The following is a 72,089-nucleotide window of genomic DNA, read 5'->3' as shown; positions in this document are numbered from 1 at the left end:
TCGTGGGCACCTGAACAAATATCTGCACATTACAACAAAGTCTTACTTTGTAATCTGATGGTTTAATAACAACCCCCCACCCCCACCCCCCCAAGAAGAAGCTCACATAACTACCAACTACACAATTTCATTACAGAATCAAACAATGGGAAGAATCAGGATTCAGCAGTGCTAGGTCGTTGGGGGGGATAGCTATCACTAGGCACTCAGCAATGAATAGTTGATGTTTTCACGGACATTAACAAAATCCGGTAACCTACGGACAGTAAATTTCACAGGGAAGGGAACAAGAACGTCAAAAATGGAAAAGTATGTTTTTTCTTTCAAACCATTGATAGAGCTCTGAAGCTTCACACAAGTTTTGCAGAGAGAGCACTCGGCCTCTTCATTTTTGGCACTAAAACATGCGCACACACAAAAAGAAAGTTTTTAAAAAGTGGCGCCGATGTATTCTCACACTCACAGCCTTAGAATATTGCAGTTTGTATGTTACCAAATTGAGGCATGAATTTACTCCATGCAATTACCTGACCAAATCTGCGACAGTCGGGCAAACTTCTTACAAGTCGGATTGGGCCTTCAATCAAATACTCAGAAACCAGCAGCTACTTTAAGTAATACTAGTTTTGTTGTTATTTTTTACAGCTTGTACTGAATGTGTTTTCTTTTATCTCCTCAGAATCGAGTCAGCCAGAGAAAGACCATTGAGAGGGAGAGCGCACAGTAAAGCATATATGGCATGCACTTCGGTGGACCAGTGCCATCATCTTCATAACAAGAGATGCAGATCATATTTTCTTATGTTTAAAGTATAGCTGTTAGCAAAAGTATTTGACGATTCTTGGGTACGACTTTCGTGTTTAATCCTATTAGCTTGTGTACAGCCCCAAAATCTGTTTTATTTTTATTTATCATTTATAGTTTGATTTTTTTTTATGGAATTAGTCCAAATGTGAATACATCTAAGGTTGCAATATTGTTTTCTTGTATATACCCTTAAAACTACCTCTTCGTGTAAACAAAATTTAATTGTAAAAAGAAGTGTTTGTTCAAGGGAGATAATTTGAAGCGAATTATTTTTTAAATCAGTAAAACTGCGTAGTGACATCCTCAATTAAATAAAAAGAATAAGGAATAAAGGTATACACACAGGTTGTACCCATTTTCTTGATTGCACTGCTTTTAAATAGAAAGCTTTTTTTCTCAGAATTATTTTACAAAAAAAATTCAAGGGAGGCAATTGATATGATAAAAAGGAAGAATTTTTTTTTCTTAGAATACTGTACACATTTAGTAAAGTATAATTTACAAGACAAAACACAGGGTTTTTTGGTTTTTTTTACTTGACAAGAGAACCACGAGATTTGTGCAGATTATTTAAAATTTTCTGTACAGTATATTTTACAAAGACAGATCCATACAATATATACCGAGAGGCATAAATTCCGCAAACTGAACTTTAAAAAATCACAAAAAATCAACTCAGTGGTGAATGTTTTCAATGTTTGAATATTTTATTTATTGGCCATTTTAGTGTTTATAAACCTTCGCTTTATTGATTTTGAATAGAACATCATGAAATGACAATTTTTCAAAAAAAGTGACTGAGTCCAAGCGCAATGATTTCGGAAAACGTTCAGTGTTCATCACGTTCAATGCTTTGGCCAGCTCTAAGCATCCCAATCGCTTGCTGTCTCTCTCCTTCATCAAGTCGTGGCATGATTGCGATATCTGATACAGCCAAACAGCCAGTTGCATTTTATAGGGCCATACACTATCTTTTTTTACGTTATTGTCTCCCGTTCAGCCCATTGTCTTTATTAGCACAGTGAGCTGTGGCTGGATCAGCAATACTGCAAAGCGCACGCTGACAGGGTGAAACATTTGCTCCGACACTCAAGATGTCAACTACAAATTACAGGTTCAATCTGATTTTCGTTTGAGAGCAAAATCGTTCAATGCACTATTTGCAGAATTTATGCCTTTCAGTATATATAATTTTGTAATAGATGTTTTCAATTTGTAGGTATGTTTTTTTTTTAAAATCAACAGTTCGGATAGCCACAACAAGTGTGTATGTCTTGTGATTTGAGAGCTTTAGCACTGGATGCTTAGAATCCTCTTGATCATTTACTTCAGTAGGTAAAGCCACCTTCTCCAAAATCTTCTCTCCTATTCTGTGCTTACTACAGTGGGTTTGACAAGAGAACCACGAGATTTGTTTTTGTACATATGTTGCTTTTATTCTGTACACTTTAATGATTTAATCCTATGTGCACATTTTTTTTTAACTGTGTTTTTGTTTTTGTTTTCCTGTATTCAAAGTGTGTATGGAAACCACAACCTGTCACAGCAGTATTATTAATCTGGATCTCCCTGCTAAGCACGTAATTAACAGAACGTGTGCATGTAGCTAAAGAACTTAAAAAGAATTTCTGCTACTTCACTCAAAATACGTCCATCCTCAGTGGCTCACACTCATATTTTCTTAAAATAATATTTCTTCATACAAACATGTTTGCGAATTATTCAATTTTGCGTAAAATATTCAATTACGATTTCTTTGTGTGTTGCAAAATTATGTAATAAAATTATGCAAGATCAAATTCAAAACAGCAATAAAGCTGCTGACGGCAGAATACCTCTGTTGACTTCTCTATTTGTTGGGTCAAACTATGCCACAGGCATGTTTCTTCTAGTAGCTCAATATTACGTGATACAGTCTCAAAGACAGAACAACGCAATAACCTTTTTTTGTGTAGATTCGATTGACTTTTTCCTGAAATAAAATATTCATGAAGCGGGTTCTGACTGAGTTAATATATTTCTGGAAAGCTGAACAACGCAGTGCGTCTGTGACTGGTGAAGAAGCAGAGCTGGAGCTTTTTGTATTGTTTGTCGTTGGTTTTATTACACACGCACTCACATACGGTCAACAAAATGTTGCATGTTCCTGCTTGACAAACAAATGCCTGCATACATGTGTGCACGTTCGAACGTACGAACATTCATACCTGTGCAAACAATCTGCCACTTCAAGTTCAACACCCAAACCCCACACATTCCTCCAAAAGGAGTCTGAAATATAATACTGGCATTTGTGGTATTGAACGAGGACCTCAACTTCCATTGTCTAGTGCATGTGGGTCTCATGTTGTACGTGTGAAACCACTTACTTAAAAAAGAAAAAATCGTGTAAGCTTATCAACAAAAAAACGAACAATTATATTCTTAAACAAACTGGTTAGAATAACAGATTTAGGAGAATGCAATGCAAGGAACATCTTTATCTAATTCGGTCGATGCTTAGATCTAGAAAAGCACCCACTTATTCCAGTATAATAGAGAAACAAATCCAATTGAAAAAGTTCCAGATCTAGACAAGGCAGCACAAGCAGCAATTTTAGCTAGCAAAATCGAACTTGCCCTCCAGTCATGCAAGGTCGAACCACTTTCCCTGCCTAGTGGGGGTTTGGCGCGTAGAGGGCCGGTGCTGGCACACTCGGAGTGAAACGACATGTCACCTACTTCGATAGCTTCTCCGGATTTACGTGTACAAACAGCGTCCGGGTTTACCGCTTCGATTCTAAACCCTAGTTTCTCATGTTGGTAACAAACTGGCTATTTGTTTATCAGATGTGTCGTTGTTCCACATTAAATGATGCTAGAATGCAAGATCGCAATAATTTGGTTATCAAACCATGTTGTGTTCTTTTTTTCATCACCTTTTTCCGCGCAAACAGTTTTGCGCCATTTCTTTTGCGCAGACTGGGCGGGACAGGAAGCGGAAGCGCATCAAAATTTCTGATTGGACAATGATGCCGACGCCCACTTGACCCCCACTACAATGTCAAGGTCGGAAAGTCGTGAATATTTACAAATTCCATGTCTGTCAACAGTGAATTATTAAACTTCCAAAAGGGTCTATCACGTTTAAGGATAAATATTACTTTTAGATGTTAATAATGAATGGATATAGATACTATGTTGCTGTATGTTCGTGCTTAAATACCTTTTAAGGCCCTGTTGGTCCTTAAATTGTTTCAATGTTCGATCAGCTTCGACCCCAAACCTTCGACGCTATGTGAGTTTTAGCGCCCAGTAGGCGACCTGTGGAATTCCTTTATTATCTCCATAATTGTAACTTTTTCGTAAATCTAACTTAGTGCACTTCATTTCTTATTCCATTAAGATACTTTTTGAGTTAAAGTGCATTAATAACTGTTTGGATCGAGTAAATCAAAGTTTTCCCCTCAGTTCGACCGGTGTCTCGCCGCGTGACGTCACACGCGTCATTTTAGTATCTGTGTTTCTTTATCAAGTTTAACGTCACATAACTTGTCATAAGTTCCATTTTACCACAAGTATGACACATGTATGTAAAGTTCAGGAGTTCATTTTGTAATGGAGTGGATTGTATTTGGTACAGGAAGTGATAGAGTTTAGCAATCTTTATTTTGCTGGGTTTTGATCGTTAATCGGTCATGTGTTCTGGCTAATTAATCATAATTACTTTTTGGTCTGGACTTCTGAAGTTATATCTTGTAACATGATTTAAAAGTATTTTTCACACTGGTTCTGTAGCAACAAACCGATTTCTAATGTGTGCGTTCTTTGTAAAGTTATCAGCTGTCAAAGTTTCTAAACAAACACAGATTTGGCTATCAGGCAGTGCCAGACTGCCCTTTTGGAAATTGCTGAGAGCCGCTTGCAGTGCAGTCCGCGCGGGCAGTATAAATAGCATCCTGGTACCAGCATAAGTCAGTCAGTCAGTCAGTCATTCATTCGTTCAGTCCGTGTCTCGGCTGACTGAGGAGATGTAGTTCAACTTTGTATGTTGTGGCTTGTAGCCACCGGCCTCGGTCGGGTTGGCGAAGAGGAGAGAAGAAGATGTTGAAGCACCGAAATAAAGGGTGCCATACCAGTAGTACTGCTGTTGTCACAATGTCATCTGTTGTGGATGAAATGGAGAGAAAGACGTGTATGTCTTTGTACGTTTGTCCACGTGAGTGAGTCCAGAGTGAGTCCGTAACACATCATGAAGAGAAACAAAAGAACATTCTTTTCCGAACCTCTACACATGATTTTTATATTTTTACATTTTCCTAAAGAGTTTTTTATGTTCTATCCAGTGGTGAAAACCGTTTTAGAAAAGAGCGAAAACTGTTTGAGTTATAAGCCTGTGACTAAGGTGACCCTCACACTGTTACCAGACACTCCCCGGACTTATATTAAGCCTAGCGCAGAACCGCGCGAGGTGACATGCGACTCATTTCGTGGTGGAGGGTCACAAATGTTCAACAACAAACAGACTCGATAATTATCTGTTCAAATCAGGGATCTGGGTAACATGGCACGTTACCAGCATGTTGGACTCTCAAGTAACGATCCCAACTGACCCAAATATAGTAGGTCACACCTGCAAAAACAATGACTGACGCCAGTAACATTTCCATGTGTTAGCTTCGACGAATAAAATTCATACGCGAAACAACAAGTTCCCGGTTCAAAAACCAACAAACACCGAAAACTCCAAACTGTTTCCTTACCTTGCAAGTTGACACAATGATAAACAATCAAATAGTCAATACACTTCAACTAACCTACAACTAAAACTTGTACAGAGAAAGGTTAGAGAAAAATGAAAGCAAAGCAAGAGAGACAGTGCACCAACACGTCTTCACAGGACGAAAACCATTCGTTCAGTGACGTATTCCCGCGTTCTATCTCACGTGACCCATTCCTCTCGGAATTGTGGGAGATAAAATCAGGGATCTGGGTAACAAGGCACTTTTTACTAGCATGTTGGACTCTAAACAAAAATCGTCCATCTGTTTAAATCAAGACAAGTAACAAGGCACTCAAATAAGGGCACTAACTCGTGTGTGTATACTCTACATTTAAACACCTCAACATCGGACTTTTTACACAAGGTATTGGCACAAGGGACATAATCACATCAAGCACATATTGAACCATATATTCACAGAGAATTTGCAAAAAAATTCTATTTTGACTTCTTACTCACATGCACGTATTTAAGCACGCACTTACACACACACACGCGCACTTATACATGGACGCACGCACGCGCACACACAACCCCACCTCTTCCCGCCCACACCACATACACGCACGCAAGCTCCCACACACTTATTTAATGTGTAGACTCCCTCACATATCAACAAGCATATATATCGTGTGCTTCAGTAACAATTTCATACTTTTAACATATTCCTCAAACATCAAAGTCACCAGCACAAACAGAATTCAATGCAATACTACCAAGAAATGTTACACGCACACTTTTCTTGAAAATGAACTCACCATTTGTTCCATCTTCAACTCTTTCTCTTCTTATTTCTGTGCCTGGAAATGGCTTGAAGCCACCAGCAGTTCATTCAATTTCTGTGCCTGGAAATGGCTTGAAGCCACCAGCAGTTCATTCAATTTCTGTGCCTGGAATTGGCTTGAAGCCACCAGCAGTTCATTCAATTTCTGTGCCTGGAAATGGCTTGAAGCCACCAGCAGTTCATTCAATTTCTCCTTGTTCTTCTCGTGTCCATGCCTCTATTTGGGGCGGGGACGTAGCTCAGTTGGTAGCGTGCTGGCTTTGTAGCCAGTTGGTCGCTATCAGCGTGGGTTCGATCCCCACGTTCGGCGAGAAATGTATTTCTCGGAGTCAACTTTGTGCAGAATCTCTTCGGTGTCCGAACATCCCCGTGTGCACACATGCGCACGAAAAATATCCCACGTTAACAGCGAAAGTCTCAGGGCTTGGAAAACACGAAGACACGCATGCATCATCTCTCATCTCTGATTATCATGATCGTATTTTGATACTTTGACGAGACAAACCCAATGTGTCGAAGAAGACAGCCACAGCGGGCTTGTTCGAATCAAAGTATCACACCATATCTTCAACGTATTACCAATACCTGTCCCAATATAGACCAGTTGGTCTAAGAGGACGTTAAACCCTAATAGTCAGTCAGCCTCTATTATCTCATTGCTGGGAACTTTGGTTCTCTTCCTCCCAATGAAAGTTAGGCTAGCAGCAACACGATTCGCGCTGTTCATGTGTGTGCATGTCTAGGGGTAATCTCCTAACTGCACTTCTGACATAATGACCGAGGTCAATAACGTGCCACAGCGATGAAACGGGGCTGGGACATTGATACCATTTCTAAGTCTGCAAATAACATTGACCCAATGTGAGTCCCGACCTGGATTTCAACCCATGATCACAAGTCTAATGCTCTACCAACTGAGCTACCAGGCAAGATGAGATGATAAGATCAAAACAAGTCTTCTACATTCTGTTCAATTTGTTAAGCATCAACCGCTAAGCCAACACGCTCATGGCATTGTCCGAATTCTGTCCTCAAGCATTATTGCATGCATCCAGATCATTTTCCTCTGCTGACGAAACAGAAGGAAAAACACACAGAAAACGACAATTCACGCAATAAAGAGCCAACAGATATTTTAAACATCCCATCAACAAAGGCAATACGATCGTTGCAAATTCAAAGACTTTTTCAACAATACACGCGGAAAAAGAAAATCTGCTCGATTCAGAGTCACAAACTTCTCTTGAAAATAGAAAAAGGTCAGTTCTTCAATGTAAATTACTTTGAAGGCACAATTCATTCGATGCAAAGTCAAAGAAAATCTGGAAAACACAGTTCATTCAATGCATGGAAGTGGACGATTTCTAAGTTATTAAAAATGTAAACAGAAATGAAAAATCACTTCATTGATTCAGAGTCAACCACTTCTTAAATACAGCCACGAAAAGGCAATTCGATCATTTGATGCAAAGCCAATCACTTCTTAAAAAAATGAAAGGAATTAAGTCACTGGAGGAAAAATCAAACGGCTCCCTCCCCACGGGGAAAAATGGAAAAGGAGTCCCTTGTTAAAAAGTTGAACGACTTCCTACCTCCCCCCCCCCACCCCCCTTCAAAAAAAAAAGAAAAAAAGAATTACACAGGGAAAGACAACTCCTTCGATTCAGAGTCACCGACTGTCAAAAGCCAGGAAAAGGGAAGTCACTCGATGCAATGCCAATCGACTCCCTATCTCACCCCTCCTCCCCTCCACAAAATGAAAAAGAATGAAATAAAATCACACAGGGAAAAAGACAACTCCTTCGATTCAAAGTCACCGCGTGTCAAAGGTGTAGCCAAAGTTGTTGGGCCCGGGATACAGTCCTTTCATTCTCTGGCTGTACGCGTTGTAGTCCATGCCCCGGGTGTAGGGGCTGGGTCTGGCTTTAGCTGACGTCATGTAGGGGTCGGCATAGGGGCTGTAGGCGTAACACTCGCTGTACGAGATGGGGGTGGGGCGGGAGGACGGAAGAGCCCCTGGCAAGTTGGGGGGCAGCATGGACGATAGAAGAGCCGTGTTCATGTCTGCTTCGCTCACTGTTTCTGTCGTCCCTCCTGTCAAAAACACAAAAATAATAAATAATCGTGACGTGAATTTTACAAGAACAACTACATGGATTTATTTCACCAAATAGCATAAGAGTCATTGGTATTTCTCCTAGTTTGCATCAGACATCAAACGATTGACTTAAGTAAAACATCTGATTGGCCATTTCAGGTAAATATTTGCAAAAGAGCGAGGTTGGAAGTTGAACGGTTTCTTCGCAGCACTCGTTATTATAACCAGCACACTGTTATGATTGATCGAAGCAGAGACATACATTGAATGTCTCTGATCGAAGGGGCACTTCACACGAGGCGACTCAGGTGGTGCTGTTATCAACAATGTTATTAATTAGTACATAATTATATTTAACTGAATGTAATATTAATGTTGTAGTCTTAAGCTTTCGTTTGTCTTTATGTTATATGCACCACCACTGCAAGTTCTCCATGTGAGATAATAAAGTTGATTTGATTTGATGTGATTTGAATTTGATTTGGCTCACGTAAGTGTAGCCTATGCGATCGTAACTTTGTCTGTCTGTGCGTGCCTGCGTATGTGCGTGTGTGCGTGTGTATGTCTGTGGTAGAAACTTTACCATTTCGTCATTTGAAGACGTCACATTATGGCGTAAGAGGGTTAGACGTCACGCGAAGGAATTACTGAAAGTCTCGGTCATTGTTATTTTGAGCGGGCCGAGACTAGTTGGCAGTCGTGTCCCTGTAAGTAGGCTACATGCAGACAGACAGATCTAGATCTAGTGTCTCGCTTTCTTGCACAGTTTCACCTATGCTTACTGTGTGTGTGTGTGTGTGTGTGTGTGTGTGTGTGTGTGTGTGTGTGTGTGTGTGTGTGTGTGTGTGTGTGTGTGTGTGTGTGTGTGTGTGTGTGACGGAGTGATTTAGTTTGTGTTACTGTTTGTCGATTTCTTACGTGAGCCTTGAAGGCTTCGCCTCTTGTTTGATGCTTGATGTCACAGTGGAACTCCCATTTTAATCCCCCAAAATATAGGTATTAAAAAAGGAGGGAATCTTGAAATGGGAGTAAATGTACAGAACAGAAGAAAAAAAGTTAAGGATAAAAGTCGCTTGTTAATAACAATATAAGATGTTTGATGGGTTGTTGACAGACCAGTTTTTTTGTCGGTCCGAGGGGGAGCATATCGTCTTTTGTTTCATATTTATTGACCGCGACCTTGGTCAATAAATATGAAACAAAAGTCGATATGCCCCCCGAGGACCGACAAAAAAGCTGGTCTGTCAGAAAACCATCAAACATCGTTTTTGTCATCATTTTGGTAGTAAGAAAAAAGTGCACAATCAACCGAGGGAGCCATGCTTTGAAACACGGGTTCCGTGCTGATAACCACACGAGTCCCGGTTTGATAACCACTGGCAATCAAAGATGGCGTGTGAAAGCAACTTTCTGTGTTTTTGAGTTCATTAAATGTTGGGATGAATATGTCAGGTTTGAGGATGCACAGTTCTGTAGGTTCATCTCGGTATTCCACCCCCTCGGCTTTATGTTGTTTTCTGTTGTAAATATTAAGCTGAGTGATCGAATGTGGAAGCTACGTTTGGTCAAAGGTCACAGAAGATTTGCGTCGTGCAGCGAAGGAAAGAATCGCGATCTTGTTTCCGACTCGGTACCTCTTTGTTTTTCATTAGACCTGTCATTCTGCTTGCTCGGCTTTGTTAGATGTTTGCATATCTTGTTGATATTTTCTTTGCTTTTATTATTGTTTCTTATTTGTGCTTCGTTTATCCGTCTTGTGCACGGGTCAAAATGTGTGTGTCAGGTTTTACTTGAACTTGACGTTCGTGTTTCTCCAAACGTCTGTGTATCGAAACACAGATACACGCACTCCATGACTCTGTAAGAAGACAAAATATATCGCTAGGTTTGATTTGTTTTTGATAAATGTATGACCTTTCATGAAGTAGGTTTTTTTTTTTAACTTTTCCCAGTTTGCCAGTTCGTTTTTGGAACTTTGCAAAGCAGTGTCGTGTCGTCTGTTTCAAGTAGGTCTGGGGAAACACCAATGAAAAGAGCCGAAGAATCCCCGAGCGTTTCTATTGGGTTTGCTTTTGATTATCCATGTATAACCTGCTTCCTGCAACTATGGTAACCGGGGATTTATTGCCTGGGGAACATGAGATTTATTGCCATCGACAAGCACAGCCTGAGTCCTGCCAATGAGATAGGACTCAAGCCATGCTAGCGGTGGACCGGAGATGCCGTACAGAGTCTGAAGTCTATGGAGAAGCGTGACATGGTCAATCGTGTCGAACGCGGCAGAAAGGTCAAGTAGGGTAAGCACTGACACATCACCATCCAGAGCAGACAGAATGTCACTGATTACTTTAAGTAGGGCTGTTTCAGTACAGTGAGAAGGGCGATAAGGAGATCCATTGTCACCTTATTTATATCTTATATATGTGCCGAATTTCTGTCCATTATGATCCGCCAGAGTACAGAGATAAAAGGTATAAAGGTGGCAGATGATGAAATATTAATATCCCAGTTTGCAGATGACACCGCCCTGTTTCTGGATGGTTCAAAACAATCATTTTGTGCATGTGTGAATGCCCCTGCTAAGGAGCCTTCTGTGTATCTAGATTCTTTTTGTTTTGCTTGTGTTTTTTAGTCTTGCTTCTAGCTTGACTCGCATGCGACTTTCCGTGGCGGTGGCTTCCCCTTTTTGTTCTTTCACTTTTATTATCTTATCTTACTTTTGCCCCTATTTGTTCCCATTTTGCAGCCACCTCTGTAGGTTCGTGTGCGGGTCTAGCTTGCTCTTTATCTTCTAGTTTTCTTTATTAAGTATGAGCGTCCTGGTACGACCTTTGTTTTTGTTTTACTGACGTTAAATATTGTAACGTTTTTCTGATATTGTTTTCATGTGCCTGTATGGCTCACGCTGGACCATGCTAGCCTCTGGAGATTTTCCCCGGATAGCACGGGACGCATGCTTTGCAACAGTAAAACCGTAGTAACGCGTAGTAACTTTTAGTTCACCTCTGTGGTGGATAGCCTGTATTCGTTGTCACTTGCTGGGAAGCCGTTCAGGGAACTACATGTGTTTTAGTATAGATAGGGTTTTGCTCTGTTCCTGGGACCAGTTTTCAAGTTAATTTGTAATGTTCTGTTTAGTTGCTCGCCTTGAGCCTGTTTAGGTTATATTGATGCTGTCAAAGGCGAGTATCCATTTCTGACTCCATGTTGCTCTTATTTACCGAATTCGTGTAATTTTCGTTTCGAATCTTTGTTTGTTATGACTTCTTTCCGTTTCTGTGTCTTCTTTCCGTTTCTTTGTCTTCTTTCCGTTTCTTTGTCTTACGTTTTTATCTATGCAAGGGAAGAGCTGAGACTGTTCTGGTTTATTATGATTTGACTTTAAGCCAGTTTTTGTTTGCTAACCTTCTGTAAGATTTTGGTTCATGTTCTCGAGTCGTATTTGTATTTCTCCGTCCTGTAATGTTGGTCAGCTTTCCTTTCACTGCGTGTTGTTTCTTGTTTAGTTAGCCTAGTGTGTCCTACGTTTATTCTATGTAGGGTTTTCTAACATATTTTGTCTTGGTGTTCATGATAGCTTTGGTGATTTTTTATTGATTTGCCGCCATCTTGTTTCGGCCGCCATCTTGTTTCGGCCGCCATTTTGACGTCCATCTTTGATGTTTATGTTTTTAGGACACCTTTGATGTTTAGTTTGATGTTTCGAATTCTAAGTTTAGTTTTTTCTTTCTATCAGTTTCCACCGCTCCGCGCTTCTCGCTCCGCGCTTCTCGCTCCATGCTCCACGCTTCACACTCTACTGTTCTGCACTCTTACTCAAGCTAGTCATTTCTACTTCGCATTTTAGCATCAATTCACATTCTAAACTTAGATCAGTTTTTCCGCCACGCTTCTATATAAGTTACTTAGCTCTCCATAGGTTTATGTTTAGCTTTTTATATATTGATATTACGAGCTGATTCCGGATTCCTATGACTTTGACAAGTATGACCATATTCACAATAAAACTTTAATTAATTTTCCAATTCTAGTGTTCGTTTTGTTTTGTGAGCGCGTCGGTTCTTTGTAGCACCAAAATTACATCCTCCAGAATTTACATAAGTCATCTTAAAATCTTACAGCAACTCAAGGGCAAGCACAGTGGAAACTTTGATATTTTTTGGAACATTTTGGATTGTTTTCGACAAAGAACTTTATGAACATTTTGTAGGCCTGTGATTAGGGCCACTGACTTTTGAACTTCTTATTCTTACGAATCTTGTGAAGAGATCATGAACCTTTTGTCTTAAAGGAACTGTGTTTCGTATTTAGCGAACAATATTTTAATTTATTTTTGTCGGGCCCAGAGCAGAGCAACTTAGGCATTATTTTAGGTTTGTTGACCATAGCATTGCACACTTCGTACTTCGTATTTTCTTCCCCTCTAGTGAGTGACCCGAGGTGTGCCGTTTTGAATTTTGTTTCTCTATATTTCGCAAGTCTTTGTTAACCTCTACGTTTTCACTTGACTTAAAGTATGGATGAGAAATTACCTTCTCATGAGAGTGCCGAGCTATCCCCTTACACTTTGAAGTTAGAAAGGGATGAACATTTTGCTTCGGACACTGATAGTCGTAAGTATGAAGGCGACCGTGATGGCGCTCAGGGAGAGTCTCTAGCTGAACCCACTCAGACCCAAGACACTTTGAATTCAGATAACTTTCCCTCTCAAGCTGAACATTCTCCTACACAGGAAGGTTTAGGAACTGAGCCCTCCCAACAGGCTGCAAGTGCAGAGCATCTCGCTCAACGAAGTAGAGAAGAAAGAGGCCCCGCCATTGTTAGGGCTAGACTTAATGCTGAGGTGAGGGAACTGTCAGACAAGTACTGGGCCCTAAGCCGAGCTCATAAGAATACGATCAGCGAGTTGTGCACAGCCTTTAGGGAAACACCAGACCTAAGGAGAGTCCTTAAAGCTCAAAAAATAACCCTCTGTGAGCGCCTAAACGAGCTGAATGTAGCGAACTCGAGGCTTTGTCAAGTGGCTGAAAGTGATGTAGCTATAGAAGAGGATTTGAGCGATATGCACATGCAAACGGAGACACTCAAAGAACAATACCGCAGTCTCTTTCCCAAGTTAGACCCGTACGCCTCCAGCTCGGACTTGACTTCCACAGTCGCTTCTGGAGGTGCTAGAGAGGTTTCTCTAGATGCTGCTTTGGCGGTTAGTGCAGCGAGATTTAGGTCCCAGCAAATGGTCGCAGATGAAAGGGCTAGACAAGAAGAGACTCTTTTGCTTTTAGAGGAGAAGGCTTCTAGGTCTAAAGCTTTGGCGGCAGAGAAGAAGGCTGAGAAGAAGGCAGAGATGGAAAGAGAGTTGGAAAGAGAGTGTGCTCGTTTAGAGAGAGAAGCTCAAGATGAAAGGTTAGCTTTGAAGAAAAAGGAAAAGGAAGTTAAGACTGCACTAGAGAGGATGGAGAGAGAAGGCAAGATGCAAGAAGAGCATGACGTTTTTAAGATCCTTAAAACTGACATAGAAGACCAGCAAAGGGCTAGAGAAAGATTCATGCCCCAACTACCTCGTGACAGCCCCATTGATAGGTACCTAGGTACTCACAACCCCCTGCATGTAGGTACACACTCAGAGAGCATAGGAGATGTGGCGGTAGGGTATGATAGGCACACACAGCACACACAAGATACATATAAGCCTGCGACAGCCGACACCTACGCCCGCCCGCGTCACCAGCCGGCAGCCAACACCCTCGTCTCTGGGCAACATCAGCCTGCGGCAGCCAAGCCTGGACTCCCGCCACTTCAGCAGCCCACGGAGGTCAGGGCTTATGCCCCTTCGCATCTCCAGTCGGCCGCCGAGGATATCCGCGACACTCTTCGAGGCATCTCTAGGACCCTTGCCCAACCTGTCTCCGCTTTTCACCCACTTCCAGTAGCGGTCACAGCCACGGCTCCTACCACTACGACGATGACTACAGCCACCACGATGACGACAAGAGTCGGAGGCCAATTCGCGACCTCCTTTCGGCCTCAGTTTGTCAAAGCTGAGATTCCAAGCCACGAAGATCGTCCTCGCCAGATCTACGCGCCTTCCCGCTTCCCTCACAAATCCCTCAATCCATCAGCGAGACCTTTTCCCGGGCCTTTCCCTGGTCCTTTTCCTGCCATGACCTCCCGAGAGTCTCCGACCTATGTGCCAAGCTTTGCATATGGGCCTTCTGTCATGCATCCTCCCATGCAAACACAGCAATATGACCACGCTGCAAGCTTTGCTCCTGACACTGACTACACACAGCATGGTTTTCAAGAGACTCCGGTCACGAGCCCTTCAGACGTCTACTACGGGCAAGATGCATACCTTCCTCAGATGCAAGGCCAGCCAGCGCTCTCCGAGGGTTCTGCCCTAGCTCGTACTCTAGCTGAGGCTCTCCTTATCAACAGGTTACCGACGCAGGAGCCCACTACGTTTTCAGGAGATCCATTGACGTACCCTCTCTGGAGGTCCTCATTCACGCTTTTGATTGAGCGGCAGGGCGTTTCTGCAGAGGAAAAGCTCCTCTACTTGGAGAAGTACTTGGACGGTCCGGCGAAGGATGCGGTCAAGGGACTCTTTCTGATCAGGGATGCCCAGGCCTATCAGCAGGCCCTTCAGACGCTGGAGGAAAGATTCGGCAGTTCTTTCGTCGTTGCCAGAGCCTTCCGAGAGAAACTAGATGCATGGCCGGTAATCAAACCCAAAGATGGACAAGCCCTCCGCGCCTTCTCGGACTTTCTTGGACAATGCCTTGTGGCGAGCCGAGTGATAGGCCAGCTACAGAATCTTGAAGACCCAGCCTATCACAAGACACTCATGACCAAGCTTCCAGATTGGTTGGTGAGAAACTGGGTGCGGAAAGTAAACAAGACCAAGAACGAGAAGAAACGCTACCCTACCTTTGAGGAGTTGTCAGCTTTCATCAAGACAGAGGCAGACATCCTTTGCGAGCCCCTTTTCTCCTCCAGCAAATCTGCCGCCTCTTCCACCTCACAGACCGCCAGTTCAGCAGTCTCCAAGAAAACATCGTACAGTACGGATTGTTCTACTACATCTGCATGTCAAGAGTGTGACAGATGTCAGCACCACGCTAAAACTGTCCTGAGTACGAACTGCGACGAAGTCTGTCCCTTTTGTACCGTTCGTTTTCCGACCAGCTCTTCTTCTCATCCTCTACTCAGATGCCAGAGGTTCGATGAGATTCCCGTTGAGGACAGGAAACACTTCATGTACGAAACGTCCTTGTGCTTCTCCTGTGCCAGAAAGACTGACCATAGAAGTGTAGACTGCACTACCAGGGCGATATGTGACAAGTGCCAAGGCCCACATCTCACTATGCTGCATGGAGCGCCCAGCTACAGGAAGAAGATTCCCAATCAGCAACGAAATGCACGGGGACCGCCAGATTCTTCAAGGTTTGTCTGTCTCAGTCAAGATGCCCGTGTTTCTGCCTCTGGACCAGCATTCGCGACGACCAACAAGTCAGACAGACCAGTCAGAGCTACCATGATTGTTCCGGTCAGAGTTTCGACGAAAGAGAATCCCACGGTAGAGCATACGACATACGCGCTGCTTGACACCATGTCTTGCATCTCCTTCGTTACTGAATCTTTGAGTGACAAGCTGAACACTCATTCTGAGCCAGCGTCATTGAGGCTGAACACTATGACTTCTCAGAACACTCATATCGAATGTCAGAGAGTGACCGGATTGTGTGTCAAGGCCCTCAACTCCAATGTTTCCCACAACCTGAAAACGCTCTACACGACGGACCATCTCACCAATGACACTGAGAACATACCAACATCAGAGACCGCTCGTAACATCAAGCATTTGAGTCATATTGCCAGCGAGATTCCCCCGTTGCTCGAAGGCTGCACTCCCGGGTTGTTGATTGGCTACGATCATGCAGAGCTATTCATGCCAGAGAGAGTCATCAAGGGAGACCCATACGCCGTTCTTACACCGTTGGGTTGGACCATACTGGGACAAGTGTCGCCAAAACAGTCTGTCCATGACGTGATGTACGTGTCTCTCACAGAACATTGTCTCAGCGAGTACGAAGGTGAATCAGTCGCTTTCGTATATCGCACGACGCTCGCCGAACCCAGCATCTCCGACGCCCTCCATGTCAGGGAAAGGACGAAGAAGACCAGTACGAAGAAGACCACAACGAAGAAGACCACGACGAAGAAGACCAGTACCAGAAGACCAGTACGAAGAAGACCACAACGAAGAAGACCACAACGAAGAAGACCACAACGAAGAAGAAAGTGGCTTCTTCCCCAACGTAACGTTGCTGTCGGAGATGTCGTCGTGCTACGTGACGAAGCCGTATGCAGAGCAGATTGGCCTCTTGGACTCGTGACGGAGGTTCGCCCCAGCGACGATGGACTCGTGCGAACCTGCAAGCTGAAGACTGTCAAGGTCACCTCGAAGACGAGCCATTCCACTTTCTACTACTGGCGCCCCATCTCTAAGCTGACCGTGCTGGTGAAGGCAGACCCGGACACCCAATGACTTTTCCAGTGAACTTTACTGTTTTCGACAGACCGTTTGTGCATGTTTTGGTCTGACGTAATCCGTTCGCCTTTTTGACAGGTGGCGCTGTTTTGATTTGGGGAGAAAATTTCGTCTTAATGCAAATATTTTTTGTGACTTTGTGGTTTCTCTCCATTTGTATATATGTTTTTGGTTCCGCATTTTGGAACGAAAGCTCTTGACAGAGGCAAGCGCTTAATGAATCGGTTTGTTTAGTCCTTCCCGCGTGCGGATGCCTGTGCTTATGATTAAGAAGACGGAAGATGTTTTTCTTTTGTATTTTGTAGGTTGCGACTACAGTCTTTCATACTGAGTTGCGGTTTATGTAAAGGTGTAAGAATAATGTTGACACGGTATGTTGACAGTGACGGACCGACGAAATATGATGTTACATTTGTTGAAAGAACACGTGTGATTTTTTAGATTGAGACTCATAGAGAGTGCGTTTCGAACAGCTACGTTTTGGATAATGCCAAAAGGATTCTGTAACGTTTCGGATTTTTGTATTTTGAACCACGTATGAGAGTGCGTTTCGAACAGCTACGTTTTGGATAATGCCAAAAGGATTCTGTAATGTTTCGGATTTTTGTTTTTGAACCACGTATGTATTCGATTTTTTTGTTGATTTTTTATGTCGACTTTTGTAAAGACTACGATGTCTTCGAGGGGGGAATGTGAATGCCCCTGCTAAGGAGCCTTCTGTGTATCTAGATTCTTTTTGTTTTGCTTGTGTTTTTTAGTCTTGCTTCTAGCTTGACTCGCATGCGACTTTCCGTGGCGGTGGCTTCCCCTTTTTGTTCTTTCACTTTTATTATCTTATCTTACTTTTGCCCCTATTTGTTCCCATTTTGCAGCCACCTCTGTAGGTTCGTGTGCGGGTCTAGCTTGCTCTTTATCTTCTAGTTTTCTTTATTAAGTATGAGCGTCCTGGTACGACCTTTGTTTTTGTTTTACTGACGTTAAATATTGTAACGTTTTTCTGATATTGTTTTCATGTGCCTGTATGGCTCACGCTGGACCATGCTAGCCTCTGGAGATTTTCCCCGGATAGCACGGGACGCATGCTTTGCAACAGTAAAACCGTAGTAACGCGTAGTAACTTTTAGTTCACCTCTGTGGTGGATAGCCTGTATTCGTTGTCACTTGCTGGGAAGCCGTTCAGGGAACTACATGTGTTTTAGTATAGATAGGGTTTTGCTCTGTTCCTGGGACCAGTTTTCAAGTTAATTTGTAATGTTCTGTTTAGTTGCTCGCCTTGAGCCTGTTTAGGTTATATTGATGCTGTCAAAGGCGAGTATCCATTTCTGACTCCATGTTGCTCTTATTTACCGAATTCGTGTAATTTACGTTTCGAATCTTTGTTTGTTATGACTTCTTTCCGTTTCTGTGTCTTCTTTCCGTTTCTTTGTCTTCTTTCCGTTTCTTTGTCTTACGTTTTTATCTATGCAAGGGAAGAGCTGAGACTGTTCTGGTTTATTATGATTTGACTTTAAGCCAGTTTTTGTTTGCTAACCTTCTGTAAGATTTTGGTTCATGTTCTCGAGTCGTATTTGTATTTCTCCGTCCTGTAATGTTGGTCAGCTTTCCTTTCACTGCGTGTTGTTTCTTGTTTAGTTAGCCTAGTGTGTCCTACGTTTATTCTATGTAGGGTTTTCTAACATATTTTGTCTTGGTGTTCATGATAGCTTTGGTGATTTTTTATTGATTTGCCGCCATCTTGTTTCGGCCGCCATCTTGTTTCGGCCGCCATTTTGACGTCCATCTTTGATGTTTATGTTTTTAGGACACCTTTGATGTTTAGTTTGATGTTTCGAATTCTAAGTTTAGTTTTTTCTTTCTATCAGTTTCCACCGCTCCGCGCTTCTCGCTCCGCGCTTCTCGCTCCATGCTCCACGCTTCACACTCTACTGTTCTGCACTCTTACTCAAGCTAGTCATTTCTACTTCGCATTTTAGCATCAATTCACATTCTAAACTTAGATCAGTTTTTCCGCCACGCTTCTATATAAGTTACTTAGCTCTCCATAGGTTTATGTTTAGCTTTTTATATATTGATATTACGAGCTGATTCCGGATTCCTATGACTTTGACAAGTATGACCATATTCACAATAAAACTTTAATTAATTTTCCAATTCTAGTGTTCGTTTTGTTTTGTGAGCGCGTCGGTTCTTTGTAGCACCAAAATTACATCCTCCAGAATTTACATAAGTCATCTTAAAATCTTACAGCAACTCAAGGGCAAGCACAGTGGAAACTTTGATATTTTTTGGAACATTTTGGATTGTTTTCGACAAAGAACTTTATGAACTTTTTGTAGGCCTGTGATTAGGGCCACTGACTTTTGAACTTCTTATCCTTACGAATCTTGTGAAGAGATCATGAACCTTTTGTCTTAAAGGAACTGTGTTTCGTATCTAGCGAACAATATTTTAATTTATTTTTGTCGGGCCCAGAGCAGAGCAACTTAGGCATTATTTTAGGTTTGTTGACCATAGCATTGCACACTTCGTACTTCGTATTTTCTTCCCCTCTAGTGAGTGACCCGAGGTGTGCCGTTTTGAATTTTGTTTCTCTATATTTCGCAAGTCTTTGTTAACCTCTACGTTTTCACTTGACTTAAAGTATGGATGAGAAATTACCTTCTCATGAGAGTGCCGAGCTATCCCCTTACACTTTGAAGTTAGAAAGGGATGAACATTTTGCTTCGGACACTGATAGTCGTAAGTATGAAGGCGACCGTGATGGCGCTCAGGGAGAGTCTCTAGCTGAACCCACTCAGACCCAAGACACTTTGAATTCAGATAACTTTCCCTCTCAAGCTGAACATTCTCCTACACAGGAAGGTTTAGGAACTGAGCCCTCCCAACAGGCTGCAAGTGCAGAGCATCTCGCTCAACGAAGTAGAGAAGAAAGAGGCCCCGCCATTGTTAGGGCTAGACTTAATGCTGAGGTGAGGGAACTGTCAGACAAGTACTGGGCCCTAAGCCGAGCTCATAAGAATACGATCAGCGAGTTGTGCACAGCCTTTAGGGAAACACCAGACCTAAGGAGAGTCCTTAAAGCTCAAAAAATAACCCTCTGTGAGCGCCTAAACGAGCTGAATGTAGCGAACTCGAGGCTTTGTCAAGTGGCTGAAAGTGATGTAGCTATAGAAGAGGATTTGAGCGATATGCACATGCAAACGGAGACACTCAAAGAACAATACCGCAGTCTCTTTCCCAAGTTAGACCCGTACGCCTCCAGCTCGGACTTGACTTCCACAGTCGCTTCTGGAGGTGCTAGAGAGGTTTCTCTAGATGCTGCTTTGGCGGTTAGTGCAGCGAGATTTAGGTCCCAGCAAATGGTCGCAGATGAAAGGGCTAGACAAGAAGAGACTCTTTTGCTTTTAGAGGAGAAGGCTTCTAGGTCTAAAGCTTTGGCGGCAGAGAAGAAGGCTGAGAAGAAGGCAGAGATGGAAAGAGAGTTGGAAAGAGAGTGTGCTCGTTTAGAGAGAGAAGCTCAAGATGAAAGGTTAGCTTTGAAGAAAAAGGAAAAGGAAGTTAAGACTGCACTAGAGAGGGTGGAGAGAGAAGGCAAGATGCAAGAAGAGCATGACGTTTTTAAGATCCTTAAAACTGACATAGAAGACCAGCAAAGGGCTAGAGAAAGATTCATGCCCCAACTACCTCGTGACAGCCCCATTGATAGGTACCTAGGTACTCACAACCCCCTGCATGTAGGTACACACACAGAGAGCATAGGAGATGTGGCGGTAGGGTATGATAGGCACACACAGCACACACAAGATACATATAAGCCTGCGACAGCCGACACCTACGCCCGCCCGCGTCACCAGCCGGAAGCCTACACCCTCGTCTCTGGGCAACATCAGCCTGCGGCAGCCAAGCCTGGACTCCCGCCACTTCAGCAGCCCACGGAGGTCAGGGCTTATGCCCCTTCGCATCTCCAGTCGGCCGCCGAGGATATCCGCGACACTCTTCGAGACATCTCAGGACCCTTGCCCAACCTGTCTCTGCTTTTCACCCACTTCCAGCAGCGGTCACAGCCACGGCTCCTACCACTACGACGATGACTACAGCCACCACGATGACGACAAGAGTCGGAGGCCAATTCGCGACCTCCTTTCGGCCTCAGTTTGTCAAAGCTGAGATTCCAAGCCACGAAGATCGTCCTCGCCAGATCTACGCGCCTTCCCGTTTCCCTCACAAATCCCTCAATCCATCAGCGAGACCTTTTCCCGGGCCTTTCCCTGGTCCTTTTCCTGCCATGACCTCCCGAGAGTCTCCGACCTATGTGCCAAGCTTTGCATATGGGCCTTCTGTCATGCATCCTCCCATGCAAACACAGCAATATGACCACGCTGCAAGCTTTGCTCCTGACACTGACTACACACAGCATGGTTTTCAAGAGGCTCCGGTCACGAGCCCTTCAGACGTCTACTACGGGCAAGATGCATACCTTCCTCAGATGCAAGGCCAGCCAGCGCTCTCCGAGGGTTCTGCCCTAGCTTGTACTCTAGCTGAGGCTCTCCTTATCAACAGGTTACCGACGCAGGAGCCTACTACGTTTTCAGGAGATCCATTGACGTACCCTCTCTGGAGGTCCTCATTCACGCTTTTGATTGAGCGGCAGGGCGTTTCTGCAGAGGAAAAGCTCCTCTACTTGGAGAAGTACTTGGACGGTCCGGCGAAGGATGCGGTCAAGGGACTCTTTCTGATCAGGGATGCCCAGGCCTATCAGCAGGCCCTTCAGACGCTGGAGGAAAGATTCGGCAGTTCTTTCGTCGTTGCCAGAGCCTTCCGAGAGAAACTAGATGCATGGCCGGTAATCAAACCCAAAGATGGACAAGCCCTCCGCGCCTTCTCGGACTTTCTTGGACAATGCCTTGTGGCGAGCCGAGTGATAGGCCAGCTACAGAATCTTGAAGACCCAGCCTATCACAAGACACTCATGACCAAGCTTCCAGATTGGTTGGTGAGAAACTGGGTGCGGAAAGTAAACAAGACCAAGAACGAGAAGAAACGCTACCCTACCTTTGAGGAGTTGTCAGCTTTCATCAAGACAGAGGCAGACATCCTTTGCGAGCCCCTTTTCTCCTCCAGCAAATCTGCCGCCTCTTCCACCTCACAGACCGCCAGTTCAGCAGTCCCCAAGAAAACATCGTACAGTACGGATTGTTCAACTACATCTGCATGTCAAGAGTGTGACAGATGTCAGCACCACGCTAAAACGAGTACGAACTGCGACGAAGTCTGTCCCTTTTGTACCGTTCGTTTTCCGACCAGCTCTTCTTCTCATCCTCTACTCAGATGCCAGAGGTTCGATGAGATTCCCGTTGAGGACAGGAAACACTTCATGTACGAAACGTCCTTGTGCTTCTCCTGTGCCAGAAAGACTGACCATAGAAGTGTAGATTGCACTACTAGGGCGATATGTGACAAGTGCCAAGGCCCACATCTCACTATGCTGCATGGAGCGCCTAGCTACAGGAAGAAGATTCCCAATCAGCAACGGAATGCCCGGGGACCGCCAGATTCTTCAAGGTTTGTCTGTCTCAGTCAAGATGCCCGTGTTTCTGCCTCTGGACCAGCATTCGCGACGACCAACAAGTCAGACAGACCAGTCAGAGCTACCATGATTGTTCCGGTCAGAGTTTCGACGAAAGAGAATCCCACGGTAGAGCATACGACATACGCGCTGCTTGACACCATGTCTTGCATCTCCTTCGTTACTGAATCTTTGAGTGACAAGCTGAACACTCATTCTGAGCCAGCGTCATTGAGGCTGAACACTATGACTTCTCAGAACACTCATATCGAATGTCAGAGAGTGACCGGATTGTGTGTCAAGGCCCTCAACTCCAATGTTTCCCACAACCTGAAAACGCTCTACACGACGGACCATCTCACCAATGACACTGAGAACATACCAACATCAGAGACCGCTCGTAACATCAAGCATTTGAGTCATATTGCCAGCGAGATTCCCCCGTTGCTCGAAGGCTGCACTCCCGGGTTGTTGATTGGCTACGATCATGCAGAGCTATTCATGCCAGAGAGAGTCATCAAGGGAGACCCATACGCCGTTCTCACACCGTTGGGTTGGACCATACTGGGACAAGTGTCGCCTAAACAGTCTGTCCATGACGTGATGCACGTGTCTCTAACAGAACATTGTCCCAGCGAGTACGAAGGTGAATCAGTCGCTTCCGTATATCGCACGACACTCGCCGAACCCAGAATCTCCGACGCCCTCCATGTCATGGAAAGTACGAAGAAGACCACAATGAAGAAGACCACGACGAAGAAGACCACGACGAAGAAGACCAGTACCAGAAGACCAGTACGAAGAAGACCACAACGAAGAAGACCACAACGAAGAAGACCACAACGAAGAAGAAAGTGGCTTCTTCCCCAACGTAACGTTGCTGTCGGAGATGTCGTCGTGCTACGTGACGAAGCCGTATGCAGAGCAGATTGGCCTCTGGGACTCGTGACGGAGGTTCGCCCCAGCGACGATGGACTCGTGCGAACCTGCAAGCTGAAGACTGTCAAGGTCACCTCGAAGACGAGCCATTCCACTTTCTACTACTGGCGCCCCATCTCTAAGCTGACCGTGCTGGTGAAGGCAGACCCGGACACCCAATGACTTTTCCAGTGAACTTTACTGTTTTCGACAGACCGTTTGTGCATGTTTTGGTCTGACGTAATCCGTTCGCCTTTTTGACAGGTGGCGCTGTTTTGATTTGGGGAGAAAATTTCGTCTTAATGCAAATATTTTTTGTGAGTGTGTGGTTTCTCTCCATTTGTATATATGTTTTTGGTTCCGCATTTTGGAACGAAAGCTCTTGACAGAGGCAAGCGCTTAATGAATCGGTTTGTTTAGTCCTTCCCGCGTGCGGATGCCTGTGCTTATGATTAAGAAGACGGAAGATGTTTTTCTTTCGTATTTTGTAGGTTGCGACTACAGTCTTTCTTACTGAGTTGCGGTTTATGTAAAGGTGTAAGAATAATGTTGACACGGTATGTTGACAGTGACGGACCGACGAAATATGATGTTACATTTGTTGAAAGAACACGTGTGATTTTTTAGATTGAGACTCATAGAGAGTGCGTTTCGAACAGCTACGTTTTGGATAATGCCAAAAGGATTCTGTAACGTTTCGGATTTTTGTATTTTGAACCACGTATGAGAGTGCGTTTCGAACAGCTACGTTTTGGATAATGCCAAAAGGATTCTGTAATGTTTTGGATTTTGTTTTTTGAACCACGTATGTATTCGATTTTTTTGTTGATTTTTTATGTCGACTTTTGTAAAGACTACGATGTCTTCGAGGGGGGAATGTGAATGCCCCTGCTAAGGAGCCTTCTGTGTATCTAGATTCTTTTTGTTTTGCTTGTGTTTTTTAGTCTTGCTTCTAGCTTGACTCGCATGCGACTTTCCGTGGTGGTGGCTTCCCCTTTTTGTTCTTTCACTTTTATTATCTTATCTTACTTTTGCCCCTATTTGTTCCCATTTTGCAGCCACCTCTGTAGGTTCGTGTGCGGGTCTAGCTTGCTCTTTATCTTCTAGTTTTCTTTATTAAGTATGAGCGTCCTGGTACGACCTTTGTTTTTGTTTTACTGACGTTAAATATTGTAACGTTTTTCTGATATTGTTTTCATGTGCCTGTATGGCTCACGCTGGACCATGCTAGCCTCTGGAGATTTTCCCCGGATAGCACGGGACGCATGCTTTGCAACAGTAAAACCGTAGTAACGCGTAGTAACTTTTAGTTCACCTCTGTGGTGGATAGCCTGTATTCGTTGTCACTTGCTGGGAAGCCGTTCAGGGAACTACATGTGTTTTAGTATAGATAGGGTTTTGCTCTGTTCCTGGGACCAGTTTTCAAGTTAATTTGTAATGTTCTGTTTAGTTGCTCGCCTTGAGCCTGTTTAGGTTATATTGATGCTGTCAAAGGCGAGTATCCATTTCTGACTCCATGTTGCTCTTATTTACCGAATTCGTGTAATTTACGTTTCGAATCTTTGTTTGTTATGACTTCTTTCCGTTTCTGTGTCTTCTTTCCGTTTCTTTGTCTTCTTTCCGTTTCTTTGTCTTACGTTTTTATCTATGCAAGGGAAGAGCTGAGACTGTTCTGGTTTATTATGATTTGACTTTAAGCCAGTTTTTGTTTGCTAACCTTCTGTAAGATTTTGGTTCATGTTCTCGAGTCGTATTTGTATTTCTCCGTCCTGTAATGTTGGTCAGCTTTCCTTTCACTGCGTGTTGTTTCTTGTTTAGTTAGCCTAGTGTGTCCTACGTTTATTCTATGTAGGGTTTTCTAACATATTTTGTCTTGGTGTTCATGATAGCTTTGGTGATTTTTTATTGATTTGCCGCCATCTTGTTTCGGCCGCCATCTTGTTTCGGCCGCCATTTTGACGTCCATCTTTGATGTTTATGTTTTTAGGACACCTTTGATGTTTAGTTTGATGTTTCGAATTCTAAGTTTAGTTTTTTCTTTCTATCAGTTTCCACCGCTCCGCGCTTCTCGCTCCGCGCTTCTCGCTCCATGCTCCACGCTTCACACTCTACTGTTCTGCACTCTTACTCAAGCTAGTCATTTCTACTTCACATTTTAGCTTTAATTCACATTCTAAACTTAGATCAGTTTTCCCGCCACGCTCCTATATAGGTTACTTAGCTCTCCATAGGTTTATGTTTAGCTTTTTATATATTGATATTATGAGCTGATTCCGGATTCCTATGACTTTGACAAGTATGACCATATTCACAATAAAACTTTAATTAATTTTCCAATTCTAGTGTTCGTTTTGTTTTGTGAGCGCGTCGGTTCTTTGTAGCACCAAAATTACATCCTCCAGAATTTACATAAGTCATCTTAGAATCTTACAGCTACTCAAGGGCAAGCACAGTGGAAACTTTGATATTTTTTGGAACATTTTGGATTGTTTTCGACGAAGAACTTTATGAACATTTTGTAGGCCTGTGATTAGGGCCACTGACTTTTGAACTTCTTATTCTTACGAATCTTGTGAAGAGATCATGAACCTTTTGTCTTAAAGGAACTGTGTTTCGTATTTAGCGAACAATATTTTAATTTATTTTTGTCGGGCCCAGAGCAGAGCAACTTAGGCATTATTTTAGGTTTGTTGACCATAGCATTGCACACTTCGTACTTCGTATTTTCTTCCCCTCTAGTGAGTGACCCGAGGTGTGCCGTTTTGAATTTTGTTTCTCTATATTTCGCAAGTCTTTGTTAACCTCTACGTTTTCACTTGACTTAAAGTATGGATGAGAAATTACCTTCTCATGAGAGTGCCGAGCTATCCCCTTACACTTTGAAGTTAGAAAGGGATGAACATTTTGCTTCGGACACTGATAGTCGTAAGTATGAAGGCGACCGTGATGGCGCTCAGGGAGAGTCTCTAGCTGAACCCACTCAGACCCAAGACACTTTGAATTCAGATAACTTTCCCTCTCAAGCTGAACATTCTCCTACACAGGAAGGTTTAGGAACTGAGCCCTCCCAACAGGCTGCAAGTGCAGAGCATCTCGCTCAACGAAGTAGAGAAGAAAGAGGCCCCGCCATTGTTAGGGCTAGACTTAATGCTGAGGTGAGGGAACTGTCAGACAAGTACTGGGCCCTAAGCCGAGCTCATAAGAATACGATCAGCGAGTTGTGCACAGCCTTTAGGGAAACACCAGACCTAAGGAGAGTCCTTAAAGCTCAAAAAATAACCCTCTGTGAGCGCCTAAACGAGCTGAATGTAGCGAACTCGAGGCTTTGTCAAGTGGCTGAAAGTGATGTAGCTATAGAAGAGGATTTGAGCGATATGCACATGCAAACGGAGACACTCAAAGAACAATACCGCAGTCTCTTTCCCAAGTTAGACCCGTACGCCTCCAGCTCGGACTTGACTTCCACAGTCGCTTCTGGAGGTGCTAGAGAGGTTTCTCTAGATGCTGCTTTGGCGGTTAGTGCAGCGAGATTTAGGTCCCAGCAAATGGTCGCAGATGAAAGGGCTAGACAAGAAGAGACTCTTTTGCTTTTAGAGGAGAAGGCTTCTAGGTCTAAAGCTTTGGCGGCAGAGAAGAAGGCTGAGAAGAAGGCAGAGATGGAAAGAGAGTTGGAAAGAGAGTGTGCTCGTTTAGAGAGAGAAGCTCAAGATGAAAGGTTAGCTTTGAAGAAAAAGGAAAAGGAAGTTAAGACTGCACTAGAGAGGATGGAGAGAGAAGGCAAGATGCAAGAAGAGCATGACGTTTTTAAGATCCTTAAAACTGACATAGAAGACCAGCAAAGGGCTAGAGAAAGATTCATGCCCCAACTACCTCGTGACAGCCCCATTGATAGGTACCTAGGTACTCACAACCCCCTGCATGTAGGTACACACTCAGAGAGCATAGGAGATGTGGCGGTAGGGTATGATAGGCACATACAGCACACACAAGATACATATAAGCCTGCGACAGCCGACACCTACGCCCGCCCGCGTCACCAGCCGGCAGCCAACACCCTCGTCTCTGGGCAACATCAGCCTGCGGCAGCCAAGCCTGGACTCCCGCCACTTCAGCAGCCCACGGAGGTCAGGGCTTATGCCCCTTCGCATCTCCAGTCGGCCGCCGAGGATATCCGCGACACTCTTCGAGGCATCTCTAGGACCCTTGCCCAACCTGTCTCCGCTTTTCACCCACTTCCAGCAGCGGTCACAGCCACGGCTCCTACCACTACGACGATGACTACAGCCACCACGATGACGACAAGAGTCGGAGGCCAATTCGCGACCTCCTTTCGGCCTCAGTTTGTCAAAGCTGAGATTCCAAGCCACGAAGATCGTCCTCGCCAGGTCTACGCGCCTTCCCGTTTCCCTCACAAATCCCTCAATCCATCAGCGAGACCTTTTCCCGGGCCTTTCCCTGGTCCTTTTCCTGCCATGACCTCCCGAGAGTCTCCGACCTATGTGCCAAGCTTTGCATATGGGCCTTCTGTCATGCATCCTCCCATGCAAACACAGCAATATGACCACGCTGCAAGCTTTGCTCCTGACACTGACTACACACAGCATGGTTTTCAAGAGGCTCCGGTCACGGGCCCTTCAGGCGTCTACTACGGGCAAGATGCATACCTTCCTCAGATGCAAGGCCAGCCAGCGCTCTCCGAGGGTTCTGCCCTAGCTTGTACTCTAGCTGAGGCTCTCCTTATCAACAGGTTACCGACGCAGGAGCCTACTACGTTTTCAGGAGATCCATTGACGTACCCTCTCTGGAGGTCCTCATTCACGCTTTTGATTGAGCGGCAGGGCGTTTCTGCAGAGGAAAAGCTCCTCTACTTGGAGAAGTACTTGGACGGTCCGGCGAAGGATGCGGTCAAGGGACTCTTTCTGATCAGGGATGCCCAGGCCTATCAGCAGGCCCTTCAGACGCTGGAGGAAAGATTCGGCAGTTCTTTCGTCGTTGCCAGAGCCTTCCGAGAGAAACTAGATGCATGGCCGGTAATCAAACCCAAAGATGGACAAGCCCTCCGCGCCTTCTCGGACTTTCTTGGACAATGCCTTGTGGCGAGCCGAGTGATAGGCCAGCTACAGAATCTTGAAGACCCAGCCTATCACAAGACACTCATGACCAAGCTTCCAGATTGGTTGGTGAGAAACTGGGTGCGGAAAGTAAACAAGACCAAGAACGAGAAGAAACGCTACCCTACCTTTGAGGAGTTGTCAGCTTTCATCAAGACAGAGGCAGACATCCTTTGCGAGCCCCTTTTCTCCTCCAGCAAATCTGCCGCCTCTTCCACCTCACAGACCGCCAGTTCATCAGTCCCCAAGAAAACATCGTACAGTACGGATTTTTCTACTGCATCTGCATGTCAAGAGTGTGACAGATGTCAGCACCACGCTAAAACTGTCCTGAGTACGAACTGCGACGAAGTCTGTCCTTTTTGTACCGTTCGTTTTCCGACCAGCTCTTCTTCTCATCCTCTACTCAGATGCCAGAGGTTCGATGAGATTCCCGTTGAGGACAGGAAACACTTCATGTACGAAACGTCCTTGTGCTTCTCCTGTGCCAGAAAGACTGACCATAGAAGTGTAGACTGCACTACCAGGGCGATATGTGACAAGTGCCAAGGCCCACATCTCACTATGCTGCATGGAGCGCCCAGCTACAGGAAGAAGATTCCCAATCAGCAACGAAATGCACGGGGACCGCCAGACTCTTCAAGGTTTGTCTGTCTCAGTCAAGATGCCCGTGTTTCTGCCTCTGGACCAGCATTCGCGACGACCAACAAGTCAGACAGACCAGTCAGAGCTACCATGATTGTTCCGGTCAGAGTTTCGACGAAAGAGAATCCCACGGTAGAGCATACGACATACGCGCTGCTTGACACCATGTCTTGCATCTCCTTCGTTACTGAATCTTTGAGTGACAAGCTGAACACTCATTCTGAGCCAGCGTCATTGAGGCTGAACACTATGACTTCTCAGAACACTCATATCGAATGTCAGAGAGTGACCGGATTGTGTGTCAAGGCCCTCAACTCCAATGTTTCCCACAACCTGAAAACGCTCTACACGACGGACCATCTCACCAATGACACTGAGAACATACCAACATCAGAGACCGCTCGTAACATCAAGCATTTGAGTCATATTGCCAGCGAGATTCCCCCGTTGCTCGAAGGCTGCACTCCCGGGTTGTTGATTGGCTACGATCATGCAGAGCTATTCATGCCAGAGAGAGTCATCAAGGGAGACCCATACGCCGTTCTTACACCGTTGGGTTGGACCATACTGGGACAAGTGTCGCCAAAACAGTCTGTCCATGACGTGATGCACGTGTCTCTAACAGAACATTGTCCCAGCGAGTACAAAGGTGAATCAGTCACTTTCGTATATCGCACGACGCTCGCCGAACCCAGCATCTCCGACCCCCTCCATGTCAGGGAAAGGACTTTAAGAAGACCAGTACGAAGAAGACCACAACGAAGAAGACCACGACGAAGAAGACCAGTACCAGAAGACCAGTACGAAGAAGACCACAACGAAGAAGACCACAACGAAGAAGACCACAACGAAGAAGAAAGTGGCTTCTTCCCCAACGTAACGTTGCTGTCGGAGATGTCGTCGTGCTACGTGACGAAGCCGTATGCAGAGCAGATTGGCCTCTTGGACTCGTGACGGAGGTTCGCCCCAGCGACGATGGACTCGTGCGAACCTGCAAGCTGAAGACTGTCAAGGTTACCTCGAAGACGAGCCATTCCACTTTCTACTACTGGCGCCCCATCTCTAAGCTGACCGTGCTTGTGAAGGCAGACCCGGACACCCAATGACTTTTCCAGTGAACTTTACTGTTTTCGACAGACCGTTTGTGCATGTTTTGGTCTGACGTAATCCGTTCGCCTTTTTGACAGGTGGCGCTGTTTTGATTTGGGGAGAAAATTTCGTCTTAATGCAAATATTTTTTGTGAGTTTGTGGTTTCTCTCCATTTGTATATATGTTTTTGGTTCCGCATTTTGGAACGAAAGCTCTTGACAGAGGCAAGCGCTTAATGAATCGGTTTGTTTAGTCCTTCCCGCGTGCGGATGCCTGTGCTTATGATTAAGAAGACGGAAGATGTTTTTCTTTTGTATTTTGTAGGTTGCGACTACAGTCTTTCATACTGAGTTGCGGTTTATGTAAAGGTGTAAGAATAATGTTGACACGGTATGTTGTCAGTGACGGACCGACGAAATATGATGTTACATTTGTTGAAAGAACACGTGTGATTTTTTAGATTGAGACTCATAGAGAGTGCGTTTCGAACAGCTACGTTTTGGATAATGCCAAAAGGATTCTGTAACGTTTCGGATTTTTGTATTTTGAACCACGTATGAGAGTGCGTTTCGAACAGCTACGTTTTGGATAATGCCAAAAGGATTCTGTAATGTTTCGGATTTTGTTTTTTGAACCACGTATGTATTCGATTTTTTTGTTGATTTTTTATGTCGACTTTTGTAAAGACTAAGATGTCTTCGAGGGGGGAATGTGAATGCCCCTGCTAAGGAGCCTTCTGTGTATCTAGATTCTTTTTGTTTTGCTTGTGTTTTTTAGTCTTGCTTCTAGCTTGACTCGCATGCGACTTTCCGTGGTGGTGGCTTCCCCTTTTTGTTCTTTCACTTTTATTATCTTATCTTACTTTTGCCCCTATTTGTTCCCATTTTGCAGCCACCTCTGTAGGTTCGTGTGCGGGTCTAGCTTGCTCTTTATCTTCTAGTTTTCTTTATTAAGTATGAGCGTCCTGGTACGACCTTTGTTTTTGTTTTACTGACGTTAAATATTGTAACGTTTTTCTGATATTGTTTTCATGTGCCTGTATGGCTCACGCTGGACCATGCTAGCCTCTGGAGATTTTCCCCGGATAGCACGGGACGCATGCTTTGCAACAGTAAAACCGTAGTAACGCGTAGTAACTTTTAGTTCACCTCTGTGGTGGATAGCCTGTATTCGTTGTCACTTGCTGGGAAGCCGTTCAGGGAACTACATGTGTTTTAGTATAGATAGGGTTTTGCTCTGTTCCTGGGACCAGTTTTCAAGTTAATTTGTAATGTTCTGTTTAGTTGCTCGCCTTGAGCCTGTTTAGGTTATATTGATGCTGTCAAAGGCGAGTATCCATTTCTGACTCCATGTTGCTCTTATTTACCGAATTCGTGTAATTTTCGTTTCGAATCTTTGTTTGTTATGACTTCTTTCCGTTTCTGTGTCTTCTTTCCGTTTCTTTGTCTTCTTTCCGTTTCTTTGTCTTACGTTTTTATCTATGCAAGGGAAGAGCTGAGACTGTTCTGGTTTATTATGATTTGACTTTAAGCCAGTTTTTGTTTGCTAACCTTCTGTAAGATTTTGGTTCATGTTCTCGAGTCGTATTTGTATTTCTCCGTCCTGTAATGTTGGTCAGCTTTCCTTTCACTGCGTGTTGTTTCTTGTTTAGTTAGCCTAGTGTGTCCTACGTTTATTCTATGTAGGGTTTTCTAACATATTTTGTCTTGGTGTTCATGATAGCTTTGGTGATTTTTTATTGATTTGCCGCCATCTTGTTTCGGCCGCCATCTTGTTTCGGCCGCCATTTTGACGTCCATCTTTGATGTTTATGTTTTTAGGACACCTTTGATGTTTAGTTTGATGTTTCGAATTCTAAGTTTAGTTTTTTCTTTCTATCAGTTTCCACCGCTCCGCGCTTCTCGCTCCGCACTTCTCGCTCCATGCTCCACGCTTCACACTCTACTGTTCTGCACTCTTACTCAAGCTAGTCATTTCTACTTCGCATTTTAGCATCAATTCACATTCTAAACTTAGATCAGTTTTTCCGCCACGCTCCTATATAAGTTACTTAGCTCTCCATAGGTTTATGTTTAGCTTTTTATATATTGATATTACGAGCTGATTCCGGATTCCTATGACTTTGACAAGTATGACCATATTCACAATAAAACTTTAATTAATTTTCCAATTCTAGTGTTCGTTTTGTTTTGTGAGCGCGTCGGTTCTTTGTAGCACCAAAATTACATCCTCCAGAATTTACATAAGTCATCTTAAAATCTTACAGCAACTCAAGGGCAAGCACAGCATGTATGAACGTTTTGAAGCAATTTGCCTCTATATCCGGTCTAAAAATGAACTATGAGAAAACTACGGCAGTCTGGATAGGCTCACATACAAATTGTAATATTAAATTTATGCCGGAACTTATGCTCAGTTGGAACCCTGTAACATTTAAAGTTCTTGGCATTGTTTTTTCAGTCAACTTAGATGACATTATACCCCTTAATTATGAACATAAATTGGTAGAAATTGAGAATTTGTTCAGGTCCTGGTCCAGAAGAAATTTAACACCCTTTGTAAAAATAACAGTTATTAAGAGTTTGGCGCTGTCTAAGTTAACTCATCTGTTTATGAGTTTACCAGACCCTGATGATAAGTTTTTGTTTGATTTGAATAGGTTATTTTTTTCATTTCTATGGAATGGTAAGAAAGATAGAATAAAGAGAACAACAGCATATCAGTCGTTTGAAGAGGGGGGGCTTAAAATGGTGGATTTGAAATGCTTCTTGTCAGCTCTGAAGATATCATGGTTACAGCGAGTCCTTTGTAGTGAAGGAAAAGTAACTAAACTTCTAAAAGCTCTGTGTCCACTTGTACAGAACATTCACAAGAGAGGAGGTGAGTTTGGAAACATATTGATGCAAAGAGTTCAGAATCCTTTCTGGAGAGATGTTTTCAAACATTATAAACATTTTGCATGCAAATGTGTCCCCATCTCCTTGAGTGATTTTGCTTCAGAGCGTCTGTATTATAATGTACATATTTGCATAGATAAAAAGGTTATTTTTAACAGGAATTGGATGGAAAACGGCATTATTACAGTCGGTCACTTGATGAGAGCCGATGGGTTTTTGTCATATAACGATTTTAAATTGAAACATCCAAATTTACAACTGAATTTTGTTTTTTTCGAGGGCGTTATGCGCTCAGTTAAGAATTTTCATAAAAGACTAAAGTTAGATGCAGTTTTAAACAATGTTTTTCATATTGGTGATGATGTTGTATGGAAACAAATAGCTAAAGGTGGAGTAAAACATATATATACCCATCTTGTGAAAAATGATGGCAATCTACAGTGCATGGAAAAATGGGCTAATTTATTGAATTTTGATGTAAATGTTGGAAAGGTATTTCTGACAATAAGGCGAACTACACAAGACACATACCTAAGGTGGTTCCAATATAGAATACTACATAGAATTTTTCCCACTCAACGCCTGTTATTTTTGATGAAAATTTCTGACACATCACTATGTAGCTTTTGTACACAGGAAGAGGAAACCTTAGAACATTTGTTTTGGGAGTGCACAAGAGTTAAACTTTTTTGGTCTGATTTCACAGAATGGTTATGTCAAAATTTCACACATTGCAGTAATTTGAATTTGTCAAAAGAGCTTGTCATTTTAGGGTATGTAGACAACTTTCATACGGATGCTGTTTTTGATTTGTTTATTCTCCTTGCCAAACAAAGTATATTTGGAGCCAAATTAAATAAGACAGTCCCAACACTAAAATAATGTTTTTGTGAAAATTGTCAAACAAAGGTTTTTGATCGAAAAGTATAATGCTAGTGCAAATAATTATTATGGTAAATTTGAAAAAGAGTGGTGTTTATATAGACATTGATGCTATAGGATAATTGTATTGATTGATTTCGTATGAACATTTTTGAATGTGATACTCCCTGACCCATTTACTCATAACAGGTTATACAGTACTTTTATGCCGATAATTAAACCCCATGTATACTTGGAGGCTAAATTATGACCACCGCCCCCAACTACCCCCCTCCCTTCCCCCAACCTCAGTTACCCCCCACCCCTTTCCATATCCCCTGTCTTTTCAACAACCCACCCTACTGTCTATGTCTGTGTCTTGTCTAGGTATGTACGTATGTATGCGCTTTGTTGATAAATTCGGTGTATGATGTATGTTATGCTGTGTTTATGTGTATATAAAGGAAATAAAATGTATAAAAAAAAATTAAAAAAAAGAGAATGCGAGATCAAATCATGGGTGTTCAAATATGAAAACAGCTGCTTCAAAACTACCTTTTCAAAAACTTTGGACAAGAATGATAAATTAGATACAGGACGATAATTCTTCTAAACATTGACATCAAGACTAGTTTTTACATTTAGTCAAGTTTTGACTAAATGTTTTAACATAGAGGGGGAATCGAAACGAGGGTCGTGGTGTATGTGTGTGTGTGTGTATGTGTGTGTGTGCGTGCGTGCGTGCGTGTAGAGCGATTCAGAACAAACTACTGGACCGATCGTTAAGAAATTTTACATGAGAGTTCCTGGGATTGATATCCCCGAATGTTGTTTTTCTTGTTTTCGATAAATGTCATTACGTCATGTCAGGGTTGTAGTGAAAGTTGAGGCGGCACTGTCACGCTCTTATTTTTAAACTAAATTGGTTGAAATTTTGGTCAAGTAGTCTTCGACAAAGCCCAGACTTCGGTGTTGCATTTCAGCGTGGTGGCTTAAAAATTAATTGATGACTTTGGTCATTAAAAATCTGAAAATTGTAAAAAAAAAAAAAATTATACAACGATCCAAATATACGTTTATCTTATTCTCCATCATTTTCTGATTCCAAAAACATATAAATATGTTATATTTGGATTAAAAACAAGCTCTGAAAATTAAAAATATAAACATTATTATCAAAATTAAATTTTCGAAATCTATTTAAAAACAATTTCATCTTATTCCTTATTGGTTCCTGATTCCAAAAACATATAAATATGATCTGTTTGGATTAACAACACGCTCAGAAAGTTAAAACGAAGAGAGGTATAGAAAAGCGTGCTATCCTTCTCAGCGCAACTACTAAACCGCTCTTCTTGTCAATTTCACTGCCATTGACATGAGCATGAGCGGTGGACTGACGATGCTACGAGTATACGGTCTTGCTGAAAAATTGCATTGCGTTCAGTTTCATTCTGTGAGTTCGACAGCTACTTGACTAAGAGGGTCGTGGTGTATGTGTGTGTGTGTGTGTGTGTGTGTCTGTGTGTGTGTGTGTGTGTCTGTGTGTGTGTGTGCGTGTGTGCGTGCGTGTAGAGCGATTCAGACCAAACTACTGGACCGATCTTTATGCAATTTGACATGAGAGTTCCTGGTAATGATATCCCCGGACGTTTTTTTTCCTTTTTTTGATAAATACCTTTGATGACGTCATATCCGGATTTTGTAAAAGTTGAGGCGGCACTGTCACGCCCTCATTTTTCAATCAAAAATTATGATCAGGAATGGCATTATGGCCACTGAATCATTTTCGTGCTGTTCCCATTCCACGAATGTGGGTGGGACCAAAGCTTGGCGGGTCCATGGTTCGGACCCGGCGAAGCCGGCGTACGGTGCGCCACTCAAGCCGGGTATTCGGCTCAACTTCTTCCCGGCGAAGCCGGCTACCCGGCGAAGCGGGTATTCATCTAGTGTAGTATACTTTTCTTCCTTGTTGCGAAAAAAAATATTAAAAGCTGTGTTTTTGACTTTGTGCATTTTTTATCTCTCTCTGTCTGTCTCTCTGTGTGTCTGTCTCTCTGTGTCTCTCTCTGTGTCTCACTCTGTGTCTGTCTATATCTCTCCGTCTCTCTCTCTCCCTCCGTCTCTCTCTCTCTCTGTCTCTCTGTTTCTCTTTCTGTCTCTCTCTCTCTGTCTTTCTCTCGACCTCTCTGTCTCTGTCTCTGTGTCTCTTTATCTCTCTCTGTCTCTCCCTCTCTCTCTCTCTCTATTTCTCTTTTTGCATATGCCCTCCAGCTGTATTAATAATAATAATAATAATAAGAACATTTATATAGCGCTAAATCAAAAAACTTTCGTTAAAAAGGCTTGCTCTAAGCGCTTGACATCTAAACTAAAACGTCATTCACACTCTTTACAATGATGTACAAGAACTTCATGTCACACTCTTTCATTCAGTACTATATTATATTATTTGGCTATAATTATGTAGTATACTTTTCTTCCTTCTTGCAAAAAAACAGATTAAAAGCTGTGTATCTGACTTTGTGAAAAATTTGTCTCTCTCTCTGTCTCTGTCTGTCTCGTTCTCTCTCTATGTCTCTGTCTGTCTGTCTGTCTGTTTCTCTCTCTGTCTCTGTCTCTGTCTCTGTCTCTCTCTCTCTCTCGGTCCCTGTTGTGCAATGGTTAAATTTTGCAATACTGCTACCTGAGAAGGAGAGAGAGAGAGAGATAGGTCGAGAGAAAGACAGAGAGAGAGAGAGACAGAAAGAGAAACAGAGAGACAGGGGAACATGAAGAATGTGTGTGTATGAGAGAGAGAGAGAGAGAGAGAGAGAGAGAGAGAGAGAGAGAGAGAGAGAGAGAGAGAGAGAGAGAGAGAGAGAGAGAGAGAGAGAGAGAGAGAGAGAGAGAGAGAGAGAGAGAGAGAGAATACGAATACGAAAGTTTGCCATAGGCCATCGGCCCCTTGCAATGGGGATATCACACATCACGCGCAACGAAGGCACTGTACAAAAAACAAACGGGTGGAAAACCGAACCCGGAATTAGTATCCACTTGGTCACATCCAAGTCGACAGTGTCTTTAGTCTGAGACTGTTCCGTTTTAACAAGATATTTTTCGATACCGATCGCGGTTTGTCAGTCACAACTCAAATATGAATCGGTGTTCCCACGAGCTTCGTGAAAAGTCAGTCTGGCATGGCACGCAGGTAGCATTGTACCAATGTAGACAGGACCTGGAGATCTGCAGTCAAATGGTCGATTTCTTCTCGAAAGGTGTTGCGGTCGACTTGGGGCAGGCGCCGGATAGTTGGGGGCATGTCATCCTCTTGTCGGTACGACGTGGTCTCGGCTGTTTCACAGTCATATGTCAGAACGTAGTCGTCTCCCCTTGCAATCAGCTGTTTCTTGCCACCTTTTCTTTCACAGACGACTTTTATGAGAGCGCGGTTTCTGTTTCTGTTAAACAGTCTTGCTTTCAGTTGAATATTCTTTGAGCAGCAGTTTAGGGCTAGATCGTATACATCGCCTGGATCAAATTCTTTGTCTGTTGCTGCCAGTTCCGCTGCAGTGGTTTCATCGTCTGCTATCGGTGACGTCACATCACAACACACCTACCTCTGACCGGAAATTCTCGCACGTGGCTGACCTTGTTGTGTCAAAGTGGGCAGGCGTGTGCTGGGTTGCCAGGCTGCGTGTTTCACGTGTTTTTCCAATCCTGGAATGTTGTTTATCATAGTCTTTTCTTGGCGAGTAAAGAGGGTACGTGTGAAGATAAGCACTTGCCTGTGTTTGCTGCTCTTGTTGTTCTTTTGATTTTGCGTAGACCGTAGCTCTCTCTGTGTCCCTTCGTATCTGACTCGGTGGCTTGCGACGATATCTCAGTTCAGTGCTTGGTTGTGTTGTTAGCGTTGTAATGGCGGCTGTCTCGAGGCTAGTCAGTCGCAAAACAACAACGGTCTTGCTTCCTTCTGCGGACACCTTCCATGAAGTGAGTTGGTTTTCGGTTAGCAGGGCCTCTAGTACGACTTTCACTGCAGTTGGGAGTCCAACAACAGACATGGTACTTGAATATTTGAAGATTTTGAGCTGGTAAAATCGCAGCAGTCAAAAATCCGCCCTGTTCGGTCTCGTTCCGTCACGCCGGTGAGAGAGAGAGAGAGAGAGAGAGAGAGAGAGAGAGAGAGAGAGAGAGAGAGAGAGAGAGAGAGAGAGAGAGAGAGAGAGAGAGAGAGAGAGAGAGAGAGACTGACTTCTTGCTGAGTTTGGATGTAACTGACTGTTGCATTGCAAACTCATATATATATCTAAAGTTGTTTGAATATCCGTATTCATATTACACTTTCACTTTACGTGGTGTGGAATAGTTATGCATTTGTGTGTATCAGAATCATGTCTTATGGTATATTTCTTTCTCCTGTCTGTCCATCCATCCACACAAAAGTAGTCACTTCCCTTTAGGATTCACTTAATCACGCATTATTGGTTGACTGTGCTTAATTTGCTTTCAAATAATAAGTATGAAATGTGCAAGTTTTATGAGTTTGGCATTTTTGTGTGTGTGCATGTTTTTAATGAATGGTATTATTAATTGCTGAATCAACTTGAGTCGAGATAATTTTGCAGTGAGTGCAAGTTTTTGTGTGTGCCTTTCCCCCCTCATACCAATTGAACACAAAAATACTGTAAAACACAAGTGGAATCGTGGCATATGTCTCCCTCTCAGTCTCTCTCTCAGTCTCTCTCTCAGTCTCTCTCTCTCTCTCTCTCTCTCTCTCTCTCTCTCTCTCTCTCTCTCTCTCTCTCTCTCTCTCTCTAGAATTGAAATGGCAAACTCACTTGAGTAAAATTTGCAAATTAGTATCTAAAAATTTGTACTTATTGTCTAAATTAAGACATTATGCCGATGTGGAAGCACTCAAGTTGTTTTATTACGCTCACATAATGCCCCATATCAACTTTGCTTCAACACTTTGGGATAACTGCAGTGATGTTCATCTCAAACGACTCAATTCTCTTCATCGCCGTGCTGCAAAACTAATTCTGCATGAGTCAAATAAGCCAACAGATGATAAATTAAAGCTCCTTAATTTCCTTCCCTTGAAAGATCAGTTGACGCTAAACAAGGCTGTCTTTATGTACAAAGTAATTAACAATAATGTTCCTGGATATTTAAAATTACATTTCAGACATGCCACAAAAAGATATGGGTCCCAGAACCTGATTCCCCCCATCCCTCGTCTAGACTTGTATAAGTCAAGTTTAGCCTTCTCAGGAGCATCTCTATGGAATTCCATACCCCTACCCCTCCGAAATGCCTCTTCTGTGAAAACGTTTAGGCGCCAGTTTCATTCCCGCTTAATGGGTAAATAGAACACTTTTCATGTCTGATATGTAACTCATAACTCATAACTCTCATAACTCATAACATTTTATTGATCCAACAAAGGAAATTAATTTAGTCATCAGCACATATAGGTCATTAATTAATAACTATAAAAGAATAAAAGAAGAAAATTCATAAAACCCATGATATAAAAATACCCTTTTTTGATGTTAGTGCTTTTTACATTTAGTCAAGTTATGTTTGCATTTTGATTTGTTCTTTATGTGTATGTATTGATAATGATATACATGCGAATGATTGGGACATTTCCTCCCCACATTTTTTTTCTCTCTTTTGTTATTAGTTGTTTTGGATGTTTATATGCAATGCATTATTGCAACTATGCTGCAATTTCCACACTATATTGTTTTTCCCATTTTTGAATGTGTATACAAAACCATAACCCTTTTCTTATTACTATTTACATTATGTACGTCTGCAAGGAACAATAACCTTGTCAATTTTACTATCTATATTATGTGCGTCTGTATTAAGTGTTTGTATAAGGGACAGGTTGTAAGATTAGGCTTTGCCTAAAACCTCTATCCTTTGGTAATAAAGTTCAGTTTCAGTTTCTCTCTCTCTCTCTCTCTCTCTCTCTCTCTCTCTCTCTCTCTCTCTCTCTCTCTCTCTCTCTCTCTCTCTCTCTCTCTCTCTCTCTCCCTCTCAGGTAGCAGTATTGCAAAATTTAATTGTAGCAGAGTTAGGCTATTTTTGCCTGATTTTATATTATATGTTTATTTGATTTCAAATAAATTACTTTTCATTCTTTTTATTCTGTTTTTACATTTAGTCAAGTTTTGACTAAATGTTTTAACATAGAGGGGGAATCCAGACGAGGGTCGTGGTGTATGTGTGTGTGTGTGTGTGTGTGTGTGTCTGTGTCTGTGTCTGTGTCTGTGCGTGTGTGTGTGTACAGCGATTCAGACCAAACTACTGGACCGATCTTTATGAAATTTGACATGAGAGTTCCTGAGAATAATATCCCCGGATGGTTTTTTCTTTTTTTCGATAAATACTTTTCATGACGTCATATCCGGCTTTTTGTAAAAGTTGAGGCGGCACTGTCACACCTTCATTTTTCAATTAAATTGATTGAAATTTTGGCAAAGCAATCTTCGACGAAGGCCGGACTTCGGTATTGCATCTCAGCATGGAGGCTTAAAAATTAATTAATGACTTTGGTCATTAATCTGAAAATTGTAATAATTTTTTTTTTATATAAAACGATCCAAATTTACGTTCATCTTATTCTATACTGTTCAAAAAAAGAAACGCATAGCTTGTAATATTTGGTTAATTTAGTTATATGGCTACAAGGATATCCACCAAACTGCAGAAAATGTTTATCTGGTCGTCGACCTTTCGTCCATTGCCACAAGTGAGCTCTGCACGTGACGCATGCGTTATCAGTGGATACAATGTCAAAAGTGCTCATTTGGCATGACCACTCGTCATGCTTCAGTGTAATCTCGTGAAACTCGGGGAATATTGAGCTCTCACCATGTCTTCCAAAACCCATAAAAGCGGATTGTTCGCCACAAAGAAATCAGACGACAATTCAGCGACGAAAGATGGCCCGATTGAGCAGAGAAGACCGCCAAATTGCATTGGGTCGTTTACAAGCAGGCCAAAGTCAAAGTGCAATCGCCAGGCACTTCCACGTGTCCCAGAGCACCATCAGTAGACTGTGGGTCAGGTTTCAAGCCACTGGCTCCGTTGCTGACTTGCCACGAGCGGGAAGACCAAGGGCGACAACTGCTGCTCACGACCGCTTCATACGGCTCCGCCACCTCCGGAATAGTTTCCTGTCGGCCTCATCTTCTGTCCAGGCTCTCCCCGGGCCACACCGATTATCGGACCAGACCGTGCGGAACCGCCTGCATGAAGCTGGTTTGAGAGCTCGCAGACCTCACAGAGGAGCTGTCCTCACCCGCCGCCATCGCCAGAACCGAGTGCAGTGGGGCAACCAGCACCTTCGCTGGACCGTCCGGAATCACTGGAGACACGTGTGGTTCAGCGACGAGTCCTACTTCCTGCTCCAGCGACATGATGGTCGGAGGAGGGTCTACCGGAGAGTAAACGAACGTTACGCGCCCAACTGTGTGGATGAGGCACCCGTTCATGGTGGTGGAGGCGTCATGGTGTGGGGGGCGATCAATACCGCTGGAAGGAGCACCCTGGTGCACGTCCAAGGGCGCATAACTGCCCAGCGATACGTGGAGAAAATTCTGCGCCCACACGCCCTTCCTCTTCTGGCTGACCAGGATGCCATATTCCAGCAGGACAACGCTCGCCCGCACACAGCACGACTCACCACCCAGTTCCTCACCGACCACCATGTCCAGGTGCTTCCCTGGCCATCCATGTCGCCAGACATGAACCCGATAGAACACCTCTGGGATGAATTGGACAGACGTGTGCGCAGGCGAGAAGAAGCGCCGGCAAATCACCGCGATCTATTGCAGGCACTTCAGGAGGAGTGGGACACCATCCCACAGCAAGATATCCGGCATCTGATCCAGTCCATGCCCAGAAGGTGCCGGGCAGTTGTTGCTGCTCAAGGCAGTCACACCCCCTACTGACTTGACAGCCTCGGCACCCAATCGTATTGATTGACTGATTGATTTGAAGATGCAAATGAACTGTGTGTGCATTCAACTGTGTCCATACCAAATTTCAAACAAATAATCTAAATATTGGATTTTCTGTTAATTTTTTCGAAAAATAAAACAAATTTGGCAAGTAGCAACTATGCGTTTCTTTTTTTTGAACAGTATATATTTGGATTAAAAACAAGCTCTGAAAATTAAAAATATAAAAATTATGATCAAAATTAAATTTCCGAAATCGATTTAAAAACAATTTCATCTTATTCCTTGTCGGTTCTTGATTCCAAAAACATATAGATATGATATGTTTGGATTAAAAACACGCTCACAAAGTTAAAACGAAGAGAGGTACAGAAAAGCGTGCTATGCAGCACAGCGAAACCACTATACTAGTCTACCGCGCTGTGAACAGGCTCGTCAGTTTCACTCCGTAATGCACAAGCGGCGGACTACGGTCATTGTGAAAAAATGCAGTGCGTTCAGTTTCATTCTGTGAGTTCCACAGCTTGACTAAATGTAGTAATTTCGCCTTACGCGACTTGTTGTGTGTGTCCTATTTGAAACTAAATGAATAAAACAATGTATGCAAATATTTTCGTTGAAAATACTATGTATATGTGTGTGTGTTGAGGCATGTGTGTGTGTGTGTGCACATGATTTTGGAGCCATTCCATGGACAGTGTTTTTCACAAAATTACGATGTCCTATTGAAATTTCTGAAAGCGGTCAAATGTCCTATTGATGTTGAAGAGCTCAGGACATTTGTCCTATAGGTGTGAAGTGTAACAACACGCCATCCGAATAGGCATGCAAACGGCGTTTTTTCTCACAAACTCTCATTGAACAGATATCAAACCTCACTTGTTTTGACAACATTGGTGTTTTTACCGTCAACATGAAAGTTGATTCCCGCAGTGGGGCACTGCGGTTATGAAATTAAAGGCCCCTCCTGTTTTTGGAACCGCAGGAGCTTTCTAGTTTGCTGTTAGGTAGATTTTTGGTTCCTCTTTCCTGTCATGCTCTCTTTTTCTTCATGAATTCTTTTCTTTTTTCTGCCTTCTTGCTCATTCACCTGTATTTTTTCCAAAAATCTCTTCTCTTGCCGCTTGTCTCGCGATTCATGTATAGTTTAATCTGTTAGTGTTCTGATGTAAGTCCAGCAGTAGATAGGTTAAGCCTATTTTAACATACTGGAAACTGGTAATCTTCCAGTAGGTATTAATTTAGTTTTACTAAAGCCTGCTGGGACACAAGTAATGGGTTAGTGCATTTGTAAACAGGAATCGCTTGACAAGTGGCCCCCTTCATCCCCCCCTTCCTCGTCCTGATATGGCTCTGCGTAGTCGGCTGGACGTTAAGCAACAAATAAACAAACAAACAAATGAAAGTTGATACTTGTGGTGTGTTGTACTGTCAAAGCATGAGGAAAAACGGCATATTCGGTTTCATGTAATTGCCTTTTTTAAAGCTTCACTGTCACAATTCGAGTGTTTTAAATGAAACGTGTTCAGGCTTACTTGACGATGATACGTGCGTGAGAATGTGATTTTAGAAAGAACGTTGAAATTCAGTACTTGACTGTTTGCTAAATCTCAAAAGGTGAAACTCCTTAACAGCCCATACGGAACAAGGATAATGTATTAACAAGGAAACCTAATGACTTGTTTGTGTTTTAGAGTCTTAAATGACCCCCCGCGGGTTAGGGGGAGTCCCATATTGGTTGGGACGAGAAAGAATTTACCCGATGCTCCCCAGCATGTCGTAAAAGGCGACTAACGGATTCTGTTTCTCCTTTTACCCTTGTTAAGTGTTTTTTGTATAGAAAAAAGTCAATTTTTGTACAGATTTTAGTCAAGCAGTATGTAAGAAATGTTAAGTCCTTTGTACTGGAAACTTGCATTCTCCCAGTAAGGTAATATATTGTACTACTAGAGGAATACCCGCTTCGCCGGGAAGAAGAAGAGCCGAATACCCGGCTTGAGTGGCGCACCGTACGCCGGCTTCGCCGGGTCCGAACCATGGACCCGCCAAGCTTAGGTCCCACGCAGATTCGTGGAATGGGAACAGCACGAAAATGATTCTGTGGCCATAATGCCATTCCTGATCATATCATGTCGTGTTCCAACCTTGTCGACGACGCCGAATGTAACCGTGTGCCGAAACACCACAATCACCTTTGGAGGCGAAGTCCACTCTAACAGGATTGAGAGAATTAGAGCTTATCTCTAAGCCCTTTTAAAACTGATTTAGCTTTTCAGAGGAAGGCCCGAACATACAGCCACATCAAAGCCGCCAGACCACATCACACACAGAACTCTACAATACACAGGTGTTGCCTACACACCCACACACACACACACACACACACACACACACACACACACACACACACACACACAGAGAGAAGCCGTAAATATATAGAGATAGATGACAGTGTATTTTTCGCGTGGCCATAAATTGATTCGACCTTTGCACTTTTACAGTGAGGACAACTTACGGGTGCAAGGAAAGCGTTCTGGACACTGCGGTGACCTTCTAAAAATAGTAACGGAACGGGAATATCCGAAGCTGCTTCTCATACCTTAGTGCACCATACGAAGGAAGGGAGGTAAACGCTGACAACACTGGAGAAGATAAGGAAGAGTTATTGCAAATGGATCCACAATAAAACCAATATCGGTTCGGCGCTGCTCTCTGAGAGCACGTGTTGAAATATCTCATCGACCAGGTTGTGTTTTGGGTCTACCTGAATATGCCCACCAAATTTGAAGCAGATCCATCGAGAACTTTGGCCGCGCATGAGGAACAAAGACAGACACACAGACAGACAGACACAAGTCGTACAGGCATGTTACAGGCATTAAGTGAAACCAGGCATTACGCGTAATGCCTAAAATGTTCAGGCATTACGCGTAATGCCTGTGACCACTAGGCATTACACGTAATGCCTAAAAATACCAGGCATTACACGTAATGCCTGAAATTTTACTCTCAAAATTACGCTTATTGCCTGAATTGCTTCAGGCAATACACATTACCTCTTGGATGACAGTGAAAACATTTTTTAAGGACAAAGTGTTGACAAAATGTCATGGTGTGAACATAGTAACTAACATTCAATCAAGTGAGCTTTGAAATGAATGCACATTTTATTTTGCGATTATGAGTGATGGTTAGCAATGCGAAATAATGTATTTCTGACATAGTGTTCAGTTTGAATTTCACGTAAGTGTGAGTGCATGTCACAATGGAAAGCTGAGGTCCAATATTTCCAGTCGAGTTTTCACCAGTTGCTTATTCGTCACCATGGAGGATAATGAAAAAGAAAAATTGCTTCCGAAAGCTGTGTACTTCAGAACAATCGAAGAAGTAAAAGCTACCTTCCAGAAAACGACAAAGTCACGTCATGAGTATCATCTCTTGGGAAAGTAAGTGATGTGTGGTGTTTGTCAAAAACAGATTTGAGTGTTGGTATTCAGCTCTACGTCTATCGTGAAACAATACTGAAACCGGGCTATCTCCAATGCTGTCTCTGATAGAGTACTTGACACATAATTATAATATCAAAGGGAGGTAACAAACAAGTCGCGTAAGGCGAAATTACTATATTTAGTCAAGCTGTGGAACTCACAGAATGAAACTGAACGCACTGCATTTTTTCACAATGACCGTAGTCCGCCGCTAGTGCAAAAGGCAGTGAAAGTGACGAGCCTGTTCAGCGCGGTAGCGGTTGCGCTGTGCTGCATAGCACTCTTTACTGTACCTCTCTTCGTTTTAACTTTCTGAGCGTGTTTTTAATCCAAACATATCATATCTATATGTGTTTGGAATCAGGAACCGACAAGGAATAAGATGAAATTGTTTTTAAAACGATTTCGAAAATTTAATTTTGATCATAATTTTTATATTTTTGATTTTCAGAGCTTGTTTTTAATCCGAATATAACATATCTATATGTTTTTGGAATCCGAACATGATGCAGAATAAAATAAAAGTAATTTTGGATCGTTTTATAAAAAAAAATAATTTTAATTACAATTTTCAGATTTTTAATGACCAAAGTCATTCATTAATTTTTAAGCCTCCATGCTGAAATGCAATACCGAAGTCTGGCCTTTGTCGAAAATTGCTTGGCCAAAATTTCAATCAATTTGATTGAAAAATGAAGGTGTGACAGTGCCGCCTCAACTTTTACAAAAAGCCGGATATGACGTCATATAAGACATTTATCGAAAAAAATGAAAAAAACCGTCCGGGGATATCATACCCAGGAACTCTCATGTACAATTTCATAAAGATCGGTCCTGTAGTTTAGTCTGAATCGCTCTACACACACACACGCACAGACACACACACACACACATACACCACGACCCTCGTCTCGATTCCCCCTCCATGTTAAAACATTTAGTCAAAACTTGACTAAATGTAAAAAGGCTTAGTACACTGACTGTTCTTGCTGGAACAAAAACAGCTAATAAGAAAATTGCGTTGTGTTATTTCACATACCGGGACTGTTTCAGCCATTACGTGTAATGCCTGGCAATGATTTTCAGGCATTACACGTAATGCCTGGTATTTTTAGGCATTACGTGTAATGCCTAGTGGTCACAGGCATTACGCGTAATGCCTGAACATTCTAGGCATTACGCGTAATGCCTGGTTTCACTTAATGCCTGTAACATATATATAGAGACGTTGCAAGCCCCTGGAGCAAATTTTTGATTAGTGCTTTTGTGAACAAGAAACAATAATTGACAAGTGGCTCTATCCCATTTCCCCCCTTCCCCCGTCGCGATATAACCTTCGTGGTTGAAAACGACGTTAAACACCAAATAAAGAAAAAGAAAGTCTTAAATGTTCAAGTGTTTACGCACACAAAAAAATAGTCTGTTTACGGTATCCCGACCGACTCTATTTTTTCGCGCGACCCTAGACTTTTTTTTGGCATTTGGTGGGGGGGAAAAAAAGGGTCTTTGTTTTTGGGCAAATAACTTAAAAATATGGTTTTTTGGAGGAACAAAAAAAAATCCCGACCGTAAACAGACTATTTTTTTGTGTGGCCTTATCAAAAACCAAAAACATCTGAAAGACATCAAAAGCAAAAACAAGTTTATTACGCAACAAGAGTTGTTAAAACACACACACACACACACACACGCGCGCGCACACACTTACAAACGCGCGCGCGCGCGTGTGTGTGTGTGTGTGTGTGTGTGTGTGTGTGTGTCTGTGTGTGTGAGTACGTGTGTGTGTATCTTCAAGGCTATCCCTAGATGAACAACTTAACACTGATTTCGTTTAGTCGACCAATTGTTAAGCCGAAGCTTTGAAACTTTACACGTGTCTAGGGCAATATGAATACTGGATATTCCTCAAATATCGTTGACTCTCGTAATATGTAAAGGTCACCAGGTAAAAACGAGGGGAAACTTAGGGAAAGTACCTTTTCTGCAACTGTTTGTAAGAAATAGCTTTCAAACTGCATCGTCGTCTTGGATTCAGATGATGACTAGGTGAAAGTTGACTGCTTTTGAATTCATGTGACCTTGAGAAGATTCAGTGGAGATACTGGTGTGCGACACTGGATTGAATTAAAGCCCCAGTTCGTCTCAAATGGTTTACAGAACGATTTAAATCTTTGCATGAAAAAAGCAGTTCTAACCTTATCGAACACTCTTGCAATAGCATTTAATAACATTAAATGACACATTTCGTTCGAATGGCTATTTATCTTACCCCTGAGCCATCGTAAACCCGTGTGATCCACTTTCCTTTTTTTCACAATTTAGTCGTCTGTTTGTGATTTCAATGCGACTCGCTGTATCTGCAATAGCACGTTATTGTGTACCTCTGAATCTAAAAGGCAACAAACGGCTGCGAGTCACACGAACTGAGCGGTAGAAGTTGACCGTTCAAAGAAACTGTCGACATGCAGAACATTCGTCTGCTACGAGAACCACGTTTTGCGGGACACATTTCTGGGCTATCTTTTTTTAAACTTTCAAAACTTCCAGTTGTACTGATCATGTCTTGATAAAAAAAAGAATTCTTTTATGATTTAAGAATGTTTGTGTAAGAAGCTGTCAATTTATTATTTAGATTTTGAAAGTTAGGTCTAGCGCCAAAACACTGCAGCCGATAAGATGATAAAAGCACGTCATTTCAAGTGTGGTACACTCTCATGACGTCATACTGAAAGGTGATAAATTATGGCTTCACCTTGCAACGTTTTTTTTATTTCAAACATGGTAACATTTTTAAAGGGGTTTCTTTCTCAGAGTTTTGTTTGTCCTCTGTCTGTCTTTCTATGTCTCCGTCTGTCTGACTGATTCAATTAAAAGTGTAATTACTTAGTTTTGCAAAAGTCAAACTAAGTATGATATACCTAATTGATAAAGGTCTCTAAATTCTTATTGTAAACTTGTGAGTTTTATTCAAAACAAATTTAATTGGTGTTTTAAACTCAACAATGGGGCATATGCTGTGATGAGTAGAAGAATGTGTGTTTACGAGCAGAAAAAGCCCATCAAAGTCAAGAATCGTGTTTTTCTTTCTCTATTTTCACCTTGTAGCTTAATCCTACAAGACACTAAGCAACAGTGTAGTACCACTTACAGTGCAATATCTTGTACTTTATTTTTGACCGTCTGTGCAACACTTGATTGACCCATGATCTGAGCTGTTCACATAAGGTAAAGGTAAAAGTAAAGTTCCAAAACCATGTTTGGTCGAAGGGGAGCGAGATGTTAGAGATCTGAATTTCTCTCAGGCCAGCTTTGCCGTACTCTCCCTCGTAGCCTTCGTCGTCCTCGGCCCTGAAAAGGGTCAGGTACCCATTTACAGCTGAGTGGACTGGACAGCACTTTGAACATCGGGTGTAGACAACCCTGTCAGCTTCATGGAGAAGAAAACCCTCATCAAGGCAGAAACGGAAGGATGATTATCATCTCCTCACGCGACATGAACAAGTCGTGCTGATGCGACTCCGCACTGGGCATAACCGCCTAAATGCACACATGTCCCAAAAGATTAAGCTGGTCCCCTCCCCTACATGCAGCTGTGGACTAGAGGACCAGACCACTGAACACATCCTCCAGCGATACACCATCCTTGAGAGTCTGAGAAAAACCGTGTGGCCAACTGCAGTCTCCCCCCACTGCAAGCTGTACGGAGGAAAGGAAGACCTGGAGAAGACGGCATCATTCGCCTCGCTGTCCGGGCTGACAATATAACTAGTGTGATCGACAAGAAGAAGAAGAAGAACATCGGGTACTTGTATTCGCCCCGGGTGGGGATCAAACCCACGCTCTTAAGCGTAAAGGACAAGCGCTCGTACCATTGTGCCACTCAAGCGCTCTAACCATTGTGCCACTCCGAGTCATGTAATACACGTAAAAACCAAAGCATTGATACCACACAAAAGTAGTTTTCCGAAGACGAAGAACTGTACAGGAATGTCATATAAGTACATTGTGCACAATGAATGTAAAGAGCACTAGCAGGAAGTCTTTGTATTGGCCGTTTAACGCTACTTTACAATTTTAATAAGCCTACCAGCCCCCCCCTCCACCCCTAAAATATTTCTAGAGTTTCTGAGGGCTGTTCCGTCATCGGCACTTTGACCTCGACCATTCTAGTGAGGCGCCTACACGGAACAAGCTGGAGAAACCCTTTATCCGTTTATCCCTTGGGAGCCCTGATTTAACTTCAACTCTAACCACCATCATTCACCCTCACCTCGAGCTTCTGCTGACATCTCTTATCTCGCACACACGCGTAGACCGCGGCACACTATAAACATTTACCCTCCCTTCGCTCTTGGTTTAAACAAGTTTATTCAATAAATTCCATTGGTACTATTACCGCATACATGAAATAAGGAACATGGAGCACAACAAGCTAGGCTTATGAGCGTACTCTTAAAAGCAAATGAAATTTGGCGGACGATTTTAACAAATTTGAAATAATGTCAAAATAATAATGGTAAATTAATGGTAGACAAACATGTAACAATAAAAGAAAATAAAACCCCAACAAAAAAAACCAATGCTAAACTAACAACAGTACTCACACGCGCTCGCACACTCACTCGCACACACACGCATACAATGACTTCCACATGGTTGAAAATAGAATACTACCAGAACAAGGAAATGTAAACAGTACTGCACATGGTCGTTTCGAACATGGATGAGATAAATGCATTCATTATTCAAAACGTTTGCTTAATAAGATAAACCTGAATAACTGGTCAAATATCAATGCATTTTCGCTGTCTGACTTGTCTCTATTGCCATACAGAAAATCATCAGCGGTTAGCAAATCATAGTTGGGCAGTGTTGACAAGGTGACTTCACGTATTTGAAGAGATAAGGGGCAATGAAAAATATAGTGCTCCGCATTTTCAACAGGATAACCACAAGTGCATGACGGGTCGGGAATTAAATGTCTGTCAAATAGATCACTATTTAGATTGCTGATCCTCAATCTCAGTCTGCAATGGATAATTTCTGATTTTCGATCAGATGTGTATCTATACGAGGGAACAACAGAATAATCAGAACTTATTCGTTTTTTAAATAACCCAATAGAATCAAGTTGTTTTACAGTATCTGGAAGCTCATTCCACAGGGAAGTCGAAGACAGAAAAAATGACTTTTTATACAGTTCAGTTCGAGAGTGGGGAGTCTGTCTGTCAAGTGGTCTTCGTCTATGGTAAGGGTTCACAGAAGCAACGAGAGGAGGCGGACGTTCTAGTAAGTATGGTGGCACGCGTGCATTAACTAATTTGAAATACAAAATCAATCTGTGTCTTTATCGCCTCTCCTTCAGTGTTGTAAATCCTGATTCATCGTAAAATTTTTGGTGACTCGTGCCACGAACTGCACCTATAATGGTTCTTATGGCATCAAGATGCAAGTTTTCTAATAAAGTAGCTAATCTGTCAGAACAATTGTCCCAAATGACGTCAGAAAAATCAAAATGGGTAATAATAAAAGATTTATACATAAGTTCAAGTGCCTTTCGGCTAAGGCGATACTTATAGGACCGAAAACATGAGAGAAGAACACGTACTTTAGATATAATTGACTGAACATGTGATTCCCATTTGCAGTCGCTCTGAATCAGTACACCAAGATGTTTGTGAACGTGGTTTTCTCTCAGAATTGTTCCATCAAATACAAGAGGAAGGGTTTCAGGCATTCTATTTCCAGAAAAGGTCATCAAATCTGTTTTTAAATTATTGAAATTAACTTTCCATTTTTCCGCCCAGTGTGCAATTTTGGCTAAGTCTGCATTTAAGATCTGTGTCCGCGTGTTTGCATCATTTAGAGATAAATACAAACTGGTATCATCAGCAAAAAGTTTAATGACAGATTCGATATTAATGACAATATCGTTAATGTACACAAGGAACAACAAGGGCCCCAGAACAGAACCTTGGGGAACACCTGAACAAACACGTCCGTATGTCGATTTCCTGCCTTGGATAACAACGGCTTGTAACCTGCCTGTCAAATAATCTTCAAACCATTTTAATAAAACACCTCTTATGCCTATAGCATATAATTTATGCAACAAACCCTTGTGCCACACTCTGTCGAAGGCTTTTGATGTATCACAGAAAACAGCCTGAGTCGTCAACTGCTTATCTAAGGATTGACAAAAATCGTCATACATACTCAACAACTGAAAACTAGTTGAATCACCAGGAATAAACCCTGACTGAGAAACCGTTAATAAATCATTCTCTGTGAGATATCGAAAAACATGGGCTTGAACACATTTTTCCAATACTTTTCCAATGCAACTGAGTAATGAAATCGGACGATAGTTACTGCAGTGTTCTTTTTCACCTTTCTTATAAATGGGATTCACATGAGCTACTTTCCAAATTTTCGGAAACTTCCCCTCAGCCAACGATCTCTGGAAAAGGGTTGCAAGCGGATTTGAAATAATACAAGCAGCAAGTTTAAGAAGTTTATTGTGAACCAAATCAGGACCTACTGCTTTCCTAACATCGAGGTTGTTTAGAACAGCGTACACCATTTCGGTAGTTATCACGAGAGGACTAATGGAAATGGGCTCTTCTTCAACTGGTGGAACGTCATCATCATGACCTTGTATATGCGACTGTCGTAGAAATGCTTCATTAAAAACCTCGGCTTTGTCCTCTGCAGAGTAATACACAATTCCATTGCTTTCAATCGGCGGAATCTTATTTGTACTCATTCCTTTCTTTTTCAAAAAAGAGTTGACTACCTTCCACCAGTCTTTATTGCCAAAATTATGAGGTGACAATATTCTATTTTCTAGTTCCCTAATGTGCTCTTCTTTCCTTTTTCTTATAACATCAGTCAAATTATTTCTCAACCGTCGGAAAAGAGACCAGCACCATACAGTATCCAGACGTTTGGCTAATGCGTGAATATATTGCGTTTTCCTAATCAACTTTTTGATTTCCTCGGTGATCCATACAGCATCGTGTCCGTTCATTGTCACTACCTTTACAGGCATACATTCTTTAGCTATCATCATTAACTTATCGGAAAACATTTCAGCGGCGTCATCAATGGATTCTAAATCGACTATATTATTCCAATCTACACTTTCCATATCTTGCAACAACTTGTCAACATCGATTTTGGAATAATTATATAGTGTTCGTTTGAATGAACCACCCGACGGTAAGTCATAATTCAAATATACAAAAGGACACGAGTGGTCACTGCATACAGGTGGTAGAACACCAACTCTTTTTACCAAGTTAGGACACGGAGATCAATTATAGTTGACGAGGTATCGGTTATTCGAGTGGGTTCTGATATCAACTGAGATAAACTGTTTGTGTTCATTAATTCTCGCAGATGAAACGGGGGGTTAACAGTACAATCAGCGTTGAGATCACCAAAGATAATAAACTTATGTGGGGTATTCATGGCAAGTTGAACGGAATCGTTGATAAGAAGCCAATGGTCGACGGTTGCACTCGGTGGTCTATAAAACACACCAACGAGAAGAGTATCTTGACCCAACTTAGTCTCAATCCAGATCGCTTCCAAATCAGGTATACACAAGTCGATCCTCGGTTTGCAAATCAGATTACTATTTACATAAACGGCTACGCCGCCGTGGGAATCCCCGGGCCTATATCACGTCTAACTGGAGGGTGGTAACCTTTTAAGCAGATGCAGTCTTGGTCAACTTTGTCCGACAGCCAGGTCTCAGATACAGTTATTATATCAAACTTCCCCAATTCGGCCTCAAGGAACGGTGTCTTATATTGAAGACTGCGAGTGTTTACATGAACAATAGAGATCCCATCCCCTCGGGTTGTGCTTGGTCCAGGATTAGGATGGATATCACCACACATAAACAACAATAAGCAAATTGCAATAGATATGGTTTGAGATGTAAAATTCACAGAATCAGCACAAAAAATGAGTGAGGTGGCATATTTCCACATCGAACCAGCAAAGTTCACAGCAATGTCGTAACAACATATTGGGTCGTTACGAGTAAGCTTCCGGGCAGGAAATAAAAACAAAAACAACGCAAGAGACAAGCCAGCACTACCACGAACGAGAATAATCATAAGCGACTGGATATTTCCCTTGTTAAGAAAAGATAGTTTATACACAGATAGCGCTGACGCAACAGGGAGATAACTTCCCACACTTCGCTCTTACCACCACCATCCGCCCTACCCATTGGTCCTAAGACTAGATTGGCAAAAGTCAAGTTGTTACCACGCCTGTACCATGTACGGGGCTGGGCCGACCGTTTACATTTTAAATGCATGTGTTCGACATTGTTCACTAAAGTTCGCATTGGAAAAGTATAAAAGGGTTGCGTTTTCCGATGATACAATAAGCTCTCATGGCAGAAAGCCTGAGATATTTCCTTCCGTTGTTAGTGCTTGGATCGTCTGTTTGAGACTGAACGAAAGGCAGAGACAACATGGCTAACAGTACGTATATTCTGCTCAATACTCGTCAATTTTCATTTGTAGCGAGAACAATGCAATTTTAGTAAACAGAATTTCTCTTGATAGTGGATATACAATTTGAAGTGATTGATGATTCTGATTCTTAAGGACCCAGTAATACCTGAACTGTCATCAAAAATCCCTTTTTTACATTCAAAGTTGTGTTTATGTTTTTCTAATGTAAAATTGGCTGAAATTTATTAATCCGGTGGAATTTTTAACCTAAGTATGACCGTTTTTGAGTCACTTGAGAAAAAGTGACTCTATGTAATCGGTCAGTGTTAGTCTGTCCGGCCGGCCAGCCGGCCGTCCGTCCGGCCGGCCGTCCGGCCGGCCGTCCGTAGACACCACCTTAACGTTGGACTTTTCTCGGAAACTATCAAAGCGATCCGGCTCATATTTTGTTTAGTCGTGACCTCCAATGACCTCTACACTTTAACGATGGTTTCGTTGACCTTTGACCTTTTTCAAGGTCACAGGTCAGCGTCAAAGGAAAAATTACACATTTTATATCTTTGACAAAGTTCATCGGATGTGATTGAAACTTTGTAGGATTATTCTTTACATCAAAGTATTTACATCTGTAGCCTTTTACGAACGTTATCAGAAAAACAAGGGAGATAACTAGCCTTTTCTGTTCGGCAACACACAACTTAACGTTGGGCTTTTCTCGGAAACTATAAAAGTGACCGGGCTCAAATTTTATGTGAACGTGACTCCCAGTGACCTCTACACTTTGACGTCTGCTTTGGTGACCTTTGACCTTTTTCAAGGTCACAGGTATGTCTTGAAGGAAAAAAATTGAAATATCATATCTCTGAAACTATTCATCGGATTTGATTCAAACTTTATAGGATTATTCTTTACATCAAATTATTTACATCTGTATTGTGTTGTGAATAGCAATTTCTTCCTGTCCATCTGATGCCTCATATAATATTCAGAACTGCGAAAGTGACTCGATCGAGCGTTTGCTCTTCTTGTTGAGATATATCACTGCAAAGAGGGGGTATAAATGCTGACTTTTGAAAATCTGGCCCACAAAATCGCAAATCAACACCCCAACACAAAAAAGTAAAATAATTTACATATTCTCAGCAACTTAATCAGCTTTACAAAAGGCGTGCAAAACTGACCAGGGAAGAAGCACATCAAGAGAAAGAAGGATTTCCTTATCTGGCTGGTGCTTATTAGCTCAAGATATCAGGTAAGAGAGATAATGTGTAGTTTTTTTGCCAAATTTTAGGGTAGAAAAGTTCGTGAAATTTTGACATTTTCGTCACTTTACGAAAGATAACTACAAAACTATTAAAGATACAGTGTTGCCATTTTGCACAGTTATTTTGGGTATGATGCTTGGTTGCTGGAACCTCTAATAATGAATGTAGATAGAACAGAACTCCAATATGAATTTTTTCAAGTTGTAAATATTGACTGGTTTTTTAATCGAAAATGAAAAATCAACGAAAATTCCCTCAATGATGATAATCACTTTCTTTGAGGTTCCAGCAATTCAACCTTATGTTTAAAACAACTTTGCAAAATACCATCACCCTTCTTTAACTGGGTTGGCCTGTATCTTTTGTGAAGTGTGGGATATGAACGACAAATCGGTCCGGGCAAAGTTTTTTCAATATTTTTTTTGTGCATCTATTATTTATGTTTGTCAAAATGTGTTTATGTCTGCTGAATGTTTACTATGTCTAGAAACTGTGGTCAAAATTTGAAGGTTCTATCTGCATTTTTAGATTTTTTAGTAAAATTTAAAAAAAACACCCGCGTTCAGGTAGTACTGGGCCCTCAAAGGAACAGTCGTTCCCGTGTTTCTGATTCGACTCGCAGTCTCAGATCTGGCTTTTACATGGGAATAGACCACCCCTCCGCTAGAACACATTCCAATAGACCATCCCTCCGCTAGAACACATTCCAATAGACCATCCCTCCGCTAGAACACATTCCAATAGACCATCCCTCCGCTAGAACACATTCCAATAGCCCATCCCTCCGCAAGAACACATTCCAATAGACCATCCCTCCGCAAGAACACATTCCAATAGACCATCCCTCCGTTAGAACACATTCCAATAAACCATCCCTCCGTTAGAACACATTCCAATAGACCATCCCTCCGCTAGAACACATTCCAATAGACCACCCCTCCGCTAGAACACATTCCAATAGACCATCCCTCCGCTAGAACACATTCCAATAGACCATTCCTCCGTTAGAACACATTCCAATTGACCATCCCTCCGCTAGAACACATTCCAATAGACCATCCCTCCGCTAGAACACATTCCAATAGACCATCCCTCCGCTAGAACACATTCCAATAGACCATCCCTCCGCTAGAACACATTCCAATAGACCATCCCTCCGTTAGAACACATTCCAATAGACCATCCCTCCATTAGAACACATTCCAATAGACAATCCCTCCGTTAGAACACATTCCAATAGACCATCCCTCCGCTAGAACACATTCCAATAGACCATCCCTCCGCTAGAACACATTCCAATAGACCATCCCTCCGCTAAAACACATTCCAATAGACCATCCCTCCGCTAGAACACATTCCAATAGACCATCCCTCCGTTAGAACACATTCCAATTGACCATCCCTCCGCTAGAACACATTCCAATAGACCATCCCTCCGCTAGAACACATTCCAATAGACCATCCCTCCGCTAGAACACATTCCAATAGACCATCCCTCCGCTAGAACACATTCCAATAGACCATCCCTCCGTTAGAACACATTCCAATAGACCATCCCTCCGCTAGAACACATCCCAATAGACCATCCCTCCGCTAGAACACATTCCAATAGATCATCCCTCCGCTAGAACCCACATTCCAATAGACCATCCCTCCGCAAGAACACATTCCAATAGACCATCCCTCCGTTAGAACACATTCCAATAGACCATCCCTCCGCTAGAACACATTCCAATAGACCATCCCTCCGCTAGAACACATTCCAATAGACCATCCCTCCGCAAGAACACATTCCAATAGACCATCCCTCCGCAAGAACACATTCCAAAAAATCAATAACCTTGGATGCATTTTCTCTTCTGTATAAAATGGGATTTTTTGAATGAATTCATTTCTTAACGGCCAATACTGGCAATCTGATACGTTTTTTTAATTTTTTTTATATAATTATATATATAATGTATGAAACAAAATAATTCTCATAGGAAATAGTCACTGAGTCAGGGTGTTGATTTTTGGTACGTGTCGCTGAATGTTGTTATCCTACTGAGCGAAAAAAGTAATGTATCGATTAAACATTGGATTTCCCTTCTTTGAGCCATGTGACGTCAGAGGCCGACAAAACTTCATATTTAGGCGGTCAGCCGAGACTACAAAATAGTGCATGTTTGTGTGCTTTCACTTATAAAAACTAAAAGGAATTCTAACCAGAAACGATCGATACATAAATGTTATTTGTATTTTTTTTACAAAATATCACATTTTAACCAGATCTCGAAATTCATTGTTCACCTTGACCGCTCTCGCGGTCTCGGGGGAACACTGGCTGTCTCGATCTGTGTAAAATGTCATATTTTGGTCAAAAATACAAATAACGTATATTGCACCCATTTTCAGATGGAAACGATTGGAAGCGGTCGGCTGATGAAAGCAACAGTGAGCTTCAGAAAGTCATTGAAGCGCTTAAGGCAAAGGTGACTTCCCTGGAAGGAGAAATGTCGCAGGTGAAGTCTACAGTTGCAAAACGTCAACAACAAGGTGAGGCTTATGCATGTAGCTGTTGGCTACGACCCCTTCTCCGAGTGTGTCAGAACTTCTACCTTGTAATGCGAATATGTGTGTGTCTGAATTGTACCAGGAAACACAGTACAGTAGGGGGCAAAAGAATCACAGTGCAGTAGGGGGCAAAAGAAACAGTACAGTAGGGGGCAAAAGAAACAGTACAGTAGGGGGAAAAAGAAACAGTACAGTAGGGAGCAAAAGAAACACAGTGCAGTAGCGGGCAAAAGAAACACAGTACAGTAGGGGGAAAAAGAAACACAGCGCAGTAGGGGGCAAAAGAAACATAGTACAGTTGGGGGCAAAAGAAACACAGTACAGTAGGGGGCAAAATAAACACAGTACAGTAGGGGGCAAAAGAAACACAGTACAGTACGTGCAAGTTGATGGATGCTTCTACTCAATGTAAAAGCCTTGACAGATGTGTGCATGGTGTTCTGCATAAGTCAGTAACCGGAAAGGGAGGTGTATGTAGCATTATAACAAAATTACCTGTGGTGCTTTTTTCAGTGGCGTTCACAGCTCACTTCAACAAAGGAGGACCTACCACCCACAGCGGCAACTATAATATCCCTATCGCCTTCTCGCAGGTGGAGCTGAACCTGGGCAAGGGCTACGATTCGAAGAGCGGGGTTTTCACGGCTCCAGTGGCTGGGCTCTACCTCTTCCACCTCTACGTCAAGGGGGACGGTACGAAGACAACAATTGATCAGTTCCAGCTCGCAATCGTCAATGGCAAGTCAGAATTGGCGAAGGTCACTTTACATAGCGAATTGTACAAGTATGCCCGTACTAGTACCTCTGTGGCCACACACGTAGAAGCCGGCCAGAAGGTGTGTGTCAAGTTTCATGATTGGCCTGTTCGTCATTCTGACTCCCTCTCGTACGATAACTGGCATGATACGTCTTTCACTGGCGTGCTCATTTGCGCGGACTAATCCGCGTGTCTCAGTTTCGCGACAGTTATCTAGCGTTCCCGGAGCTGGTCGCCTGCGATATGTTAACACGCGCTTGTGCCTTGGTTAGAAAATAATTACTTAATGTAAGAAAGGAAACGAGCAACCAAAGAGAGATAGGAAACGGAATTTGAGTTATTGTTAAGTTTTTGTTGGCTCTTTTTGTCATAGAAGAATTTCAGTCGACATCTCTACTTTCAGGGTTGTTGGATGCTGTTAGTGTGGACAATGTACAACTTAGTCGGTATGACGGCACAGCTAAATTCTATTTTTTTCTTCTTTTATTTTAGGCATTGCTTTTGAATAAGATATTCTCTGCTTTAGCTTTCCTAATCCTGCTTTACATGGCTTGATATGTGACAGCGCGGGGAAAAAGGGGAGTAAGTCACACACAATAATTTCGAGTTACTAGCTGAAATCTGTCGCTAAGTGAAAATGTCCAGAATTTTGTTTACATTTTGATTTTTTTTCACTTTTCAGAGTCAAATCTATCGTTTTACGAAATTATTTTTACAACTGAACAGGTTATTTTGCCTAACTGTGTATTCAGGCGTATCCTCAGTGTTTGTAAAACAACAACAACAACAACAACAAAACACTTCCTGAGTTGAACATTCCACAGCAACCTGGATGTTAGGCCGCATGCTATGCATTCAGAAGATTAAAATGTTTAAATTAAGAAAGGTAGAATAAATCAGTGTTGCATGTTACTAAACATCCTTTGCTGCAGTTCAGAAATTAAAACCTCGTTGTGTCCAACAAATCAATATGCCCCATGTCTCTTCCTTATTAGATGTTTTGGGTGCGGTTTCGTAGGTATTTGATCAAACATTTGGAGTTGAGTTTGTCATAAATTGTTGGAATAATTAAGTTGTACTCAGTTCTTCTCAGAGTAATATGGTGAGGCCCGAGTAACGTTTTGTTCAGAGTATATGAAACTTGTAGAAAGGAGTGAGAGAGACAACAGCCTCTTGGCGTTTTTGCAATCTGTTACACTGTACATTGACAGAGACAGGGTCGGCGAAATAAAAAAACAAGTCGCGTAAGGCGAAAATACAACATTTAGTCAAGTAGCTGTCGAACTCACAGAATGAAAGTGAACGCAATGCAACGCAGCAAGACCGTATACTCGTAGCATCGTCAGTCCACCGCTCATGGCAAAGGCAGTGAAATTGACAAGAGCTGGGTAGTAGTTGCGCTGAGAAGGATAGCAGGCAGGTTTCACGGTAATCAGACTCTTTGATGTGTGTAAACTTTGCCTTCAAATTACTTGCTTACTGTGTTGATTTTCATCATTTTTTCTGCTTGGCATGAGTAAGTATGGTATTTGCAATACAAAAAAATAAATAAAAGCTAAAATGTTTGTGTTTGAGCAATTATTTGAGCGAGTTTTTCGAAGCGAACGTGTGAATCCTGACAGACACCATTTCCTTCTGTCACATGACCCCATCTCAAAGTGTGATTCAACAGACACGAAAATAACACACAAAACTTATGATAATGGGGTTATTAATTCAATTAATACACAAGGTTAGTCTCTGACTAGAAAAATAGGGAAAAAATATCAAATGGGAGCATAAAACCGTTTCTGGAAAAATTGTCAATCGCCACCGAAAGTGTCTGTCAGTAAAAAAAACACGTGCTTTGTTTGCAAAGCAAAGCCTAATTTTACACATCGCGTGCTTTTGTCTGTTATTCTTTCTTGTAATAAATTGATGTTCTTCACTGGAAAGCAGGTGTATCATCAACAGTATCACAAAATCGCCAAAGAATGAACATTTTCGTTGTGATCCGACCGGTGTCTGTAGATTGAATCACACGTTCGGCAAACTTTGTTTTTAACGGAAATAACCGAGCCTTTCATCGGAAACGACGTTTCAACCGCTTCAGATCGTCTGCAGGAAGAAAAAGAGGAATGCGATACCCAGTGAGTAAAACATTTAATCGTTTTTAGTGCCTTTTGATCAAGTTTTGTTGCGTCTGTCAGCAACGTTCGTCAACCCAACGTTCGACACAGCGACGCACGCATACGGATTTGCAGCGTTTGCATTCGGAAAGTGAGGGATTTGTGAGTTCGTTTGCATAATTTCAATCGCTAGTAGGTTTTCCCTTCGTCTCCCATTGTTGTGTTTGCATGTTATTGGCATTTCATTGTGTAAATTGAAAGTTTGTGAGTAACAGTAGTACAATCTGTCGAACGTTGGCGACGCTGACAGACGGAAATATCGAACGTTGCCTTCAATGACAGAAGGGCTTGGCGATCGTACTTTCGATTCGTAGGAACACAATATGGAGACAGCAATGTGCGCTCGTTACCACAACGGTCATGAACCGGTGTAACACGAAATTTTTACTCCACGAAGAATTGACTCCGGAGTAAACTTCCAGTAAAAATCTTGTACGAAAAAAGAACTCCACAAGGAACTAAATTTTTACTCCCCAAATATTTACTCCCAGTAAACATCTCGTACGAGAAACTTAGGGCCTACTCCTTCGTTTATAATTCGCGCAATATCCCATTAACGTGCAATCCCGTTTTGCCGCCGTCCCATTTTGGCGACATTTCACAAGCCAAGCGTCATCTTACTACCGCATCCCATTTTGGCGCAATCCCGCTTCGCCGCTATCCCATTTTTTTATTTTATTTTTTTTATTTTTACATTTAGTCAAGTTTTGACTAAATGTTTTAACGTAGAGGGGGAATCGAGACGAGGGTCGTGGTGTATGTGTGTGTGTCTGTCTGTCTGTGCGTGTGTGTGTGTGTGTGTGTGTGTGTAGAGCGATTCAGACCAAACTACTGGACCGATCTTTATGAAATTTGACATGAGAGTTCCAGGGAATGATATCCCCGGATATTTTTTTTATTTTTTTCGATAAATACCTTTGATGACGTCATATCCGGCTTTTTGTAAAAGTTGAGGCGGCACTGTCACACCCTCATTTTTCAATCAAATTGATTGAAATTTTGGCCAAGCAATCTCTGAAGAAGGCCGGACTTCGGTATTGCATTTCAATTTGGTGGCTTAAAAATTAATTAATAACTTTGGTCATTGAAAACCTGAAAATTGAAAAAAAAAATAATTTGTTTTTAAAACGATACAAATTTACGTTCATCTTATTCTTCATCATTTTCTGATTCAAAAAACATATAAATATGTTACATCCGGATTAAAAACAAGCTCTGAAAATTGAAAATATAAAAATTATTATTTAAAAAAAAAATTCCGAAATCGATTTAAAAACAATTTCATCTTATTCCTTGTGGGTTCCTGATTCCAAAAACATATAGATGTGATATGTTTGGATTAAAAACACGCTCAGAAAGTTAAAAATAATAGAGATAAAGAAAAGCGTGCTATCCTTCTCAGCGCAACTACTACCCCGCTCTTCTTGTCAATTTCACTGCCTTTGCATCGAGCGGTGAACTGACGATGCTACGAGTATACGCTCTTGCTGTAAAAATGCAGTGAGTTCAGTTTCATTCTGTTAGTTCGACAGCTTGACTAAATGTTGTACATGAACAAAGTATGCAAACCAGATGATCCAGCGACGTCCTTCCCAATTTATGTCCAATGGACGTCTACCCACAACACGCCACTGGATGCCGCGTGGTCAGCCAACCATGTGGTGCCAGTCGTGAAAACCAGGTTCTTTGTCCCACAGTGAGACATTCAAGTTGGGGACTTTGTGACCGCTGACTTTGTCAGCATGGATGGAAAGGTGGAGAGATACAGGGCGGTGATCATCCCCAAGTCAACCCATTTCCCCGATGGGCCAGATCGAGAGGAGATCTGTGTGAAGTGTTTGCGCGCAAAAGACAATGGGAGATACTATGTCTTTCCTAATGTTGATGACATTTCATGCTTGCCAATGGCTCAGATAAAAAAAAATCCCACCAACCAACCATGAACAACAGGGGGATTACTTTTTTTGACATGTGACCAAGTCTCATTTGAGCGTTCACAGTGTTACCTGAGAATAGCACACCCCCTTGAATTGGGACCAAAGAAAAAGCGTTGTATATATGCATTTTTGAATGCTTTTCTAAAGTCATAAGTTCATTTGTGAAAAAAAAAATCTGTTTAGGGATTGTTTTGCTGAATGCATGCAGTTAAGAAATTGACCCAGTTTTCAAATTTAGGGGGTAGGGTTGCCCCATAGCCCACGTATGTCTGTGTGACTGTGTCGAATATCAATCTACTTTGCGTACAAAATGTATAGAGGTTTGTTTTTCGATTTTAGAATGATTTCTTAAGCTGGCTAGAACTTCTGAGGTCTACAGGAAACGATAAAGATAAAAACTGTACAAAATATAAGTAGCGTCCTTTATCTTACCATTGTTCTGATCAATGCTGTCCCTTTATTTGCAAGTTAACCATTTTTCTTAATGTGTTCAAGGAGTATGTTAAAAATTATTATCAATGGTTGCTTTAAACAGCACCTTTGGGCAGTTATTATGCACTGAAGTTGTAAAAGCATGTTTTGGGGTTTTTAGGATATAGCGTCTTGGAACGCCAATCATCTTGGAAATACGAATGTTCATATAATTTTTTTTACTGTTTTGGATAGATAAAAAGTTGAACTCTTGGTGCAAACTGTTTTTTGGCCCCTGTTTGACTATTTATTATTTTGGAATATTGTGTGTGAGAGGGAAACTGCAATCCTCAATATCATGAAACGTGCCAGCACGCTTTTCTGTACCTCTCTTTGTTTTAACTTTCTGAGCGTGTTTTTAATCCAAACATATCATATCTATATGTTTTTGGAATCAGGAACCGACAAGAAATAAGATGAAAGTGTTTTTAAATTGATTTCGAAAATTTAATTTTGATCATAATTTTTATATTTTTAATTTTCAGAGCTTGTTTTTAATCCAAATATAACATATTTATATGTTTTTGGAATCAGGAAATGATGTAGAATAAGATAAACGTAAATCTGGATCGTTTTATAAAAATAAAAAATTATTACAATTTTCAAATTTTTAATGACCTGTCACGTTTCAATATATCACTTAAGGTGATTATGAAACGGTTAGTTACTACTAACTAACTAACCACACCACGATCCACTCTCGCAGTCATACAATTTAATAGAGACAACAAAAGTATAAGTTTCAGACGCCTGTTTATGTAAAAACTCGCCACCTCCCTCGAGACTTCACTCAAAATATGTTCTTTTACGTTCACAAAACGTAAAAAACCCGTGGTCACTGACAAAATGCCAGTTAGAATATAGAAAATTATAGTAACACGCTGATCCCGTGTAAAGATAAGAAAATACGACTGTTCTGCTCCAAAAGTGCTAGTTCATGCAGGTGTCACACACCCCACGTCGTCACTACTCGAGTATAATCACAGATAGCAAAAATAACAACGGTGGTCAACGGGGTGCAAAGACATGGTGCACTTAGCTTTCTTTGGCCACTGGGTGGACGGCCTGTAATTAGTCTTTTTAGCCTCCACAACTGCTCCGTCGAATGAAGTGCTGGTTAGCGTGGTGACGAAGCAGGGAACTGTGGAGGCATCAGGCGCCGCACCCAGTCGCTGGTAAGCCGGTTCGCTGGTTAGCTGGTTAGCCGGTTCGCTGGTTAGCCGGTTTGCTGGTTAGCGTGGTCCCAAAGAAGGCAGCCGAACAGAAGTTAGGAAAAGGCTGCAAACAGAAAGCATCGGTGCACTAAACATGTCAGCTACCCCTCACCCTCCACCTTTAAACATGTCATCTTTACATATCTCATCGAGCACGTGGGCCTGCACAAACGGACTTCCCACAACAACAAAACAGCCATTTTTCGTCCTTCTCTCCCTACCTGCAAAAACCATATACAGGTTAGTATTTTAGCGTCATAGAGAGCAAATTATGCGCTAACCTGGAAAGAACAACAGAGAGTATTTCATTCCACAAACACAGACTCGTCAACAGCGTTAAATAATGATTTATTACCTCAAACAGCCTATGAATGTAGCACTCTCATGGAAGCAAAACCCGCTTCCTCCCTGGAATGGCCTCTGTTCGTCAACAGTGACAACAACATCCAGAAACCCCTTGTCGAATACTTATGCGAAGACCATCGCACGACGAAGGAAAGATTTGACGACTCGTCCTCAGCAAAACATGTGGCAGTGAGAAGGTGATAACTCGCTGAAGTTCCCCTAGAGTGCCGAATATTCTATTCGGTGAAATCCATCATACTCTAGAAACCGTCGTATTCGATCCTTCTTCTTCTGCCGCTGAGTGTCAAGTGCGCCGTCCTTGTGTCTCTCACAGACCACCTAGCCAATAACACGTGACTGACCTTGTCACATATCAAGTTCAGCTATCCACAATTCTGCCTCGCAAAGCAGAATTAACCCCGAAAAATCCGTGCGCCACAAAATCCGTGCTCTGCGCTGTCAGCAAAACTCTGCCGTATAGCCCCGACTCACGCACAGGCGCTTTCAGTCGCAATTGACCAAGAGAAGGCACCCCACTGAGTGACACTTTCTTGGTCTGTGTCACTAGATCGTGACACACCTCCCCTCTTCAAGACGAAACCTCGGTTTCGCTCCCAGTCATGTTCTCCTCTACAGCTCGAGAGAGAAAATCGGCTCCAACATTGTTGGCGCCCGGAATGACGCGTACCGTGAATTGGTACGGTTGGAGAATCAACGCCCAGCGCATAAGTCTGGCGTTTGCCAACCTTGCAACCTGAAGATATTGCAGAGGTTGATGGTCCGTCTCCAGACAGAAAGGTCGTCCGTACAGGTACGCTTCGAACTTCTGGATGCCCCAGACAATGGCGAGACACTCGCGTTCAACCGTTGCATATGCTGCCTCGGCCGAGGTCAGCTTACGGCTGGCGAAGCAAACAGGGTGCAAAAACCCCTCTGTCTCCTGAAGCAACACTGCCCCAAGTCCTTTCCCTGAAGCGTCTGTCCTCAGCACGAAGTCCTTGTTCAGGTCTGGTAGCCGGAGTATAGGCTGACTGGTGAGTCGCCTCTTCAAGGTGTTGAATGCGGAGCTGCATTCCTCAGTCCACACTACAACGGTCGGTTGTAGTTTCTTGGTAAGGTCGGTCAGTGGTAGTGCAATTTCGGCGAAGTGCGGGATGAAGCGTCTGTAGAAGCTGGCAAGGCCCAGGAAAGACCTGACTTCTTTCTTAGTGCGCGGTGGCTCCGCCTCCCGAATCTTCTGGATCTTGTCGTCCTCTGGAACGAGCAGTCCCTCGCCGACAACATGACCCAGGAAAGACAATTCCCGAAATCCCAAGTAGCACTTGGACGGTTTAGCTCCCAGATTTCCGTCCTTCAACCTTCCGAACACGTCGCGCAGGGCGTCGAGATGTTCAGTCCATGTCTCAGTCGCGATCAGCACATCGTCGATGAAACTGCTGATGTCCTCGCGCTTCAACGGTTCCAAAAGTTTCCTCATCATGCGAGTGAAGACGGCACCTGCATTCTGTAGCCCAAAAGGCATGACTGTCCACTGGAACTGGCCGAATGGAGTGGTGAATGCAGTCTTTGGGCGATCTTCCTCGGCAACCGGAATTTGCCAGTATCCCTTGGTGAGGTCCAGTTTGGAAAAGTACTTGGCCTTGGCCAAGTGACTGAAGAGGTAGTCCACATCAGGCATGGGTTCCGCGTCAAACGCCGTAATCTTGTTCAGCTTCCGGTAGTCGACGCAGAACCTGACGCGTCCATCCTTCTTCTTCACGAGTACAATTGGTGAACTGTAGGGAGAGTTCGCTGGCTCGATGACGCCCAACTTCGTCATGTCTGCGATTTCCTTCCTGACCACCTCCTTCTGGGCATGAGGCATGGGATACTGCTTCGTCCTCACTGGCTGTTTCTCCAGCAAGTCGAAGGTAAACTCCTCTAGATGCGTCTGAAGTGGTATGTCTGTAAGGACCCGTGCTGCATCCTTCAGGATCTCTTGCAGGTCCGCCTGCTGGTCGTCCCCAAGATCAGGTGAGATGTGCACGTCCGTGTGATCCTCACTAGCCTCCAGCGGACAAACTGGTACACGTCCTCCTCCCTGTTCCTCCGTTGTCTCGTCCATCACGACGGCAACTGTCTCTGTCACTTTGTCCTTTTCCCCGTAGGCAGTCCTCTCTATGTAGGCGCGCAGCAGGTTGGCGTGGTACAGGCGTGCTTTCCCGTTCATGACGATCCTGTAGTCGTTCTGGCCCACCTTCGCTGTCACCTCAAAAGGTCCTTGCCACTGCAGTTGTAGCTTGTTGTGTTTGACAGGTAGAAGTAGCAACACCCGTTCTCCAATCTTGAAGCTGCGCGGCCGTGCCTTGCGGTCGAATCCTCGCGCGTAACGCTGTGCTGCTCTTCCCAGGTTCTCTTGAGCCAGTTTGCAGGTCTCTTCAATCCTGTTCCTGAGTTCTACGATGTAGGTCGCTGTCGTCTGCACCTCCTCGTCAGCTTCTTCGTCCGTCCAAGCCTGACGCAGGATAGCCATGGGACCGCGTACCTGTCTGCCGTACAACAGCTCGAATGGGGAAAAACCCAAGCTCTCCTAAGGAACCTCGCGGTATGCAAAAAGCAGTGCTGGGATGTACCTGTCCCACGTGCGTGGTTTCTCCTGAGCCAGTTTCCTCAGCATGGTTTTCAAGGTACCATTGAACCTTTCCACCAGTCCGTTGCACTGAGCATGGTAAGGAGTGGTGAAGTGCTGCTCCAGTGATAGCAGTCGTGCTGCCTCCGCCATCACTCCTCCCGTGAACTGCGTGCCTCTGTCGGTGAGTACTTCTGATGGAATTCCCAGCCGGGACCACATGGTAACCAGTGCCTCAGCTACTCGCGTAGCTTCGATCGATTTCAGAGGGATCGCCTCTGGGTATCGAGTGGCGTAGTCCACCATGGTCAAAATGTATCTGTTTCCGTCCTCAGACGCAGGCAAGATGGGCCCGATGATGTCAACTGCCACCCGACGAAAGGGTTCGTCGATGAGCGGCATCTTCTCTAAGGGGACCTTCCTCACCCTTCCTTTGGCAACCACCTTCTGGCACTTATCGCATGACGCACAGAAACGTCGGACATCCGTGCAGATGCCTGGCCAATAGAAGTGGCGCCTTCCGGATACTGGGCTAAATTGGGTTATTCCCAGCTTTACGTGTTTCTCTTTTCTCTTTTTACCCTTGTTAAGTGTTTCTTGTATAGAATATAGTCAATTTTTGTAAAGATTTTAGTCAAGCAGTATGTAAGAAATGTTAAGTCCTTTGTACTGGAAACTTGCATTCTCCCAGTAAGGTAATACATTGTACTACGTTGCAAGCCCCTGGAGCAAATTTTTGATTAGTGCTTTTGTGAACAAGAAACAATTGACAAGTGGCTCTATCCCATCTCCCCCCTTTCCCTGTCGCGATATAACCTGCGTGGTTGAAAACGATGTAAAACACCAATTAAATAACATATTCTTACTCCGAATCACATTAGCATTGAGTCACCTGAGATGCTTATCACTGAAAAACGCTTACCCGGCTAAAATTTTTAAAGGGAAGCAACCCATCACCAAAACGAAAGTGAAAGTAGCTTTGGTAATGGGCCAGCACACTGGGAGTTACCTCCCATACGGGAGTGTGCCACGTCACTTCCTCTGTATGTGAGTAGCATATTTGTGAGGTGAAACTACGTCGTGTTTTTAACCTCCCTAAATGTTGTACAGGCGATGGTAGCTGACCGGACTGGCGTTATTCACGTGTTTCGGGTGTTGCACGTAAAACTGGCTTAGCTTGATGTGAGTTGTGTTTGAGACATGTAGCTGGTCTGAGGTAAATAACGACACAGCGTGTGAGATTTCCAACCGGGAAGGTTGTTCAGCGTGTGTCAGACTTGTTCGGGGAACAAGTACTCTTTCAAGAGACGGGTCTCTTAAGGTAAATGATTTACTATGTTGTATATTATTGACGTTGGAATACATAGCTGGAGCGTAAAGGTTAGTGTGTATAAAGTGCACCCAATCTTAGTGTGAAGCGTTGAGAGAATTCTTGAGGTAATTGTTTCACGGGGAATTTCTTGAACATAATTGCCACGCATTTATGTTATGTTTAAGACGGTCATGCTTTGTATGGGGAGTGTTATTCATTGATTAAGTGTTAGTTTGGATATTGAATCTGTACGGAATGTGAACGTGGAATGAACGAGAATGTATGAGTGGTACATGAACGTTTGGAAGAAGAGATGGTTTTAGAGAATGTTGTATTAAGACTTGGTTAAATTCTTTAGGAGTTTCCATGAGGGATTTCCATGGCGTATAAGGGAGGGACCTTACACGAGAGAAGCGCTAGACGACGGTGGAAGCAAGGGACCACCTCTGCGCAGATGACTAGACGAGTGGAGTCTTCATCAAGACCGGTCGTAGCTGACGACGGTTGTTTCCGCTACGGGCGGAAGGGTTTCTCGGGGAGAAACCTGGAAGGTGTGTGTGGGCATCTTCCATGAGATGTGTGTTGGCATCTTCAGAGAAAGGTGCGGGTTGGCATCTTCACTGGAAGGTGTGTGTTGGCATCTTCAGCGAAAGGTGTGTGTTAGCATCTCTGTGTGTTGGCATCCGATTTCATTATTCTACGACGATTCAGCGGGACAAGTAAGTGAACTGGCGACATGCAGTGAGCCGTGATACGAACTCGTGAGTGTCTGTTGGTACCTTCTTGTGTGCGTTAATCTATATTTGAGAAAGTATTGTTATAATATGTATTTACATGCCTTGAGTGAAAGCTGGAAGATTGTGCGAACTGTGTGTTGAAAAGTTGTTCGTATTGATGTATTTAAAGTGAAGAAGTATGTTGTTTTGGTTGAGGAAATAATGAGCCTGCATCCTCCCAAGTTCTGTTTTTGAAGTGTTTGGTGTGAAAGGGTAGAGACAGTGCAAAAGGACAGAACACGCATAATAAATTCACATGCAAACCACTTCGTGACAGTGGTGACCCCGATTTAGCCCTAAATAGGTTTTTGTTTCTAAGGATAGATTTTTGTGCTAGTTAAAAAGCAGTTGTTTCCCTTTCATTGGAGAAAATTGAGAAATTGAGAAAGAAGTGCCTTAGTGTAGCTAATTATACATACTTTGATACTTTGCGTGTTGTAGTGTTTGTTTATGTGTATGTTATTGGACACCCCCTCTCCAGCTCTAGGGGTCTACGTAATTGTATAGTTCTTACGTAGAGAGGGCCTTAGTTTCTGTTTGCTTCCTTTTCTGTGTAATTATTAACTATCTTTCTATCTAAATTCTAGCTCCCTTTCCTATAGTTTTTTTAAAACTATTTTTCTTAGATTCTATCTTGGATTGATTGTTGTGTATGATTGTTGTCGTTGAGGTGCAGGCTTATTTTAAATAAAATATTGTAGGGTGTGCCATTTTTTTGTGTGTGTATAAATTCTGAAATTTTGTAAATTTTTGTTGGGATTCTGATATTTTTTTTTCCAGTTGTGTACTCTGGCTTGAGTTTTTGTTTATTATTGTTATTGTTGTTCCTATTTGTAGTAGGATTAGTAATAGGGTGATTATCCCCCCTATACTACTGTTGGATATTTAGTTGTTGGTTTGGGAAAAGTTTTTTTTGTTTAATTTTTTTTTCGTAAATTTTTTTTTTTTTGGGGGGTTAGTAGTAATTTGTAAACATTTGTACTTGGACAAATTTTGGGTAAATTTTTTTTTTATTGTGAACATGTAAATTTTGTTTCGGTTTTGCTCTGGCGATTGATTTTCCTTAAAGGATCTGACGCTGGTTAGTGGTGTGTGGAATTGAATTTTTCAGTGTGTTACTTGGGTTTGAGAAACTTTGATATTTCTGGTTAATATTTTTTTTTTTAATTTGTTTTGTTGGTGATGTTCTAAAGTTGTTAGTTTACGTTTGACATTGATTGACAAGTGTTTGAAGCTGCTATTGATTGTTTAATCTGATATTTTCTAAATTATAATTTTTTTGTTGGACTCGATTAAGTTTATTGTTTATTTTTGAGACTGGTTGTGTAAATAGTAAAGTAGTAAACAATTTAAGGATTGTTTTTAAAAAGGCACAAGATTTCTTTTAGTTTAGTATTTTATGATACTCTTTTGTGTGTGGTTAGTATTGCGAGAAACTGGTGTATGATACAACTTTTTGATACTTAAACAATTTTGTGAACTTGTGTTACTTGAACCATTGTATTACTTTGAGATTACTTTGATATTGTGACGTTGTAAAGATGGCTGAGACTAGTGATACTGGTGGTAATACATATGCTGATTATTTGAAATTGGGAGAGAAGCATGGGTTAAAGGCGGAAGCTTTGTTTAAATTTGCCCAGGATCAGGTGGATAGAGAAGAGAGAAGTCAGGAAAGGGAAGCAAAAAAAGTAGCAGCTGAGGCTGAAGCAAAGAAGGTTCAAGCTGAAGCTGAGGTTGAAGCAAAGAAGATAGAAGCTGAAGCCGAAGCAAAGAAACAGGAAACAGAAGTAAAGAAGATAGAAGTTGAGGCTGAGGCAAAGAAAGCGCAAGCTCAAGCTGAGGCTGAGACAAAAAGATTAGAAACTGAGGCTGAGACAAAAAGATTAGAAATTGAGGCAAACAGGGATGCAAAGAGGCTAGAAGCAGATACTGAAGCGAGGAAAATGGATTTGGAGTTTAAGAAAGCAGAAGCGCAGCAAAGTACAGGTGGAAATGCAGGGGGGAGATCAGGTCCCAGCATTAGGCCCCAGTACCCAAAACTCCCCATGTTCAAGGAAGATAAAGATGACATTGACAGTTTCTTGTTCAGATTTGAAACGCATGCAAAGGCGAACAAATGGAATGATTCAGAGTGGGCTACATACTTATCAGCTTATCTGGAGGGTGGAGCTTTGTCATTGTTTCATTCATTGTTTTCAACGGGTACTTTGTCGTATGAAGACTTGAAGAAAGAGCTATTGAAGAAGTTTCAGTGCACTCGAGAGGGATTTCGGGAGAAATTTCGCAGTACGAAGCCAGAGGCTGATGAAAGTTTTGGCACATACGTAACAAGGATGACGCATTTGTTCAACCGTTGGTTGAGGTTGTCGGATATAGAGGCATCATATGAAGCGTTGTTTGATTTTGTGTTGTGTGAACAGATTCTTACCAGTGTATGCACTGATTTGGCAGTCTTTTTGAAAGAACGTGATTGTAAAAATTCAAAAGACATGATTGCTAGCGCAGAAATGTACAAATCAGCCCATCCAAATAAATGTTTGGCCAGAAAGAGTCAAGTAAATCCTTTGGGGACTGGAAACGTAGCGTTCAATCAGAATCGTGGATCGGGTCAGTCTTACAATCGAGGTCAAGGTGATAGTGGCAGAAGACAAGAGGGTATGA

The 72,089-nt window shown here is 42.6% G+C and overlaps 2 protein-coding genes and 1 long non-coding RNA gene across 3 annotated transcripts in view; all 3 read left to right on the top strand.

The window, feature by feature from the left end:
- The window catches only part of LOC138975209 (uncharacterized), a 5,051-nt gene extending 3,103 nt beyond the window's left edge, over positions 1 to 1,948 (top strand). The window contains exon 6 of the long non-coding RNA XR_011458549.1: positions 680 to 1,948. This is a non-coding gene — a long non-coding RNA (uncharacterized lncRNA). The remainder of the gene's footprint in view (positions 1 to 679) is intronic.
- Positions 1,949 to 21,356: 19,408 nt separating this feature from the next.
- Positions 21,357 to 26,109, top strand: LOC138977035 (uncharacterized). Its single transcript, XM_070349926.1, has 2 exons — positions 21,357 to 23,289; positions 26,090 to 26,109. The coding sequence occupies exons 1-2, from the start codon at positions 21,357 to 21,359 to the stop codon at positions 26,107 to 26,109; spliced, it is 1,953 nt and encodes a 650-aa protein (XP_070206027.1).
- A 27,798-nt stretch (positions 26,110 to 53,907) lies between these two features.
- LOC138977361 (complement C1q-like protein 4) lies at positions 53,908 to 60,333 on the top strand. The gene is made up of 3 exons (XM_070350261.1): positions 53,908 to 54,043; positions 57,679 to 57,819; positions 58,351 to 60,333. Exons 1-3 carry the CDS (start codon positions 54,034 to 54,036, stop codon positions 58,776 to 58,778), a joined length of 579 nt encoding a protein of 192 aa, XP_070206362.1. The 5' UTR covers positions 53,908 to 54,033; the 3' UTR covers positions 58,779 to 60,333.
- Positions 60,334 to 72,089: the final 11,756 nt, after the last annotated feature.

This window comes from Littorina saxatilis, linkage group LG9, assembly GCF_037325665.1.
Source record: "Littorina saxatilis isolate snail1 linkage group LG9, US_GU_Lsax_2.0, whole genome shotgun sequence".
Classification (NCBI taxonomy): Eukaryota; Metazoa; Mollusca; class Gastropoda; order Littorinimorpha; family Littorinidae; genus Littorina; species Littorina saxatilis.
Note: the sequence above shows the minus strand (reverse complement) of the source record. Positions and strands in the feature narration are given on the sequence as shown.

Bases quoted from the DNA above. Each gene is read 5' to 3' on its own strand.
- LOC138977035 (XM_070349926.1), top strand. From the start codon at position 21,357: ATGCAAACACAGCAATATGACCACGCTGCAAGCTTTGCTCCTGACACT. The intron at 23,290-26,089 runs GTACGAAGAAGA...TTTGTCTTAAAG, and splicing joins CGCCCTCCATGTCATGGAAA to GAACTGTGTTTCGTATTTAG.
- LOC138977361 (XM_070350261.1), top strand. The intron at 57,820-58,350 runs GTGAGGCTTATG...TGCTTTTTTCAG, and splicing joins TGCAAAACGTCAACAACAAG to TGGCGTTCACAGCTCACTTC.